The sequence below is a fragment of the Sturnira hondurensis genome, unplaced genomic scaffold (assembly GCF_014824575.4).
Source record: "Sturnira hondurensis isolate 20B ecotype Veracruz unplaced genomic scaffold, ASM1482457v3 Scaffold0005329, whole genome shotgun sequence".
Classification (NCBI taxonomy): domain Eukaryota; kingdom Metazoa; phylum Chordata; class Mammalia; order Chiroptera; family Phyllostomidae; genus Sturnira; species Sturnira hondurensis.
Genome location: NW_028077960.1, coordinates 3,505,570 through 3,576,384, shown reverse-complemented (window position 1 = coordinate 3,576,384; position 70,815 = coordinate 3,505,570). Strand labels below are relative to the sequence as shown.

At 53.2% G+C, this 70,815-nt stretch overlaps 1 protein-coding gene across 1 annotated transcript; it reads right to left on the bottom strand.

Annotated features, from left to right (window-relative positions):
- Positions 1–14,343: 14,343 nt before the first annotated feature.
- On the bottom strand, positions 14,344–55,144 carry HCN4 (hyperpolarization activated cyclic nucleotide gated potassium channel 4). Its single transcript, XM_037047082.1, has 8 exons — positions 54,219–55,144; positions 30,832–31,255; positions 21,993–22,154; positions 19,951–20,169; positions 16,841–16,987; positions 16,502–16,742; positions 16,053–16,217; positions 14,344–15,961 (listed from the first exon to the last, which is right to left on the bottom strand). The coding sequence occupies exons 1-8, from the start codon at positions 54,995–54,997 to the stop codon at positions 14,505–14,507; spliced, it is 3,594 nt and encodes a 1,197-aa protein (XP_036902977.1). The 5' UTR covers positions 54,998–55,144; the 3' UTR covers positions 14,344–14,504.
- Between the last annotated feature and the right edge of the window lie 15,671 nt (positions 55,145–70,815).

Below are 70,815 nucleotides of genomic sequence, written 5' to 3'. Positions count from 1 at the left end.
GCAGTTTCCCTTCAAGTTAAATATAGGTCACTACTTGCCAGATGGCTCAACAGGCTACTCCCGGATTTACACTCAAGATAAATGAAAATCCATATCCAATTGAAAACTTGAATATGAACGTTCATACGAGCTTTATTTCTAAAGCCAAAAGCTGGACACAGCCCAGCTGTTCTTCAGTGAGCAAACGCACTATGGCACACCCATGCAAGGGTGCACGAGACAACACAGACAGACCTGGGAAGCTTTAGATATGTGAAGGAAATCAGACACAAGAGATGACACTGTGTACAATTCCATTTATGCAAAATTCTGGAAAAGGCAGAAGTTCAGGGACAGAACGCGGATCGCAGGGGTGAGGAGTGGAGGAGGGGCTTGGCTGCAAAGGGACATGGGAGACGTTGGAGGAGCAACGGCGATGTTCTGTATCTTAACGGTGGAGGTGGTTACAGGACTATGTGAGTCTGTCAAAACTCATTGAACCGTACCCTGAAAGTGTGTGGGTTTTGTTACATATAAATTATACCTCGATAAAGAAAATGGATACCATTAGCAAATAATAACAAAAATACAAGATATGAAGACTTAATCTAACAACACGTACACACCTCTGTGGAAAACTATAAGACTCAAGGAAAGATTTGGCAGGAGCATTAATGCCCAGCAAACGTTCCATGAGCTCCCACACAGCTTAGCTGCCTCTGCAGTTACACTGTGGCCAGGTAACAATGGCATATGTGTCACTGCAGGAGAGAATAATCGTTCGTAATCAGTCATTTCTCCCAGGTGTCTCTTCTCCTCTCACAGTGATCTTGGAGACTGGGGTCCAAGGTGATGTCAGGGGACTTTACTTGAGCTGTAATAAACCTTCACTGCATTAAACCAATGAACTCGGGGGCTTTTTCTGCTGGACAGTGAGTGCTAACTGCCCTAACTAATACATAAGACGTTAAAGAAGATCCAGATGCAGGAAGACTTATACCCTTTCATTTGTAGGAGGATAAGTTTTAATAATAATGTTTATATCATTTCACATCAGAAAACCATCAAAGTTCCTCATGGACCTTAACCTGATTGTACAATGTGTATGGTAGCACAAACACTAGAAGAGTCAAGACATCTTAAGAAGAAGATGGTGGAGGACTTGCTCTGCTAGATAGCAGCATACTTCGAAAACCTACAGTGATGAAGTCGGTGTGCTATTTGAACAAGGGTAGACAAGCCAAGGGTACTGAGCAGAGAGCCTCACACAGACCTAGATCTGTAAATGACATTGTAAATTGGTAGGAACAACTGATTGTCCATACGGAATTGAAATGTGCCCTGACACCACACCCAAAGTCAAGGTCAGGTTAAGGACTTAAATATGAAAGACAATGCTTCCCATTTTTAGACCTTAATATAGATTATCTTCATAACATCAGAGTAAGACAGGTTTCTTAAACCAGCAAAAAAAAGGCACTAAAAAGTACTAGATATTTTTTACAATATTGCTATTCTTGACCTCATTAAAATGCAAAAATTCTGTTCATCAAAGAACACTAAAATAAAAGTGAAAATTAAAGCCATAAGTGGGGGAAAGATATTTTGATTGTGAGCATTTAAAGCTCCCATGAATCAATAAAAAGAGAGCAAAAAGAAACTGGGCAAAATGCATAGACAATATTGCTCAAAAGAGGAAACACAAGAGGCAAATGAACATACCAAAAACATCCAAACCTCCTAGTCATTAGGGATTTTCACATTAAGACACGATGAGATATTACTAGATTGGAAAAAGTAAGAAGGTCTGATGACCCCGGCAACTGGCCAGACTGTGGAGCAGGAGTGGAGTCTCGGGCACTGCACGTGGGGGTGCAGGCAGCTGGGGCCACTTACAACGGCTGGGTGTTATTTTGTAAAGTGAAGAGTAATTTACCCCGTGACTCAGTTCCTCCACTCGTATGTGTGAGTCTAGAGATCCTTTCACACATCAGGAGCCATAAACAAGGACATTTGTAGTAATAGCGTTTATAACACTGAAAACTGTAACTGATCAAACTATCTCCAGAAAAATGCACATGTAAATGGTGGCATATTCATATATGAAAATGTGATAACAGTGAAAACCAGCTAACTACAACCCATGCATCAACAAGGTCTCAAAATTACAATATTGAATGGAAAAGCTAAATTGCTAATAATACATACAGCATGATACCACTTACCAGCACGTAAAATCTAAAATTTTACAAATATATTCTGTGGTTTATGAAAGTGGATGGGGTATGGCCATTTCTGGTGCAGGTGATGAAAAGTGCATAATTTGTAAGTCAAGTTAAACAATAATAAAATGGACTAAAACTAGTCTGCTTTATATTATCACAATGCATCAGCAATTCTGAACAATATTATTGATAAAATTCTCCTTTTCACAAAGGCAACTATTCCAACCCCCACCGGGGTATGCAACTAAACATTGTTGAGAGGCATTTCCTTTCAGTAGAAATGTATCAGGAGAAGCAAGGGAACAGCAGAACGAAAGCTCAACTGAGAGGAGGACTAGTCAAGAGGCGGGGTAGTTGGACACTGTGACCCCTCCTCCAAGGATCACACCAAGATGACAACTGAATAATAGGCAATCAACCTGTAGAGCCACCTGGAATCTAGCCGAACAGAAGCCCTATAACCAATAATATAAAAGAGCCACATCAGAACTGGTAGGAGGGACAGAGATGTGAAACAGGCTGGCCCAACACCCACATGTGGCAGTTGAGAATTGGAAGGAATATCTAGCCTGCAGAGGTCCCACCCGGAGAAGCAAGGGGTCCTAGCCCCACACCAGCCTCCCCAGCCCAGAGCACAAGTGATGACAAGGGGAGCCCACAAAACATCTGGCTGTGAAAATCGGCGGGAATTCCATTCATCCCAGTAAGACAGAGGCTGCTGGAAGTCCAGGCATCCTTTTAAAGGACTGAAGACAGCCTTGCTCACAGGCACTCACCCTGGGCCCCAGCAAAGGCATAGTGGCTCACTGAGGTACAGGAGACATATAGGGAGAAACTGAGTTTTGTGGCTTCAGGGTACAGCTGGAAGAACATCCACCCTCGTTCCTCGGTCAAGCCCTCCTGCACAGAGTCAAATTTGAATCTGCAGTAGTCTGGTGAACTCCACCCATGCCACCCTGACAACTCCCTGAGACCCTTCCCCACCCAACTCATGTGCCACCTGAGGCTTTTTCAGCAGCAGGCAGCCAACCTTGGCCCATGCTGAAGTCTTTCTTAAAAAACACTCAAAGGCCCTGGTTGGTGTGGCTCAGTGGATTGAGTGCTGGCCTATGAACTGAAAGGTCACTGGTTCGATTCCCAGTCAGAGCACATGCCTGGGTTTCCGGGCCAGGTCCCCAGTTGGGGGCACATGAGAGGCAACTGATCGATATATCTCTCACACATCAATGTTTCCCTCTCTCTCTTTCTTCCCCGCTTCCCGTCTCTTTAAAAATAAATAATAAATTTAAAATCTAAAAAAAAAAAACAAAACCAACACTCAGGAGCTGAGTGTGGAACACTCAAGTTCCGCAGGGCCCAGGCAGGCAGGGGCTGACCTCTGTGTGCCCTGTAACTTTTGCTGAGTGATCTCAGGCTCAGCACTGGCACCGAGTCTGAATCTGCAATAACCTGGTGAACATCACGTGCACCGTCCTGGCAACTCCCTGAGACCCTGCCTCACCCACTCTCTTCTACTGCCCAAGGCCCTTTCAGTGGCTGAGTCTTACAGGCAGCTGGCAGGCAGGTCTCAAGGTGCCTTGGGCATTTTGCTAACCTGGCCCAGGCCTGGTACTGGTGGCAGTTGGCCGTGGTTAGCAGCATGGCCTCTCCCACAGGCATCCAGGTCCAGTAGAGGCAGCTTCCAACTACAGATCACTTTGTAGCTCCTAAAAGATAGCCCTGGGCCAGTCACAGGCAGTGACTGATGTTGGTCTGTGCCACAGTCCCTCCCAAGAGGCCACAGAAACAACACACCCTGTGGCCAGCTTCAGAGCACCACCTTATCATATCCACAAACAGCATACCCAAATGGCGGTCTCAGCAGACACCAGGGCTCACTGGGGCAAGTCTTACTCTGTGCAGTCAGCCTACCAGATACAGAGTTAAAAATAATGGCTACGAAGATGCTCAAGCAATTTAGAACTTCAAGAAAGAGACAGTAAGCATTAAAAAAAGGACATAAAAACCAGAAAAAGAACCAGTCAGAAATGAAGAATACAATAACTGAACTGAAATGAAGAATTCACTGGAAGGAATTAGTAGCAGATTAGATAAACCAGAGAATTGAATGGTCAATTGGGAAGACAAGATAGCAGAAAACACCAACGCGGAACAGTAAAAAGAAAAAACGATTTAAAAAATGAGTATAGTTTAAGGGGCCTCTGGGACAACATCTAGTGCACCAACCTTTACATTATCAGGGCACCAGAAGAGGGAGAAAGAGAGCAAAGGGCTGAAAACTTACTTGAAGAAATAATAATAATAAACTTCCCTAATTTGGCAAAGGAAATAGACATACAAGCTCAAGAAGCACAGAGAGTCTCAAACAACAAACCCAAAGGTGACCACACCAAGACAAATCATGATTAAAATGCCAAAGGTTAAAGTCAAAGAGAGCCTATTAATTTCAGGAAGAGAAAAGCAGTTAGTTGCCAACAAGGGAGCTCCCATAAGACTGTCAGCTGATATTTCAAGAGAAACTTTGCAGGCCTGATGAGATTGGCACAAAATATTCCAAGTGATGAAAAGCAAGGGTCTACATCAAATAATACTTTATACAGCAAAGCTATCATTTAAAAATGAGGGATAGATAAGGGACTCCCAGACAAGAAAAAGCTAAAGAAGTTTATCGCCACCCAATCAATATTACCAGAAATGTTTATGGGACTTCTTCAAGAAGAAGAGGGGAAAAAGAACATAAATATTAATAATAAAACAGTAATAACTGTATACGTATTTATAATCAGGTTGAATGTAAATAGATTAAAGGCTTTAATCCAGAGATAATGTAGCTGAATGGATGAGAAAACAAGACCTATATATATGCTGCCTACAAGAGACAAAATTCAGATCAAAGATACATATAAAGTAAAGGGGTGAAAAAAAATTCGTGCAAGTGGAAATTTTAAAAAAGGTAAGGGTAGCAAACTTACACAAAATAGACTTTAAACAAAGGCTACAATAAGAGACAAATAAGGACACTACATCAGGATAAAAGAATCAATTCAACAAGAGAATATAACCCTTGTAAATATTTATGCACCCAACAAAGAAGCAAGCACCTAAATATATAAAGTAAATATTGCCCTGGCTGGTGTAGTTCAGCAGGTTGAGCACGAGCCTGCGAACCAAACAGTCGCTGGTTTGATTCCCAGTCAGGACACATGCCTGTGTTGTGGGTCATGTCCCCAGTAGGGGGCGTGTCAGAGGCAACCATACATGGGTGTTTCTCTCCCTCTCTTTCTCCCTCCCTTCCCCTCTGTTTAAAAGTAAATAAATAAGATCTTTTTTTAAAAAAGCAAATATTGATGGACATAAAGGGAAATGTCAACAGTGATGCAGTCATAGTAAGACACTTTCACACTCCATTGACATTAATAGCTAGATCTCCCAGGCAGAAAATCAACCAGGAAACAGTGGCCTTAAATAACACATTAGACCAGTTGGATTTAATTAATATTTTTTAAGTATTTTTAGGCCAAAGTGGCAGAATATACATTCTTTTCAAGTGCGCATGGGACATTTTCTGGATAGATCACATGTTAAAATACAAAACAATCTCAATACATTTGAGAAGATTGAAATCATATCGAACATTTTCTCTGAAAAAAAACCTGAAAAACACACAAAGAAATGGAGGCTAAATAACATGTTACTAAGCAATGAATGGGTCAACAATGAGATCAAGGAAGAAATCAAAAGATACCTGGAAACAAATGGAAATGAGAACACAACACCCCAAAGTCTGTGGGACAGAGGAAAGCAGTCCTGAGATGAAAGTTAGGCATCACAGGCCTGCTACGAGAAACAAGAAAAATCTCAAATAAACAATCTAACTTCACACTTAAAAGAACCTGAAAAAGAACAACAAAGCCCAAAGTGAGTGAAGGAAATGAAATAATAAAGATTAGGACAGAAATAAAGGGATGGGAAAAAGATATTTCATGAAAATGAAAACAAAACAAGAAACCGGGGTAGCAATACTATACCAGACAAAATAGACTTCAAAACAAAGGCTACAATAGGAGACAAAAGGGCCCAGAAATTCCACTTCTGGGTATCCAAAGAAACCCAGAACATTCCTTTGAAAAGGTTTGTGCATCCATGTGTTCATTGTAGTGTTATTTACAATAGCCAAGATATAGACACAAACCTAATTAAATGATGAATGGCCAACGAAGAGGTGGTACATAGTGTACACAATGGACTATGACTCGGCCATTGAAAAGAATGAAATCTCACCCTGGCCATATGGTTGGAGCATTGTCCCATAAACCGAAAGTTCCCGAGTTTGACTCCCAGTCAGGGCACATATCTAGGGTGCAGGTTCAGTCCCTTGTCAGAGTGTGTATAAGAGGCAACTGATCAACATTTCTCTCTCACATTGATGTTTTCTTCTCTCGCTCTCCCTCCTTTTCCCTCCCTCTAGAATCAATGAGCTTGTCCTCAGGTGAGGGTAAAAAAACGAAAGGACGAATGAAATCTCACCATTTGCAACAACACATATGGATCTAGAGGGTACTGGGCTGAGTGAAATAAGTCAGACAGAGAAACACAAATGCCATATGATTTTACTTACATGTGGAATCTAAAGAACAAAACAAACGAACAACAATAACAACCAGAAACAGACTCAGCTACATTAAACATTTTGACAGTTGTCAGAGGGAGGGGAATTTGGTGGCTGAATAAAAAGGTGACGGGAGTAATAAGTACAAACTGGTAGTTAAAAATAGTCATGGGGATAAATATAGTATAGGGAATATAGTTAATAACATGTAATAACTACGTACGATGCCAGATGGGTACTAGATTTATTGGGATAATCACTTTGTATGTTATAGAAATGTCCTATCTGTGGGTTGTACACCTGGAACTGACGTATTATAAGTCAACTATAATTGCAAAATAAAAAATTAAGCAATAAAAATGACCTGTACATGAAAAACTACACAACATTGGAGAAAGAAATGGAAGAAAATATGAACAAATGGAAGCATATACCCTGCTCATGGACAGGAAAAAATAACAATATTAAAATGTCCATACACCCAAACGATCTATAGATTCAATTCAATCCCTATCAAAACACCAAAGGTGCCCTGGCTGGTATAGCTCAGTGGATTGAGCGCAGGCCTGCGATCCACACCATTGTGGTTTGATTCCCAGTCAGGGCACATGCCTGGGTTGCAGGCCAGTTCCCAGCAGGGAACTCACGAGACACAACCATACATTGATATTTCTCTCTTTCTCTCCTTCTTTCCTTCCCTTCCCCTCTAAGGATAAATAAATAAAATCTTTAAAAAAAATACCAAAGGGTTCTCCACAGAACTAAAACAAATAATCCTAAAATGCACATGGAATCACAGAAGGCCCTGAATAGCCACAGCAGTCTGGAGAAAGAGGAACAAAGTTGGGGTCATCACACTACCTAATAGCAAGTTATACTACAAGACTATAATAATCAAAGCAGCATGGTACCGGCCTAAAAACAGACATGTAGATCAATGGGCCAGAATAGAGAAACCAGAAATAAGTCCCCACCTATATGGTCAATTAATATATGACAGAGGAGGTAAGAACATACAACTCATTGTAAAGACAGTCTATTCAATAAATATTGTTGGGAAAATTGGACAGATATGCGCAAAAATGAAAATAGATCACATTCTTATACCACACACAAGAATAAACACTAAATGTATTAAAGATTTAAATGTAAGATCTGAAACCACAAAACCAGAAGAAAACATAGGCAGTAATCTCTTTGACATTGCTCTTATATTTTTTTCTGATATATCTCCTTAGGCGAGGGAAATAAAAAAATAAACAAAAGAAAGTATATCAATCTAAAAAGTTTTGCATAACAAAGGAAACCATCAACAAACAACAGGACAACCTACTAAATGGGAGAAGATATTCACCAATGATGCATCTAATAAAGGGTTAATATACAAAATGTATAGAGAGTTCATACAACTTAGCAAATTAGAATTAGCAACTTAGAATTCATACAACCAAAGCAAAACAAATAATCCAATTAAAAATAGGCGGGGTACTTGAATAGACATTTCTCCAAAGAGGACATACAGATGGCCAACAGACATATGAAAAGACTCTCAATGTCACTAACTTCACACCCGTCAGAATGGCTATCATCAACCAATCAACAAACAACAGGTGTTGGTGAGCACACGTAGAAAGCGAACCACCATGCACTATGGGTACTCCTCACATTGGTGCAGCCACTGTGGAAAACGGTGTGGGGGGGTCCTCAAAAAATTGTTAATGAAACTTTTATGTTGCATCAATTCCTTTTCTGGATATTTATCAAAAGAAATCCAAAACACTAATTTGAAAAGATATATGCTTCTGTATGTTCACTGCACTGTTATTTACAGTAGCCAAGATTTGAAAGCAACCCAAGTGCCCATCAATAGGCTATGGGATAAAGTTGTGGTACAGACCTAAAGCAGACTATTACTCAGCCATAAAAAGAATAATATTTACCATTCGTGACAAGATGGGTGGACCTAGAGGGCGTTATGCTCGGCGAAACAAGTCAGAGAAAGACAGATACCATATGATTTCCCTTATGTGTGGGACCCAAAGAACAAAATAAACTAACAAACAAAGCAAATAGACTTATAGATACAGAGAACATCTTGATGGTTACCAAATGGAAGGGGGTTGGGGGGATGGGCGGAAAAGGTGAAGGGATGTAGAAGCACAAAACGGGCAGTTACAGAACAGCCACAGGGATGTCAGCACAGCACAGGGAACATGGTCAGTAACACTGTAATAACTACGTATGATGCCAGGGGAGTGTTAGAATTGTTGGGGGAATCACTTCTTAAATTATATAAATGTCTACGCACTATGCTGTACACCTCAAACTAATATAAAGTAATATTGAATGTCAACTTTAATTTTTAAATGAAGTCCAGATGATTGGTTTCCTTGGAGAGAAGGAAAGTGATAAATTTGAGGACTGGCATGAATGTTTAAAGATATTTCTTATGTCCTGTTTTTTTAAACTGAAGGACTGGTACATGACTGCTTACCAAATTTTATTATCTTAATTATGTACAAGATGGTTTGCTACTTACAATGGTTTGACTTCCAATTTTTCAATGGTGCAAAAGTGATATATATTCAGTAGAAACTATGCTTCAGATTTTGAATTTCAATCTTTCCTCAGCTAGTGAGTGCAGCACAATGTTGACCTTGATGCTGGGCCCCAAGGTCAGCTAATGAAAGTGTCCTGAGCCATTTAAGGTAGGCTAAACTAAGAAACGACAATGTTTGGTAGGTTAGGTGGATTAAATACATTTTCCACTGACAATATTTTCGATTTAAAGTGGGTGTATCAGAATGTGTCCCCATCATTAAGAAGCACTACGTATTTTTATGTTTACTTATATTTCCCCCTGCATGTATGAAATATTCCACCCTCAAAAGAAAGAAAATTGTAGAAGCAAAATCAGCAAGGGGTTGACTGGCGTTGTTGAGCCCTGGGTGAAGGAGACGGGGAAGGCGTGGGGGGCATGCACGTGCCTGGGCAGGAGCCAGCGTAGGGCGGGGCTGCGGAGGCCATGCTCTGCAGTACATTGGAAGCTGCCAACTCAATAAAAAATAAAAGGGCGATGGTGGATCAGAAAAGGGCAAGGAGCCACGAAGTGGCAGCAGCGGGCACCCAGGCTGCAGCTCAGAGGATGTGGGGCCAGAATTAAAGGGGAAGCTGAGAGGCTTTCTCCAGGCCAGGGAAGCCAGGGGCGTGGGTGCAGTTTCCAGAAAGCGCGTGCGCAGTGCGAAGATGGGACCAAGGCCGGAGGCCCAGGAGCACTGACCTTCGGGAGAAAGAAGAGCCCTTCAAGCTGCAGCTGAACAGAATGGTGGCAGCAAGGAACAAGGGTGTCCTGAGAGCTGGGGAGGGCCTGGTCAGCAGGGTCACACACTGCTGGGAGGGCCCGGGACAAGGAGGCCATGGAGGACCTGCCCAGAGCCCTTTCACAGAGAGGAGGCAGGAACCCGACTGAGGGGAGGGGCAGTGACTCGGAAGGGGAGATAAGTTTCTGGGAAGAGACACAAAGTCAAGAGGGTGTTTTATTAAACTTTTAAAATCTTCATTTAAAATTCCTAGTCTGCTTTAGCCCCATTATGCCAGAGAGAAGGGTTCCGCAGGATGCTGGCCGCTGGGCTCAGCGGGTGTCCCTGGGCTGAAACACAGGAGAGGAGGCATTGAGGGGCTGGGATGCCGTCTGCTGGGCGGAGTGTTTTACAAAGCAAACTGACATTCAGTCATTTTAATTCTAGTTTTTAAATTCTCTACAGACGACATACCCTTTCTTGCCTGCACGAGACAGACTGCTCCTGCCGCCCAGCCCCTGGGGCCACCAGCGCGAGGGGCCAGGGTTGGCTCCGGGACGTGGGCGTGCAGAAGCTGGGGCATCGCAGCTCTTTCCCATTCTAGCTGACTGGTCTGGGGCCGGGTCCTCACCCTCTTTGAGCTTCAGTGCCCTTCGGCTCACTGGATTTGAGGCTAATTCTCACCTCATCCGGATTATTGTGAGGATGGAGGGAGATAACAGGAGAGCACAAGGAGCAGAGCACACAGCAGGTACTGGTGTCCTCCCGCCCCACCTCCCAGCCGCAGAAGCTTGGCCCTGTGAAGGCACCTGGGGTGGATCCAGCGGTGGGTGGGGAGGTGCACACAGTAGTGGATGAGGGTAAGTGTTTTGGGCACCAGTCCAGATCCACCCCTCAGAAATTCCTCCCAGCCTGTGCTCAGCATGGTCGCTGTCTGCTTGCAAGGTTCTCTTCCCAGATCCCCAAATGCCAGGCCTGTGCCCAGCCCTTGCCTTCCCTGTGGTGCTCAGGAAGCACCACCGCCTGGGCCACAGGGGGCAGTTGTCATGGGGATGCTGGGCCTGTGGAACTGCCTCCTTGGCAACAGGACTCCCAGGTCAGTTACCATGGAAACAGCATCCACTTAGTAATCACTGATGGGGACGGGGTTCCCTTCCCTCTCTGAGGACTTTCCCCTCTGGCACACGGGGCAGGTGGTCAGCATGGCCCTCCCTGTGCTGCCAGGAGCCCCAGAGAATGGGCTTTTCCAGCCACAGATCATTGCCTCTCCTCTACTTGGCAAGGTCCCAGGGCCTGCAGGAATCTCCTGCAGCCAGAGGTGGCAGAGGTTGCCGACTGAGGGCATTGCAAGGGGTCTGAGGGCCAGGTCTGACATCCCCTAACCTTGGTGGGCAGTGGGCGCCAGACCTCCTAAGGACAAGGCCCTGGATCCCAAGTGTGCCCTCAGGCTCCCCAACCCACACAGAAGCTCAAAGGCTGGGGCTCACCCTTAGCCACTCTGAAAGGCAACCCACTGTCCTGGTCCTGAAACCCCCCAACTTGGCCACATTTGCCCCCAGTCACCCTCCAGCGTCTGATCAGACTAAGACAGCATCTTCCTGTCCATTATCCAGCTGGAGTCCACGTGCGCACCCCTACCCTCCTCCCCCATCAGGGAGCATCAAGGAGGCCCAGGGCCTCTGGAGGGAGCCCTGGCAGCCGGCAGGTGCGGCAGGAGCCAAGTCAGGGGCTCCCACCTCCACTGATAAAGGACACACCCACTTGCCCTCCTCCTCACTGTCAGCCGCCCAGAAACAGTGTGCTGCCCTCCACGGCCTTGCTCTGGACCCACCAGTGCTCCCCATTAACTTCACTCCCCTCAGTCCCTGGCCCCTAAAAGAAGGCAGCATCCGCTGGAATTTTTTTATTTAAAGAAAATATACAATACGGCGTGTTTACCGCTTTCTGTTTTAAAAGTGGAAGATTTGAAAATTGCTTGTGAGGGACCGAGGACAGGACGGCCCCATCTCCAGTGGCTGGGCCGGGCCTGAGTTTGTATAAAATGTGTGTGCAGGTGACGAGACTGGGCCCTGACAGCAGGGGGCGTGCTCGCTGTTCATGCCCCTGAACCCTCTGCCCTGCTCCCTGCTGCCTACCACGCACCCTGCTGCCTCCAGGACTAGACTGTGGGTTTACACTAAGTAAGCCTTCCTCCAGGGGCAAGGGTGTGTGCAGAACTCAGAGTAAGGCTTCTGTTTAAATTCTTCCAGCTCTGAGAACGCCTTGGGCCTGAAGGGGCTTCTCCTGCCCAGTAACAACCACAGCCAGGCAGCTCCTTGTCTCTCCCTATGGCCCATCACAGGAGAAAACAGCCTGTCCCACATCCCAGGACAAAGCCTGATCTCACCAACATCCTGGCTGGGAGCCTGGAGAACTCTGGATGGACGTTGTGAGGTGGGGGGGTCAGCCCTCCTCGTTACTCGGGTCTTGGCAGCCAGTCCTGCTCCCACCCTACAGGAAGGGGAAAACCACTGACCTGGGCTCTGACCACATCCTGTTGGGGAAGGGGATCATGCTTAAGGAACTGCTGTCATACTGACCCCCCCTCGGGACTGCTTCTGGCTCCTAGGTGCCTGGAGAATAGGGCCATCCCCTTAGCCTGTCACCCAAGGCCTTCCCTCTGACCACATGACTTCAAGATCTCTCCCCAAAGCCCCCAGACTCCACACCTACCCTTCCCATGCCTCACTGCGCACCCCACCCCACCCCTTCCTACGTCTCCCTTCCCCTTTCCTTCCTTCCCTGCCTCTCTCTCCTCCCAGATCTCCAGTCCTGGCTCAAGCCCACCAGTGGCCACACACCTCCCTTAGGCCCCTTGGGAAGCCAAGCCACCTCCTGTGTCCTGAGACCATGAGTCCTGGAACCCTCAGCCAAAGCTCCCTGGGCTCTCCCCATAGGCTGCTGGAGCAATAGGATGGGAATATGAGGAAGGAGCAGAAGAAACATGACTGGTTGAGCACCTACTGTGATATGTGCCAGTTTCTGGGCTGGGCGTTTCACATACACTTTTCTCATCTGGTCCTCATACATCCTTGTGAAGTGTCCCCATATGAGGTAACAGACTCAGAAAGGTGATATAACTTGCTCAAGATCACACAGCTAAAGCAGGGCAGGGATTCGAACCAAGTCTGGTTGCCTCCAAAATCTGGTCTCTACCCTCTGCACCATGCTTGAAGACTGCCTACCAGCCCCTCTCAAAAGTTCCTAATGGCCAGAATCTCAGCTTTGGCCTTAGGCATGAATTTGAATCTCAGGTCGGTCCCAGCTCTGCCACTGCCAGTTACGTGATTCTGGAAAAAGTACCCCAAACTCAAATTTCCTCATCTGTGAACTGGGGAGAATCAAAGTGCCTACCTCATGGGCTTTGTGAGACGGAAGTGGTTCATGTGTGGAGAGTGCTGAGCCGGCACTTGGCACAGAGCAGACTCGAAGGGAAGTCCCCTTGCCTCCCACCACACAGATGGAAGAAGGGAGGGACAGAGGTGACAGGCTGTACTTGAGGCCCTGCAGGAGAGGCACAGCCGAGTCCTCCACCTCCATGGGGGTGAGGTCAGGCTAGGACTGGATGTGAGACGAGAGATGGGGAGACAGGGGCCTGCTGAGAGGTCTTGGGGTCATCTTCCCTGAGGACTGGAAAGTGCCTCCCTCAGACCCTGCAGTGCTCAGCCTGCAGGCCACAGCAGGCGGTGGGCTGCGGATGTAAGGTGACCTGGGTGTCCTGGCAACATGGGATTAAACTAGACTGCACACACATGTGTGTGACTATCTACATGGCTCTACAGAGCGCTACATAGCTTATACATATACACATATTACATACATATACATATCTTACTAAGTTTGCAGTAAAAAAAATGCAAGATTCTCAGGACCCTGGCCCCATTGTGTTCCAAAGACTCAGGTGACTGAGGCTCCCTAGGAATACAGCCCAGGAGAGCCCCTTTTCCAGGGAACAAGACAACCCCAAGCAGAGAGAGGCACCAAGTTCACAGCTAAGGGGCTGGTGGTGGCTGGTGCCTTAAAACAAATACAATGACAGGTCTGCTCTAGGAACCCCAAACAGGGTCGCCCCCACCTCTGCCAAGCTCCAGCCACTCCCCCAGCCTTCCTCTGGCTTTTGCATTTGGGCCTTACCTGCTCCACCCCCTCCCTCTAGTGCTAAGTATTAAAATAGTCTATAAAAGCAAGTGACCAAAAATCTATAGCTCTAAGAATACCTGGTTAGTTTCTGCTGTCTTTTGTTTTTCTGGTGTGAGTTTTTTTAAATGATTATTATTGTTATTGGTATATCTCCTAAATCACAGTTAAACCTGAAGGAAAGAAGAAGAGAGAAAAGAGAGGGAAGGGCCCAGGCTATAGATTGGATGGCAGTTTGGATCGCACTGGCTCAGACCTGGCCCCGGGTTCCCTCTGGGCAGCAGCAGTCGGAGGGGGCCCCCCAGAAGAGGCGGCTCTTGCCCCAAACAAAGAAAGAGGGGGTGGCAAAGAACCTGAGGATGTCTTCCGAGGCAGAGTGACATGCTGGCCAGGGGTGGCACCAAAAGGCCTCCCGGGGAAGCCGAGGCCACTGCTGCTCCCACTGCAAACCCCAGCTCTGGGGAAGAGTGGGAAGGCGGCCACAGACTCCCCTGAGGAGTGCGGGGAGGCTCTGCGGAGAGTCTGCGCCCCGTCCTGGGGCAGGGCCGGCTGGGAGGCTGAGATGAGCTTGAGGTCCTGGGTGAGGCGGCCTGGGGTGAGGGGTGGCGTGCCCCGGCGCTGGGGAACCTGGGGTGGTGGAGGGCTGGATACAGGTGGCAAGAGCAAGGAACCATGGGAGCCAGAGGCCCGGGGTGGGGCACTTGGGAAAGTTCTCGGGGGGCCTGGGCTGTGGCCGGGGGGGCTGAGACCTCCTCGGGGGGTAAAGGCTATAGGAGAAGCCCCCCCAGAGGCCCCGGCCACTGACGGCAGCTCAGGCTGCCGTGGAGGTGTCTCTGGTGTACTCGCTGGGCCAGCAGCCAGACCTGGGGACAACTCCCCAGGAGGCTGGCCGAGCTGCCCTGGGCTAGATGATGGGGACCTGGATGAGGGTGGGGGTGGCAGGAAGTGCTCCAGGAGTCCCAGACCTCCCCGTGCCCCTGGCAGCGGGGGCAGCGGCTGGTTAGCCTGTGGGGAGTGGGCGCCCTGCTGCAGTGGGGTGAGCAGGGGTGAGTCCGATGAGGACAGGGAACCACCCAGCGCTTTGTGGAAGTGGCCAAATCCGGCTGTGGTGGTGGCAGCTGTGTTGGCAGAGGGTGTGGGAGCGGGAGAGGAGCCACCGCCCCCTGCCGGTGGGGAAGAGCTGGAGGAAGGCAGGAGAGGGCTCAGTCCAGCAGGGGCGGAGAATCCAGCCAGCTGTTGGATGTGGAAGGAAGAGGAAGACGGCGTGCCCACCTGGGACGGGCTGCTGGTGGGTGAGGCGGAGCCCAGTGCAGAAGGGATCAAAGACTGCAGCCGCTTCAGATGCCTAGGTGTCTGCCCCGCCCCGAGGCCGCCGAGGCCGGGCCCCGGGGGCGGGCGGAAGATGGCAGCGGGCAGGCGTGGGTGGTGGGTGAGGGCTATGGCCACGGAAGTGGTGGCAGCGGCAGCCTGCAGAGGCGCCTGGATCAGCGGGGTCCAGATGACGGGCGTGGGGGTGGGCGTGGCAGAGGCAGCGGCCTGCACGCGGTGTGCACAGTGAGCCATCTCTCGGTCGTGCTGCACGATCTGCTGGATGATCTCATTCTCCTGGTAGTTGAAGACACCTGAGTTGAGGTCATGCTGGACTTTGTGGAGGAGGATGGAGTTCTTCTTGCCTAGGCCATAGAAGGGGGCCAGGGGCTCAGGCCAGAGCAGGAGGCCAGGAGCCCACTGCCTCCCTCCCGCCCTCTCGCCCTGCCACCTCACCAATGCGGTCCAGGCGGTCCAGCGCCACGGTCTCAAAGGCCCGCCGCATCATGGGGTACTCCTCCAGCACCTCGTTGAAGTGGTCCACGCTCAGCGAGTACAGGCGGCAGTAGGTGTCAGCCCGCACACTGGCTGTGCGCCGGCCCCGAGTTAGCAGGCAGATCTCTGCTGGGACAGCAGGAATCAGGGGGGCCTCCAAAGGGCCTGCACCACACCCTGACCTGGGTCCCCCTGCCTGGTGCAGATGCTTGGCAGATACAGTCACAAGCCCTCCACCCCAGGCCACCTCACCCACCACCCAATATGTGGCAGCTTGTCTTTCCCATCTCTGGGACCGCAGCCGGCTGCTGGGCTCAGAGACACCCACCTCCAGGCAGTGGCCTGAAATATCAACCCAGGGGTCTCTCCAGCCCACTCCCCTGGGCTCCCAGGAACCCTGGCCGCCTCACCTCCAAAGTAGGAGCCATCTGCCAACTTGGTCTCCTTGTTGCCCTTGGTGAGCACGCTGACCACGCCATGCTGGATGAAGTACATCTTCTTGCCGATGGTGCCTTCGCGGATGATGTAGTCGCCTGGCTGGAAGACCTCGAAGCGCAGCTTGGTCAGCATGGACGTCACGAAGTTGGGGTCTGCATTGGCGAACAGCGGCATAGAGGCCACCAGTTTCCGGCAGTTGAAGTTGATGATCTCCTGCTCCCCCGGCAGAGGGGATCGGGAAAGAGGGAGAAGATCAGGGGAGCTCCCAGGCGGAACGGCCCGGCCCCCTCCCTGCCGGCGGCCCGGCTCACCTCCCGCAGCGGCTCGCTGAGCTCGCCCAGGATGCTGTCCTCGTCGAACATCTTGCCCTGGTAGCGGTGCTCGTAGTAGTCGTGGATGCGCTGCCGCGTGTCGGGCGGGAGCTTGTGGAAGGACATGTACTGCTCCACCTGCTTGTACTGAGTCCGGGACAGAGGACAGGCCGTCACTCCTTGGCTGGCCAGCCCCACTGCCTTGGCTGGCACCACCCGGCCTCCCCCCTTCTGGTGACCAAAGCTGGCACTGACCCCATGGGCCCACCTGGACCAATTTGGCTCCTGGAGCTCGGGGTCACACTGTGCCCCAAACAATGGCCTGCCTGCCCGCAGCCAGGGCGGAGGAGAAGCTCCGTCACAGTGACTAGTCTTTGCTGTGTTCAATGCTATGGAGATGGCAGGGGACAAAGGGACTGTCCAAAGCCCGGCTGCAAGAGCTGACCAGGCAGTCACTGGAGTTTCCTCATCAGCCCTGTCTGTGACGCACCGCAGACCAGAGAGGCCTCGCTGACTTGGGAAGGAGCTCTCTCCCACCAGGGGTAACAACCCAGCAGCGGCGGCAGGACTGGGCCACAGTGGGTTAGAAGGACTGCAGGCTGAAGCCAGGATGACCCAGCCGTTACATGGCAGGCACCCAAAGGTGGCCTGGCTGACCCTGTGTCACTCTGTCAAAGAGCAGCTCCAGCCCAGCGGGGCGGTGGAGGGGGGGGGCGGGGCAGGGACCTTCAACGAGTTTGGAAAAGAGATCGTTTAACCTAGGCAGGCTCCACCAAACAAGAAACGTTCCTGCCCCCCCACCTCGGGGTGCTGCTCCGGCCAGTCCTGGGCTGTGGGTGGAGAGTGGGACTCCTCAGGAGCATGGTAGGGGCTGGAGGTGCTGACTGGGCGAGAACGGATTCTCCCCACCCTGGGATGCGAGGGAAGTCTCTGTGCCCCAGGAGCAATCGGCACGGGCAGCCTGTTCTCACGTGTCAGTGCTCCAAAGAGGTGGGGACAGAGTGCTGCTGCAGAGATACCAGGGGGCAACGGGGGGCTGGCAGATGAGGCTTCCTACGTTCTTTCAGCCAACCTGCCCTCTGCCTGCTCTGAGTTGTACCCAGCCACAAGAGGACAGTGACCTTCTGCCTGGCTATGGGGACGGGGCAACCAGAGCTGGACTTTAGAGAACCATGGGGTGGGAGGCAGGGGCTGGATGGGGCCAGGAGTCAGGAGTTTGTTAAAGTGGTTCCAGTAAGAGACAGCAGTGGGGACGAAGGGGAGGTGATATGTCTTAGAGAGATGTATGGGTAAATTGTACACTGAAGAGCTGTTAGCTAAAGGGTAAAACAAAGACACCTCTGAGCGAGAAGCCACAAGCGGCTTGACTCTGCTGGATGGTAGATCCTGGTGCTTCTTCTAAACTGTCCCTAATCATGGTCTTAGACTGAGCCTCCATCCAGGTCACACACTGAGCCCTGACCTGGTCCCTGGCCGGGCCTCAACGCCCGTCTACACTGATCCCTCACCCAGCCTTTGAAGCCCTGGCCTTTATCACCTGGTTCCTCTCTCCTTCCCCTCCCTTGCCCCTCACTCCTAACCCACTGTTCTAACCAGGCTGATTTCTCTACGGCCCACCACACACCTTTGCTCACGCTCATGCTCATCATGACGGCCGGCCTAAAATTCTCTTCTATGGTCTTCCTCTGCCTGCCTTCCCAAAATGCCCTTCCCACCCTGCCCTGGCCCTTTAGGGCCCCGAGCTCCCTACTTGGTGTCATGGGACCTGCACTGCCATCTCTGCCCACTCAGGGGACAGCACCTGAGGCAGGCAGGCAGTTAATAAATGCATACTGAGAGCCCTCCTATGTGCCAGACACTGGGAATACAATGGGGAAGGCCAGACCTGGCTAAAATAGAGGGCATGTTCTGAGCATGAGAAGAAAAGTGTTCTCACATGCCAGGCTGAGAAAACACATTTTGGAGTTAAGCTGCATCAAGAGTAACATAAAGGCTCTAAGCAGTGCTATGATCGAATATATTTTTTTAATACCAATGCCATCTGCTGTCTGGAGAATGGAGTGGAGGGGGCAGAAAGGATCCCACTTAGCGAATAAATATCGAGTGGCTTACTCTGTAGGCTCACTCCTCACAAACACCATGACATAACCCCTGGTGCTGCCCCCACTTCACAGACAAGCTAACAGGACACACAGCTGTGAGGTTATAAGCCCAAACTCAACGGAGAGCTTGTCAGTGGGAAGCTGGGCTTGGAGCCCGGCAACCTTGCTCCGGTGCAGCCATCGGTTCAGGAGGCGGCTGCAGTGACCCAGGCGGAGGCCAGCTGGGATGACAGGAAGGGAGGGAGGCATTACTGACTGCTGGACACCAAGGAAGGCTGCTGCTTTCTGGCCTGGGCCTCTGTGCTCCTGTGTCCACTAACGGGACGGCAAGCGTGGAGGTTTGGAGTCGAGGGGGCAGGGAGATGGTTCTCATTTGGACGGGGTAAGGCCGAGGTGTCCAGGGAGGCATCGAACAGACAGTCTGGGGCTGAGGAAAAAGGTGGCATTTGGACACCCCTGCACAGAGAAGGACACAGAGCATGGGGCTGGGATGGTGAACCTAGGAAGACCGAGAGACAGAGAAGCACAGAGCTAAGCCCAAAGCACCAGGGTCCCCGTGTGTGACGACTAAAGAGCCAAGTGGCGAGGGGGGCCCAGGAGAGCTGGCCCTGAGGAGGCGGAAAGCGAGAGCGTGCAGTCACGGAAATGCAGTGTAAAGCCAGAGAGGTAACTGAAGCGAGACACCCCCTGACTCTGAGGAAGATGTGGACCCAAAAGGCCCCACTGGCTCTAGTCAGTCACACAGGTGAACTGAGATTTACTGGGTTGAGATACGGATTCAGCACTCATAAACAATGTGGGATTCGTGTTTTTTCGTTTTAGAAGAATTTTACAAAGAAAGAAAAAGAGGCCTCAACAAAAAAGACAGCAGCTGAAGCCAGGTGGTGGTGGTGGCCTGGGCACATGGGAGCCTCATGGGGACCCACTGGCTGCAGCCTGTACTCCCTAGGGGCCCAATGGCAGGGCCCCCCGAGGTAGCCCAGGGTGGACCACAGCCTTCTACCCTACCTTCTCCTGGTACTGGCGTCGGGAGGAGTCCAGGGACTGGATGAGGGCGGTGGCGTGGCCGATGAACATGGCGTAGCAGGTGGCGCCCACGATCATGCTAAGCATGGTAAGCCAGACGTCGGACATGCCCACGGGCGCCTGCCGTCCATACCCAATACACAGCATGTGGCTCATAGCCTTGAACAGGGCGTAGGAATACTGCTTTCCCCAGGAGTTGTTCTGCAGGTGGGAGCACGGGCAGACAGACATTCGGTGGGTGGTCCTGAAGGCCCACGCTAGTGAGAATGCAGGCCTTTTTACCGGCACCTAGAAAAGTCCCCACCCCCTCTCACCCCTCAACCTCTTTCCCAGCTGTTGAGCTCAGGGCCCCCACCTCACTGGTGGCTGAAGGCCCTGGAGAGGGGTGGGGAGGCCAACACTGGCCACCTGTGGTGACTGAGTGGATCCCCCACTTCCATCACAGTGGGTGGGGACAGGTATCAGATGGGAAGCCCTGGCAAACAGCATGCCCCCCACAGCCCCCACCTCTCAGCCCCCACAGGGCAGTCTGGCCCTCCTGAGCAGCTAAACGCTCCAGGCTGAGCCACCCCGCTGTCCTCTGGTGGCTAAAATAGCTCCACCCCCCACCCCAAACTACTGCCAAGTGAAGCCCATTTCCCCACTGACCTCAATTACAAAAGCAGATATGCTTCCCCTGGGGGGACAAGCTCTTCGACTGAGCCAAAAACGCTGTCCTCCTTTCCGTGAGCTGAAGTGCCGCGGAGCTGACTCGCGGTTCGGGCTCCCTACGTGAGCCCCGCCTGCATCGGTCCTGGGCTGCGGGGCGCCCCGCCCCCGCCTCCCCCCCTCCCTCCACAAAAAGGGGACTGTCTGGAGCACACAATGCATGGGGGTGGGAGGAGGGGAACATGGAGGGAGGCAACTGGCTATTTTTGTCCCCTAAGCTAGTCTGTATCTCAAGGAAGCCTCCCTGTGGGAACACTAAGCTCCTAAGGGCCATCTCCTGAATTTAGTGCATGTGTGGGCCTGTCACTCTCACGTTGAGGAAACTGTCCCAGATGAGGGGGCCACCAGATGAACCCCAGGGCTGGCACTTTCCCAGTGCCTCTCTGCTGACACCATGAACCCACCCTACCACATGACCCACAGAACCCCTGCCCAGAGCCTCAAGCATTCCAGGGTCACCAGGCTGTTCCCAGCACCTGAAGAATGGCACAGGAGCTTCACGCCAAGTTCAAGGTCACCAAGACCAAACTGGACAGAGCTGAGCTAGCATGGTGCTCAGTCCAAACCAGGGTGGGAGGTCTGGCGGGTGCTGATCTCCAGGAGTGGAGGGGGCCCCCCAGCTGCCTCCAATCAGGGCTTCCAGCCTCACTGCTCAGCCCCTGGAGACCAGTGAAATTCAATCCATATGGCCAATTCGTTTACACTTAGCTCATCAAAAGGTGTTTTGTCAAGGCCTATCTGATGCTGAATGATGCCTCAGGGTCTTTCCCCTTTTCCAAAGCCAGCTTCTCCTACCCTGGGGCCGTTGGGATTTGCCTACAGACCAACGGAAACTGACTGGGAGAAGGAAGGAGCCGGGGTTTCCAGACCCAGAGAGAGGCTCACAGGTCCAGGGGTCCCTCCACCCTCCTGGAGCCCACCCTGTCTATGGGGAGCCGGGGACTCTGCACCATGGCTTCTCCGGCCCCAGTTCCAGCTTTTCTCACCCACCCACAGGTCTGGAAGGGATTCCATCTGGTCTTCGCCCTGACTCAGGACCCCACCCATGGGGTATTAGTCTCCCTGGGTGAAACCAGGTCCAAAGGTTCAGGCTCCCAACTGCACGAGGCTAGAAGAAGGCAGTGGCAGGTAGCAGCATGTGGCCACAAGCACTGTGACAAACCTGCGCTGGGTAAAGCTCTGTGCCCTTGGGCACCGGGCTGGCACCTCAGGGTCTGACATGTTGGAACTTGGGAATTCCAAGTTATGGACCTGCTCCGCTCGTCTGTGCTTCATCGGCGCCCTCTGCCCGCACCCATGGCCCACTGGACACTCACCACCATGTTGTTGATGGACACCCAGCAGTCGCTGGGGAAGTCTTGCAGCATGGGGACCAGGAACTGCAGGCAGCCATCCCAGTGGCAGAGCAGGAGCATCATGCCAATGAGGTTCACGATGCGCACCACAGCGCTGGCCAGGTCATAGGTCATGTGGAAGATCTGTTGGCAGAGGTGAAGACATTGGCCCAGATAGGTGAGTGACTGGAGGAGGTACCGCCCCTCCCAGCCAGGCCCTGCAGCTACTTGGGGCACTGCTCTGCTTGCACAGGGCAGGGCGCCCCACTCGGGACAGGTCCAAGCTACAGCTGGGGTGGTAAGACATCAGGCCAGGCGCTGGAAGAAGCAGAATGCAGACTGCAGGGAGGGCCCCAGCGGGATGCCCCTGGGGTCTGTGCAGATGTGGGGGACCTCCCATGGGAAGTCCAAACATCCAGGGTCTCTCCCCTCTTTCAAAGCCAGCTTTGCCTACCCTGGGACCCGGAGGATTTGCCTATGGACCAAACCAAACCAACTGGGGAGACAAGGAAGGAGTCTGGGGTTCAAAGACCCAGATGTGGGGAAGGAAGGCACCTGGAGCCCCATGAGCCCTGAAATGGGCAGAGAAATCACTCTGTTAGCCTGCCCCAGGCTGTGAAGACCACAGGGAGGAGAGCCCACCTGCCTAAGGCTCCTCAGGGACACGGTCTGCAGTCGTGCCAGGGGCATGGCATTTCCTGAAGTCAGTCCCCAGACTCGGGATGCCCTGCCCCAGGGCAGCGGGCTCTGCCGAAGCAGTAGTGGGACTGTAGCGGGAGGACACACAGGCTCCAAGTTCACACAGACCTCTGTCCCAGGCCCACCTCCTAGCCAGTTCCCAGCTGTGTGACCTTGAGAAAGTCCCTGAACCTTTCTGGCCATGTTTCCTCATCTGGAAAATGATAAAAATTCTTACCTGAGTGGGTTGTCAAAAGAACTAAATTATACACATAAAGTGTTTACTACTGCGTATAGAAGTGTTCAATACATTGCAAACCATTGTATAGAAGTGTTCAATACCTGAGTGGGTTGTCAAAAGAACTAAGTTATACACACAAAGTGTTTACTACTGCATATAGAAGTGTTCAATACATTGCAAACCATGATTAATTGGTATGTTGTTATTAACCATCTTTCTGAGTATTAATAGGCATTAGTAGTAATGCTCTCCTACGCAGGTCGACAAAGTACAGCATTCTCACACCAGCCCACTGACACACGTCCATCCCTACTGCGTGGCTCCCAATGAGGGTGAAGTATGGCTGGGCAGGGCCCGGGGGGCACACCCCAGCCCCCAGCCCCCACCCCTCCTCCTGGTGCTGTCTCTCGGCCCCATTTCAGCGGTGACCTGGCAGACAGACAGGGGATGCAGAGGGAGGTTTCTGGAAGTTCTGGCCTTGCCTCCAGCCTGAGAGACTTTTGGAGGGTGCCCTCGCCCCTACTTCTGGTCCCTCCATAGTATTTACAGGCAGAGAAATCTTCCTAGGAAAGGATTTTGGGCCAGAATTAGACTTGTCAAGTGCCTGTACATTTAAGAGCTAGTTCTCTACCATTTCAGGTAGAGAAACGGAGGCCCAAAGAAACAGACTCTAGATTTTTCAGTCCCTGTCTAGTGGGCTTTTAATTGCAGGCCCGTAGCTGGTGGCAGGATATTCTGATACTAGTGACCTCAGTTTCCCCTTCTGAAATGTGCGCTTAGCCTGGGTCTAGGTTTTGAACAACCAAAACAGATACTACTTGTCCATCACCCACAGGGTCACACCCTCCCGTGGCCCCCACAGTAGCAGGACTCTGATGTTCCAGCAGAAACTATGAAATGGACCTTCATGGGTGCTGGCAGCTCCAACCTGTCCCATCACCCTGTGTGGCTCGGTGACAAAGGGACAGTAATGTCACACCCGGCAGTGAACATGATGTCCCACAGTCATCATCTCACTCAGAACAAACATTGCCGAGTATATTGTTAACTCATTTTACACCAAGGCTCAGAGAAGCAAAGGACTTGCCCACGGTCCTAGTGGCAGTGGAGGCAGATCTGAGCCAGGGCCCTGAACCAGGGCCACCTGCCAATGATCAGATCAGAGAGAAGGGTGGTTTTCGGTAGTTCCATTTTGCAGCTAAAACAACTGAAACCCCACGTGGCTGGGTGATGCAGCCAGATTCACATGGCAAGCTGGACCGGGGCCAGGTGGGAGTCCTCGGCATCTGGCCTCCGTCAGCTTGGTGCACAGTGAGATGCCACAGACAAAGCTCTGTGCCCTGCAGCTTAGCCCAGCCAGGGCACAGGAAGGGGCTGTCAGTGGGCCAGTGCCCGGTGAATCTCAGTGTAAAGAGTGGTGAACACCAGAGGCCAGGCAGGGCCTTTTGGGACTGCAGCCAGGGCCCAGTAGGGACTGGGGCCTGTGCCTGGGATGCAGAGTACACCTGAGCACGATGCTAATGTCTCCGGCCACCCCTCCACTGCTGGCCCTGCCCAGGGCTTGGACCCTGAACTTGAGTCTTCCTCAGCCTCTGCCCTGGATCCCACAGCAGCTCCTGAGCACTAGCACCAGGCTCTGGCTCTGAGGGAAGACCCACTTCGGCTCCTTTAGTGCCTGAGTAAACACAATAGCTCCGTGACATTGGGCAGGTCAAAGTTTTGGTTGACCAGAATGCCATCCGATCCTCCCAGCGACATGGGACCACCTAGTCTCATAGACGGCCAGTACTGGCCCTCACTTCCCAGCACACCGTAGCCTCCCCTCAACGTAGAGAAGCTAGATATCTACCAGCCACGTCTCAGGGTCGCTGGAGAAATCAATGTGGCTAAGAAAGTGCTCTGTGCCCTGGACACACGCACGGGTAGGAACATTACTATTCATTTCTCCCATTTTTATTAATTTCCTTCCCTTCCCAGCTGCTATGGACTGAATATTTATGTCTCCCCAAAATTCATTTGATGAAGCCTTAATCCCCAATATCATAGTATTAGGAGGTGGGGCCTTTGAGAGGTGATTAGGTCATGAGGGTGCAGCCCCCATGAATGGGGTTAGCGCCCTTATGGAGGAGACATGACAGAGATGATCTACAAACCAGGAAGCAGGCTTTTTTACTGAAACCCAACCACGCTGGCACCCTGATCTTGTCCCTCCAGCTTCCAGAACTGTGAGAAGTAAATGTTTGTTTTCTAAGAGCCCCCAGTCTGTGGTGCTTTGACATAACAGCCTGGACACCATACAGGAGCTAAAGGAAGCCTCAGACCACCCTTAGGCAACAGCTCAGACGGCCACCGTCCATAGGTCAGTCTTTGACTGACTCTGTGCCTTAAAGACAGAGTATCAAGGTCGGCGCATTTTTATGCCAGGTCTTTTCTTTTTGCATTACCCATGTTTTCTTTGTAACTAATTTCCTTCCAAGAGCAAGTCCTTGTCTAAGTTTGCCTTTATTGTGAATCTCAGCGATTAGTGTGGCCGAGCACATGGTAGGGTCTCTGGAACGGAGAAGCACTTAGCGACAGAGGCGATGATGTGGATCATGGTGATCGGGGACGCCACCAAGTGTAGACAGTGAGATCTGAAAAGGCCTCGATCTGGGCAGTTGCAGCCCACAGGGGACCTGCCTTTGCCTTTGCTGAAAGGTGACTTTTTCTGCAGACAGGCACCAACTGGTGTGCCCTACGGAGAGCATCTTGGGGTAGTGCCTGGTATTGGGCTGAAGAAGGACGCAGGTGCCAGGAGTGCCCCCCTGGAGCTGGAAGGCTGGTGGGGGGCAGGGAATGATGGGTGTTCGGGTGGTGGGAAGGGGTACTGTGTATAGCTCTGAGACACTACAAAGCCAAAGACAGCAACACGGCCAAGTCTGAGCTTCCTGCAAAGAGTTAATGGGGGCCGTCCATTCAGGCTAGGAGGTTACCACAGGCGGCAAGGACCCAGGTGTGGTTGCTGAGAGCAAGCCTGGTTGTTGCTGGGAGAGACTGCTAGACACTTGTGTTCCACTGTGGGCTGGGCCACAGGCCGCCTGCAAAGCTGATGCACTGTGCAAATATTTGTCTTGTTCTTTATACCTTATTACAACCCCCTTCTATGATACTGGTTCTGACCATGAGCGTTGAGTACCTTTATTTCCAGGCTCCCACAAAGCTTCCTGGGTGAGCAGCCTGGGAAGCCCATTGTCTGTTCCCCAAATGTCACGCAGGAGAAGCTCCACTCCCACTCCCTTCCAGTGTCTCCGCCACAGTGCCAAGCAGAGTGACCTTTCCACTTTGGGCAAGTGCCTTCCTTCTCTTCTCTGAGCCTCAATTTCCTAATCTGTGTAATGGGTCAGTGATGGCCAGGTCCCGGGGGTCACCTTGGGGATCAGGAGTGATGATGTCATGTCTACAGCTGGCACACAGTCAATACTCAGCACTTGTTGCTTCCTTTCCTTCTCTCTCTCTTTTCCAGGCGTCAAAACAAAGAGCTGATTTCTCAGTCCTGGGGAGAACTGGAAACTGCAGTTGCTGACATGCCTCCTCTGGGGGGCTGGGGGCGTTCTCAGGAACAAGCAGACACGTGGAGGGCAGCGATCCCAGGCCTGAGGGAGTGGATGCTGAGTGTGCATCCCAGGCACAGCCTGCAGATAACTGAATCGTCATGCTGGAACCCCTCCTGGGGCCCACAGAGAGGGCCAGCCCTCACCCGCCAGGCCCACCCATCTGTGTCATCCCAAACCCCCAATTCTGAGAGAGGTGGAAACATCCAGGCCCACACGGGGAGGAGGCTCATTAGGGATCACACAGCCACCTGGGCCTGGCCTCCTGCCTCCAGCCCTCCTCTCCCCACTACAGTCAAAGGAAGGAAGAGGCTCCTGGGATGGGTCACTGGGGTTCTGGGCCCTTCAAACCCAGGTGAACATACAAAGGGGGGGCGACTGGGGTTTCTAACAATAGCCTAGGTGCCTGTAACAAGCTCGCACCTCAGAGGGAGGGAAGAGGCTTGGCTGGGAGGGAGGATGCTGACCTAAATCGCCCAGGACGGAAGCAGACGCTGGCACTTTTAAGATGGCAGCCTACACCTGCCGAGACCTTCCACCTGCCCCTGACTCCCAACACCTACCGCTGAGGCTTGGGAACCCTCTAACCAGGGGGCTGGGCTGGGTGAGGGCGGGCAGCTAAAGCCTGGGGTCAGCAGTCTATCATCTGCTGAGCAAGCTTCACCAGCAGGCTTCAGGCAAGGTTTTCCCTCTCCACAGAGGGCTGGCTCCCCAGCCCCAGCCCCAGCCCAGGACGTCCTCAGGCTCAGCTAAGGTGATCCTCCCCAAGGGAGGCTGGAGTAGGGACTAAGCCTCAGCCTCTGAAAGCATGCCGGATAGTTGGGGAAGCTGAGGCCCAAAGAAGGAAAGAGATTTATACAGGGAGGTAAGGGAAAGCTAGGGCAAGGTTTTCTCTACTAAATACCTCCCTCCCCAGGTCTCATGCAGAGGGTCTCCCTACTGCTGCCTCCAGCCAAGCTGAGACTAACAGAATCACCAGGGCTAGAGCAGGCCATTAAAATTGGAAAGAGGGTTCCTGGGGCCAGCGGGGAAGCCCCAAACCAATCCCAGGGGTCTAGTGAGAGCCCTTGGCTGGGCAGTGTGCCCGGTAGAAACCACGCAAAGCAATTTCCTCCCCAGCTGGTAGGCAAGATAAGGGTGTATGTAGAGGGGCGGGGAGTCATCCATCTGGCTCTTGGGATCTCCCTTCCTGCCCAAAGAGACTGGGTAGTGATGACCAGTTTAGAGCCCTACTCTGAGGCCTTCTGGGGCCTCTGACTACCCTAGGGCAAGTCCAGGGGCAGAGCCTGCCTGACTAGTTCTGAATCACCCAGAGGGCAGCCAGGCCCGAGGAGCAGTAGGGACAGGAGCCCTGGGCTGGGCTACCCTGTGGGAACAGTGAAAGAAGCCTTTAAGTTCCTGTCCTGGGGCCCACCCTGCCTGATCAGTAGGGGCTGGGGCCTGAAGACACGAACTGATGCTAGAGAAGGAAAGAGCCGCCACTTGGTCTAGCAGTGGGTCCAGGACCAAGAGAAGGTTGCGGTTTCTCTGGGACCGAGTGAGCCTACATGGCCCTGCACTTCCTTGGGACAGAAACTGAGAGACAAGCCTGTCAGGTCATCCAGGAAATCCCCCTCTGTCCTTCCTCGAAGCCATTCAGAGTGGCCCCTGCCACCCACCACCATAGCCACAAGCCCTGCTCAGCCCTGAGCTCAGACCCACACGCCAAGCTCGCTCTGTACCTAGATGTCCTCCAGGGACCGCGTACACAGCTGTCACACAGAATCTCTCACCCCACACCCTTCAGTGTGCTCCACTGCCTACGCTCTAGTCCCCATGGAGAGCTGTCCCGAAACAAGGGGACAGGAACCGAATCAAAGTCATCTCCCTTCAAGCCGCCTGACACAGCAGGGGGCACCCGGAACCTGGGTCAGAAGGCCTGATCACCAACCCTGCCAGGGGGGCAGCTGGCCCTCTGGTCCTCAGCTCCTTACCCAACAAACAGGGTAATGCCGACAAGCGGGGTAATGAATACTGCCCTGTTCGCCTTGCCAGCTAGGAGTGAGGAACCAGTGAAATCATGGGTAAAAAGGCTTTGAAAAAAGGAAATGCCCTGTAGAATAGAAGTATAGGGGTTACTAAGACAAGTGGGAGGGGGCGGCCTTTATTAAATGGTTCTTTGCACCAGGCTTCACACAGAGGGTTTTACAGACATCTTATTTAATCCTTGCAACAATCCAGTGTGGAAAATACTACTCACACCCACTTTGCAGATAAGAGACTGAGGCTCGGGGAGGCAGGACGGCACCAAGGTCACACAGCTAGGCAGCGCGGAGCCAGCATTTCAGGTTGAGTCTCCACTGTGTCGTTCTAGCTCCCAAGCTCCCAAGCATTGCACTGCGCCGGGCAGACTCTGCCACGCGCTGAGGACCGAGAGCGCTAAGCGGGTTTGGCTCTGCCGGGTACCTACTGATGGATGACCTTGGGTAAATCGTTGCCCATCCTCCGTCAGCAGAAGGAAGGCAAATTTTTGAAGCAAAAGAGAATTTCTGCCAGGGAGCAATTCTGCCGGGCTAACGCAGGCACTTCCGCGGCACACGTGCTCACGACGCCTCTGACCTGGATCTGCCAGGCGCCCCAACTACCAGCACTGGTGCTGCCGCACGACTGCTGCCGGCTGGGGCAGTGGCTTTGCATCCCGAGCCTGGGAACTTCCGCCCAGCCCAGCGGAGACCCTAGAGACGAGGAGAGCAGCACTGCAGCAGCGAGCTGCGGCGGAGGGGCAGGGCCGCGGGAGCTTCCGGCCTCAGGTGGCCTGTCTCTCAGAGCACCTTGCCTCCTCCCACACCCCCATGCCTCCTGGCTGGCTCGCCTGCACTCCTGCAGAGATGTAACTTGGGTGGTGGCAGACACAGACGGAAGTGCGTGGCAAGGTCACCCACTATCTTCTTTCTTTTTTAAAAAATTTAGTCTTTATTGTATTTTTTTCCACTACCACTTAGTCCCCTTATACCCCTCCCCACCCCCCAGCAATCACCACCCTGCTGTCCAGGTCCGAGAGTCCTTTTATCTTTTTACTTAATCCCTCCACCCCCTAACCCTCCCCACCCCACCCCACCCCCCCACCCCCCCACCCCCCCCCACTAGCTGTCAACAGCTCTCCACACACCTGCTGTTTTCAAACCCCAGCTGGTAGTCTTCCCTTCTCTTCCCCTCAGTCCCCCAGACTACTGCATTCAGCTCATGGATGAGTTAAGTTTTGTTCAGAATGGTGTTGGCTTACTCTTTTTTTAAAAAAATGATTGTTTACTTTCTGTAGCCCCTGAACCCCTTTACAGTTTGTGCACACAGTCAGGCTCCCAGTGCTTTCACTCCCGCAACCACACTACTGGTAACCACTGAGCCGGTCAGCCCCAAAGGTGGGAGGCCCCCAAACCAATGGCTGGCAGGTAAAGCTTATAACATTTCTAACGCCTTTGCCCCGCCTGGGGCAGGCAGTCTGTACGCCATCCCCAGAGCTCCTCCTGGCACGGGGCTGAGTCCTTCTTCACGGGACTGGTTGGTGCCCACCCTGGCTCAGCTTCCTTCCTTTCCCCGTGTCTCTTCCCCAATCCCTCACAGATGTTCCTGGAAACACCTGCCCCTAAAAAAAATCACTTCCATGCAAATCCTCACCTCAGGGTGTGCTCCAGAAGAATCCAACCTAAGATAGCTGCCAACAAAATCGGCACAAAAATCCACATTTCTGCTTCTCGCAATAAATCTGTAGATGGAGCAACCCTGGGCGCATTCTCACTTGGCAACGAGTGGCTAGAGCTGAGCAGAGACGGCCCGACGCGGACGGAAGATGTGTCCTCTGGTTCTCCCCAGCCCACCACATCCTCCACTGCCTTCCAACTGGCCCCTTCCATCATTCACACTCCCTGCCTGGACCCTATAGGATTTTGAGTTTGCAACCTCTACAATATAGGACAGTGGTTACTGGTGCAGGCTCTGGAATCTAGGTTCACCAATCACTGATTCTGTGACCTTAATAAATCCCTTAATCTTTCCATCTCAGTCTCCTCACGTACAAAAAAAAAAAGGTACCTGCATGCACCTACACAGTATCCTCTAAGAATACCAGAGACTTAAATGGGATACTGCCTACAACGTAATTTGCCCTCTTTCTAGCACATGTTATTCAAGAAATTACTAATCTTTGTCTTCTTGGCGCAGGTGTGCCTGCTATAATCTGACAGCCTAGACCCAGCTATCTGAGATTACCTGCTGACCCTTCACTTTCCCTGGGGGAAGACCCCCTTCCCCCGCAGATTGGGCTCTGAGCACTCACTTCCTCCCACTGGTGAATGTATCGAATGAGGCGGGAGAGACGCAGGAGGCGCAAGAGGCTGAGGATCTTGGTGAAGCGGACGATGCGCAGGGCCCGAGCCGTCTTGTAGACCTCCGAGTCAATGCGGGTCTCCACGATGAGGAAGATGTAGTCCACGGGGATGGAGGAGATGAAGTCCACCACAAACCAACTTTTGAGGTACTTCATCTTAATCCGCTGCGGGTCCAGGATGATCTCTGTGTTGTCTTCCACCACGATCCCTGTGCGGAAGTTGAGGACCAAGTCGATGAGGAAGAACGTGTCTGACACCACATTGAAGACAATCCAGGGTGTGGTGTTCTCATCCTTGAAGAAGGTGATGCCCACAGGGATGATGATCAGGTTCCCCACCATCAGCAGCAGCATGGTCAGGTCCCAGTAGAATCTGGCCAGAGACAAAGGAGTCAGTTTCCAGGAGGACAGAGAGAGAGAGAGAGGGTAAGTCACAGACTGAGAGAGATGCTCTGAGGGACAGCCAGCGTGGGAAAGAGGGGCCCTGGAAGGCTCTGCGACACTGTGGGAGGTGGGTCCATGGGAACCAGGGCAAGATGTGGACAATGGCAGGGGAAGGGGCTCTTCCTTCACTAAGGGGCCCTCTGCCTGCCCCTCCATGAACTCCTTAACAACAGACCTCCCATCCTCATGCCCATACACCAGTGAGAGTCAGGCTAAAAAGCAAAGCAAACAACCGTATCCAGAGAGAAGTGCAGGGCTGTTTGAGTTCACCCAGAACCAACCCAGGCTCAGGCCAGGCTACTGCATCCTCCCTGAGGGCCAGCTGTGGCCTGAGACAGGCTGACAGGCAGACATGCTACACACTGTGACCAGAAAGCAGGGAAGGTCCAGACACACAGCAGAGTGCTAGGCTTCAGACCCAGCTGTCGCTGACACTATGTGTTACAGGCAGGTGCCCTACCTGCTCTGGGCCTCGGTTTCCCCACTATGCAATGAGGGGGTGAAGCTTCAACGCCGAGTCCTAGAATCACGATCTGGCACCCTTTAGCCTATTCCCGACTGTGCAAATGCCTGGCCATCAGAGGTTTTCATTCGAACAAGGTGTTGGGGTGGCAGAGTGATGCCTTCAAAAGCAAGAAGTGTTAATGGGGAGATTTCAAGTACCAGTGAGGTACCACTCAATGCAATGGATGAGACCAGATGGAGCTTCCAGCATCGTTTCTCCTAAGCCCTCAAAGCAACACTAAGTGCTTTCTGAGGGAGGGAGGTGAAGCTTCAGAAAGGTTAAGCAATGAGAACAGGTAAGAGCCAATCCTCAGGGCTCCCCCTGGGCTTGGCAGGGGCCCCTCTGGAGTGTGCAGACAGGCACAGACCCGTCTAGAAGGTGTGACCAGCCATTCCCGGGACCCAGCACAAGTACCAGCCACCCCAGGACTGGCCTTGAGACCGAACTGCAGAGCTGTTTTCCTCTGCTATTAATTTAGACAGTTACACAGGGACAGATAAAGATATTAATCTCTATTAATTAATAAAGAAATAAGGGCAGAAATAAGCATGTCTTCTTCCGAGAGAAATCACCTTGCAGCCACCTCTAATTCTCTATTGCGAGGAAGCCAGGAGGAAGGGAGAGACAAGAAGACCATCTTCCCCGGAGTCGTCAGAGGATCCCACCACCACCTCCAGTTGGAAAAATAACTACTTCACAGCAAACCGCTTCCTTTGCCAGACTCGAAATGGTGCTATGAGTCAAGGAGAGGGCAGGGCCTGCCCCACTGATGGTGGGCGAGACGGCTCCCTTCATCACAGAGCTCAGGGAAGGCCGTCTCCCAGGAAGGCCGTGCGCCCTTCAGGGTCTCAAGGGAGGAGCTCAAATCAGAGACTCACTGGGCTAATGCTTCTCATTCTAAGGCTGGCGCCAAGAGGTCGAATTCAGCTCCTTTCCTGCCCCACAATCCGCCAGCCCGTGTCCAGCCACAACCCGCTCGTGCCGTCCGAGGGGACCAAACCTAAGGCCTGAGAACCTACCCCAATCTCAGTACACAGAACGCAGCATGTCCTGCTCAGGACTCGGGGCCCCAGGGAAATGGCTTCAGCACCTAAGAGGTGTTCTTAAGCTACGCACACTCTCTCCCCAGCCTCAGGCACATCATTCAAAGACAGCTGCAGACAGGTATTAAAAGCCACTCACAGGAGTGAAAAAAAAAAGCCACTCACAGGTACCCCCATTCACACACAGTGTGCAAACACCCCTATATACACATGGCCACCGCTTCTTTTCATTTAATCTCTCGGGAAAAATAAAGCTAAACAAAAAATACTGTGGCACAGAGAGGCCACTGAGGATCCTGTGGTCCTCTGTACATAAAGCTAATAATACCCCCAGGCTGGAGGAGTTTCTAAAATTAACAGAGCGGACACAGCAGCTGCGGATGCTGACTTGAGCAGGCCTGCCAGCCACTCCAGCGAGTGTCTACACTCTCCCAGCTCTAGTTCTCTCAATTACAGACCAACTCTGAGACAGTAATTAACACAAAAATGTTTGCATTTAGTGGTCTTCATAAAACCAAATTACATGAAGCAAAAACACCCATTTCCTTGCATTCTGACTAATTGTTTCAATCATTGAGTTCCCAGATGCTAAGGAATATTTCTGGTGCCTGGTCTGGGCCGGGGTCAGAATACTGAAGTACTCCTCCCCACAAACCACTGTCTGGGGCCCCTCAGAGGTACTCAAAAGGCAGCCTAACAACGGTGGGAAAGAAGAAGTGCAGGCTCTCAGAGACAGCCACCTTGGGTCTGATTTCTGGTTCCACCACTTACTCCATCTCTCGATGCGTCAGTTTCTTCATCTGCTGAATGAGAATAATAGCCATACCTTACTAGCAGAATCATTATAAGCAGTAATATTTGTAAAATACTCAGGCCTATACCTAGCTATATCATTAAATGACTAAATAATTAATTCGAAAGCCAACACATTCTCAGAAAAGAGATGAGGGAGGTGGAAGATTGAATTGCCCAGGTAAAAGCCAAAGCTTTTGTACCCATCTACTGGAGCTGAGGGTACAAGAGAACTCCTGATGGTCCTGCAAGAGTCAGCAGTGAAGTCAGTCATTACAACATTCCCTAAGCAATCAGACGACAGAGCCTATGCACCTCCGCAGCAGATGCCCTGATCTGCGGGAGCTCATGATCCAGTCAGAGGACAAGGCAAGCTGGGCAACGATGTAAGGAAGCATCTCAGGGAGCAGCCCAGGCATCTGAAAAGGTGAGCTCCTGGTGGCTCTGAGGGTGAGGCCAGAAAGTGCTTCTGCAAGGAGGTGAGAAGTCGGGCTTTGGGAGCTGCCCTTGGCCTCAAAGACTACCCTTCCCTACGCTTTGCCAGAAGGTTGCACAGATCTCTGAAAGCAGAACCTAGGCAGAGCAAATGGCATTCAGCACCACGGACAGCTCTACGCACCTGCGAGCCCCTCTGTGCCAGGGGAAGTTGCCAATGACTTCGTTAGTTCCCTGGTCCTCTTTTTCCCAAAACCTAGGACCAGAAGCATCTCAAGTGATGCATTAATGTCTCTGGGGATTTTCAGTGGGGACTCCTTGGTGACAGGAAAGCCTTTACCCCAACCTTGTGCTTTTCCATGCGTTACTTCATTGAACCCTCGGACCAGCACTATGGTGGCTGCTATCATCTGTATTTTACAGATGATGACATTGAGGTTCAGGCGTCTCCCAAGACAACACGGCTAGTGAGGGGCAGACCCAAGATTCAGAGAAGTCTGTGGGACTTCAGAGTCTCATCTCTTGGGGTTCCAGGCACCTCGGTGGGATTCAGGAATGCGGACGAGCCTTTCTCACATCCTCACATTCTACTGGGGAGGCGGCCTCCCAAGCAGATGCAGCCCCTGCCCTACAGCCAAAAGAGAGGCTTGCAAGGAAGTGTCAAGAAGATACATTCTCTTGAACGACAATTAAAATAAATAAATTGAAAAAAGTTTTAAAAAGGAGATACATCCTCCTGATGCCAGAGCTTTATGAGGTGCTTCCCACAGTGGGGAAACAGCAGAGCTCTTAAGTGTTCACAGAACCCATCACCAGCAATCAGTGGGCACAGCTGTACCCACCCCACAGAAGGGAAAATAATGTCCACAAAGAGGGAACAGTAATATTTTCAAAGCCTCACGCTGAATGCCCACGCTCCCCTAACACCACACTGCCCCTAAAACCATTATGGATAAATCCCACAGTCCTGGGTACGTATCCATGCTGGTGGGTGTCAGGCTCCGGCAGGGAAGCAATGGACAGACACACTCAGATGTGCTGGGGTGGGCACATGTCTGAATTAAAGCCCGTGGTCTCTCCAAAGCCAGATGACCCTCTCCCAGAGCAGTGTTCGCTAAGATGACAGGAAGTCCTGGCCAGTAAGACACCAACTGGACCCTGGAGGCTCTGCCCCAGGTTCAGTCCCAGAGCCCCAGGCCCGCTCTTTCTCAGTCTGGATCTTCCTTTCTACTTGGACCAACAGGTCCATCCAGGCAGCAGGATGCAGCCCACAGGCCGGCTTTGGGGAAGCAGGCCCCATGTGCAGAAGGAACGTGGGCAGCAAAACCCCCTCCAGCCCTTTTACACTGACACCTGGAACACTTCATGGTGTAATCTCGGAGGGAGGGCATGGCCTCTGCACAGCGGAGGGAACAGAAGAGGCTCCCGACTGAATTCAGAGACTCGAGGACCAGAACATAGCCTCTCTTTCCCCAGAGGCTGCCCTGGGTGGGGGCAGAAGTGGAGGTCCTGGAACAACAGGGACGGCCTCCTTCAGCCTCTTTTCGTCCACACACGCCCATGCTCGCCTTCAAGCGCATACGCTGACACACACATGCATGCACATACACACACACCCAAGTCCACACAACTGCGCACACACACACATATGGGGGGGTGCAAAAATAGGTTTACTGTAGTGAGGCTGCAAAATACAAAGTTTATTCTTGTATCATTATTTATTAATTGTTGTATTACTTTCCACGCAAACAGTTGAAAGCATATGAACAAACCCACCCAGGAATACATTTTTGTTTTTGCTCTCACATACATGTGAGAGCATATTTTTCTGGCATACCCACTTGCACACATTTTAACACAAATGATATCCACTGGGAATTCTGTCGGCTGAAAGAAAGAGAATGTCTTTTTTTGTCCATTAAAGACTCGTCTGAAGTGCTACCCCTTCTGGACCACTCCAAGCTCTCACCAATCAGGCCTCTTCCCAGCCTGGGCTCTGGCTTCGGATCTGCTGGATTCCTGCAGGCTCTGGGGCCTCGTCCCAGACACACCTGTGTCCCTGCAGTGCTGACTGCAGGTCAGGGTTCCCTGCTTCCTCCCAGGTGAGTGGGACACCCAAGGTCCTATCTTTTACCCGCTTCCTCTATGCAGATGGTTCCTACGTACACATCGCTCCTTGCACCAAAATGCCATTCCCACCTGGCACCTGGGAGACCCAAGTCTGAAGCTGAACTCTGCCTCTTCCTCCCCAAAGCTGAACGACAGAACATTTTAATCACCTGGGCTCCAACTCTCAAATCCACCCTCAGCTGCTTTCTCTTTCCACCCAGCCACTGCCGAAGGCCCCGACCCCACCCCTGAGCTGTGACCTGGCCTTGTCTGGTGTCTTCTGTGATGGCTCCTGGCCCTGCCTGGGGCTGCTCTGCCCTGAATGGGTTCCTCGCTGCTCCTCACCCACGCCTTGCCCCCTGCTGCCTCCCTGGCTCCAGCCTCCACTCTCCTCCAAGTTACCACCCCTCTGGGTTAGCTTTCCAAACAACGGCATGATCACGTCACCCCTGCTTGAACCCTTTTGGTGGACCCCCAACAACTACGAGGAAAGTTCGAGCTCCTTGGCCTGGCATCCGCCGATCCCCTTCCCTCTTCTCCCCGTGCTTCCCTCACAGTAGCCAACTAGACACTGGCCCCACCTCCATCCCAGTTCCTCCTGAGAACCATTCCAGCCCCGAGTTCTCATCTTTCGAGATCACTTCCCTCACCGAGGTCCCTGATCAGCTTCCTCCTCCTCCTCCACTAAGTCCCCCTGACCGCGCTGTGTGTCACCACATCCTGCCCCTTTTCTCAGGCACCACCTAACTCTCCTTCCAGCGCCCTTCCTCCACCCTGCAAAACTATAGAACCTGAGGCCCCAGGAGTCCCCATGCCGGACAAAAATAGGGGAGCTGGAAGATCTTTCCTCCACTTCAGATCTATGCCTTGATGTTCCAGCACCCCGCCCCCCACCCCCCACCCTTGCACACAGGGAACCGCCTAAGGCCATCACGGAGACAATGAGAACGAAGGAGAGTGTCAACCTGCCTCTCCCCAACCCCACCAGACAAAATGGACCACCTCATCTACCTCTCTTACCCAACCTTCTAGCACCCACTTCACGAGATCGCAATGCCGGACCATCAGTCCTTCTCATGTTCACATGGGTGCCGTGCAGGAAACCCCACAACTTCAGACCAGTCCTACTAGATATTCCAGTGTCTTAGCTCCCGTGCCTCCGTCTCCTCACCAAGGTTTCCATACTGAGCTGGGCCTCCACCTCTGCCAACTCATTCTTCCAGGAAAACCTAGTAAGCTTTCCTTCCTATTCTCCTATGGCAATTATTCTGAATTACATCCTCTCTCCTCAAAGCCTGGGGACCACTCGCCCCCCTCACTCTCACCACCTTCTACTTCACAGAGAAAAGAGAAGCCACAGGGTGTCTTTTTCCTTCTCTTGCCACCAGATGCCTACCTGGCTCACCTCTCCCCCTTCCCCTCCTCCAGTCAAGGGAATCAGTGACGTATCCACCTGCCACCCTGACACCACTTTCTCCCCAGGGACCTTAACCTATAGGTTACCCGCTCTTTCATCTATACCTTCAATCTCCCTCTCTACTGATCCTTGCCCCTCAGCTTTTTCTTTTAGCTCTGTACACTTGAAATAATATCGCTCCCTGATCCCTACGGTCATATCTCTTCTCCCCTCAGAACCAAGCTCCCTAAGAGAAGTGTCACTGTCCCCCCTGTGTCCCTCCCTTTCCATCCCAATGCTCCTCTCAGCAGCATCTCAGTGCATTTCCGGCTGCAAAATCCAGTGGGCACTTCCTCTGTCTCGCACTGGGTGCCATTCTGCCAAGATGCCTCATCCTACTGGCTTTTCTCTGTTCTCTGTCTCTCCGTCCCCCTCCCTTGGATGGCCTCCCCTTCCCCTATGTGACCTTTAGATGTTTTTGCTCCTTTGGGCCCTCACCTCTTCTCCCTCTTACACCCTCCCTGGGTGACCTCACCAACTCCCACAGCTTCATTATTCTGCTGGCTTTCAAACCAGACCTGTCTCTCTCAAGCTCCAGCCGACGTGTCCACTTGCTGACTACCCATTTCCACCATGGAGCCTTACTCTCAATACCTCCATATAGAACTGAACAGCTTCCCCCACAAACTCTTCTGTTCCCAGTATGTGGTACCACCAGCCGTCCAAACTGACAGTTATTCTCAACCCAGCATCTCCCTCACCTACCAGCACTCAGTCACGTGGGATCCAGTGAGTCTCCTCAGCCGGCCACCTGCAGCTTCCTACCTGGGCTCCTGAACCTCCCAGGACCCCACGTATCTTAGGGTCTGGGGTGGGGTTCACAGCTCCTCTCCAATCCACTCTGCACGCTTGCCAAGCCCCAAGTCCTTCCGCACTAAAATCCAGGTTCCTCACTGTCACCCCCAAGGCCCCTCCTGATTTGGACACAGCCTCCTTCTCTTGCCTGAGTCTCAGCATCCCTCCCCTGGAATGCTCTGCTGCACACATGCTCAGCAACTTTTGGTGCTCCAAACATACCATGCTCTTTGGCCTCTGGGCTTTCCTACACACTGTCAGCCACCTGAACTCTCCTTCCTCTCCGCCCCCGACCCCCCTGGTTCAGCGGAGGCATCACTTCTCCTGGGAAGCCACCTTTGTACCCCAGGAGACCTGGTTAGGTGTCCCTGGTGTGTGCCGCCCTAGCCCAGTATTTATGACCCTGTGATAAACCTGTGTTTCATGGTCTGTCTTGTGGTCACTTGGCTTCCTGAAGTTGGCACAGTGACTTTTACATGGCCAGTCCTAATAAATATGTTAATGGGTAGAAATACAAGTACGCGCAAATGAATGATGAATGTCTCGCAGGGGCAGGTTGAGTGGCAGGGGCCCTAGCAGTAGCTACAAGAAATGGGCAGCCCTTTGAGACCCTGACTCCTTCCCACAAGGTTTTTACGGGCTTCCAGTGGTCTGGGGGAACTTATCCTGTCCACACTCCCAAGATCAGAGGTTCCCAGGAAGATCTATCAGCAAATGGCCCCCGCCTGGTGCTGGAGATGACGGTGGAGAAGTTCCCGAGTGGGAGGAAAGGCGCTGGAAGGGGGAGGAAGCAGATGAACAGGAGCAGGGCCAGGAGAAGCACAGGACGTAGGGGTCTGACAGAGTGGGATGAGGGGCTGGTGAGGCAGGACTGCAGCCAGAGATTCCAGCCAAGGCCACGACCGACCGTGTCTCCAACTCGGGCACCACAGTCCGGCCTGGGCAGCAGAACACAGCATGCCCCTCATTACAGGGATGCCCCTTGGTAGGGGTCCTAAGGGTTCTACCTTCTCCCAAATAGGCCTACCACAGAGATTGGGGGGGGGGAGAGCTGAAGGGCAAGGAAGGAGGCAGTCTGGCCTTTCTCCCGGAATCTCCCCCGTTGTTCCCACCTTGCAGACCTAGCATGCGCCTCCCTTCCCCAGCCCTTGCTGTGTGTGCTCCCCAAAAGCAAAAGTAATTTCCCTTCCTTGTCTGAGGTGCGAACACACTGCTGGGCTCAGGGGTGGGGCCCAGTAAAATTGTTCAATGGATGGGTGCATTGAAGACTGTGCAAGGGGGCGGAAAAAGGGACTCCCAAAATTAAAAATAAAGAATACACTAACCTGTTAACACTGATTATTGCTAAGTGGCGGGATGGTGGGTAATTTGTGTTTTCTCCATCATACCTTTCTGTAATCTCTACATGCTGTATTTCCTTAAAAATGGAAAAATATTACTTTTATAATTAGAAAAATAAATCTGCCTTAAACTGATGACCAGGGTCCCACACTGTGAAGAGCCCCTGGCGTGTGTCGGGGAGAACACCGAGTCCTGGGGAAAGCCCCGAGTGGCCGTGCAGACACAAGGAAGGTTGGGTCAGGACGGGAAGGTCAGGAGCAGCATGACTTTGGGAGATCAGTGATGGAGAAGAGAGGGAAGCCACTTGAAGGGCAGGTGTGACAGGCAAAGGAGACCACATGACTGCCCACAACACATGTGAAGACCCACACATGGGGCACTTTCCTCACCTTCCCTCCCCCAAAAACATAAAAATTGTTTAAAAGGCCCTGGCTGGTATGGCTTGGTGGACTGTGCACCAGCCTGAGAACCAAAGTGTCTGGGGTTCGATTCTCAGTCAGGGCACATGCTTGGGTTGCAGGACAGGTTCCCAGTAGGGGGCGCACAAGACACAACCACACACTGATGTTTCTCTCCCTCTCTTTCTCCCTCCCTTCCCCTCGCTCTAAAAATCAATAAATAAAATCTTTTAAAAATTTGTTTAAAAGCATGGACCACCCCCCCACCCCCTACCTGTCCAGCCTCCTGTTTCTCATCCTCTGAGACACAGCTGCTGCCCACCTCCCTCCCTCCCCTACACCCACCGGAAGGAGCTGCTGACCATCTGGGGCTGAAGGGGTGGCTACTCAGGAGTCTTCCCTGCCTGGTCCCTAGGGGCTGGCACTTGAGCCTCCCCCCACCCTGACTAGAAATCTGCCTCCCACAACTTTTGGGGGCCAGACTGGGCCCTCAGCTCTGGTCCCTGAGAGGAATACACCCCCACCCCCACCCCGCCGTCTAGCTCTCGTCCCACTTCTCCCACTGCTTCTCCCTGACCCCAGGGTCTCCCCCTACAATCCACGCATTACTCTCTTTCTCCCACCCCCGCCTGGGCACTAGGGCTCTATTTTTAACCCACCTCAAAATCTCTGACTCAGAGTCACAGGGTTCCCAGAGCTGCCGCCGCGGCCCGGGCCGCCTCCGGAGCAGGTGCCGGGCCAAGGCTGTCTAGTGCCTGGTTTGCGGGTGGCTGTTTGATTTTTTATGTACCTTTATTTTCTAAATTTTTTTTTTACGATGATCAATTACTAAAGGGACAAAATGTGTTTCTGGAGACCCAAACAAAAATGCCCCTTTACACCTGCCTGCCTCTTTCACTCCCCTCTTCCTCCCGGGCTGAGGCTGCAGCCCCGTATCCTTCGGTGAGGGCTAGTCTCAGCCACTCCCCAAGGACAAGGTGAGCTGTCCGAGGGCTGCAGGGGCAACCCCTTTCCTTCCCCTTTTGGGAGCCGTCAGCCACACAGCACACTAGCCACCGGCCCTGACCGAGCTGCAGACGCACGGGCACCAGGTGCGAGGTGGTCGGTAACAGGCTCCCAGGCGGTGCTGAGGCGGCGGGTCCCACCGGGGCCACACAGAGCAGCCAGGCTAAGGCAGACGGTGCTGTGGTGAAGTGTCCCAGTGTTTGCATACCCGGCCGTGCAGCCTTGGAAAAAATCACTTCACCTCTCTAAGCCTGTTTTCTCATACAAAATAAGCACATTAATCCCACCCCGTGGGATTCTGGGAGAATTCAATGAGATAATACTTAAAATATGCTACACAGTGTAAATACTTCGCGCATGCTGGCCGTTATCGTTACTGTTCTTGTGACCTGGCCTGTGTGCGGGCTGGTTTCACCTCAAGGAGTCCTCAGTCTGGAGGATGGACTGACCCACTCCACAGTGGGGCTGAAGACCTAGGCCAGAGGGGGCCATATGCCAGAGGGCAGGGGAGTGAGGCATTGCCTGGTGCTGGGGCTCCGGAGGCTGGGGACAGCCTGAGGAGAAATCAGCCGGGCGTGACAATGTGGACAGAGAGGAGCAGAGGGGAAGCATGCCTGCTGGCGGTACCCAGAGAGGAGGGGCCTGAGTGCGCTCACTGGTCAGGAAGGTCAGCGTGCGGTTACAGGAAGAAGTCCATGCTACAAAGCAGAGGAGGGGCCCAAGAGACTCGGGTTCTCGTCCCGACCCCGTCTCTAATTTGCTGTGTGCTCTTGAACAAGGCCCTGGCTCCCACAACCCCTTCCTCCGTTTCTCCACTGGTACCATGAGAGGTTGAAGCGGGATGACCTCTAAGGACACACCAACTCCATGCACATCTGCAGTGCAGAGACTGAAGAGCCCAGCCAAGGGCAGCCGGCCACAGGAAAGCTCGCTGAGAGAGGGCATTCTGACAGCCCAGCCCCAACCTAACTCTGGCCTGAAGGGGAGACGGGGGCATCCTGAATGCCAGACTGAGCAGTCAGGACTCTTCCGAGGACGTGAGGAGCCAAGGAGGTTACAGAGGGAGAGTCCCTTGGGAAACAGACTACTGTGGCAGCACCTTCTCATCGGCACAGCTGAATGCAGGCCTGGGCACAGGGACACCAAGAGAGCAGCTCATCGCTTCTCTGACGAGCTGAGACCTCCTCCGAGACCCCGAGTCTGTGCACGACGGACATACCAATCCGTAGAGCAGGGGTCAGCCCTCTACAGATCGGTAGGCCTGCTCTACAGGACGCTGAGCTGCCAAGACGCTGTGCTCCCTCAGGCTAGCAGCCTCACCTCGCTGAGCTTCACCCAACTGACAAGACCATCTGGGGGACATGAGGGAGGGGGCTGGCAGCTGGAGAACTTTCCTGCCCAGCTTATAGGAAACAAGGAAGGCTCAAACATGGTTTCTCCACTCAGGAGAATAGAACAAAAATAGAATAGTGCTGTGGAGGAGCACGTGAGAGCGACCTCAGGGAGACCAGGTAGGAGAACTCACCTGCTCCTGTAGGCAGCAGCGCCCATGTGAAGGAGAAGACAAGATGGATTCGGGGCAGAACTTCTGAGGCCAAGCAGCACTGGTGGGGGTAGGGTAATGGTGACATTGTTGGGGGGGGCGCTGCCCCATCGAAGGCAGCTAAATATTGACTCTGGGAGCACGTACACGGTCTCCTGGGGGTGCCTGGGCTCTGAGAACTGGAGCCCCCAGGACTCTGCTGCTTCCCCTCCAGTTAACGGTCTGACAAGGACGCTGAGTAAGGGCCATGTTTTCTGGGGCCCTGCCAATCCCAGAGTTTCAAGATGTTGACACTAACAACCTGCAAGGAAGCAAAGGGGACTGCCTGCCTGGAGATGGGCCCATTGTGAATGGGTTTGGGTGCCAGAATCGCCCCAGACTCTGGGGCACACTGCAGAGCTACAGCAAACACGGTGCCATCAGGGAGTTGCCAACTGTTCACAATGAGGGGGATTCGTAGGTGATGGAGGCAGAATCACCTGGGTGCTCCCCAAAATTGCCCTCCCTGGGCCTCACCAAGGGAGGCCCTGGCACCTGTGACTGCATAAAGCTCCCTGGTGACTTTGTGGCTGCCCATCTCAGCTCTGGGTCTTGCTAAAACTAAAACCCAACCCCCTCTCCAGTCCCATTTTCAGATGAGAAAATCAAAGCCCTGGGAGGTGAGGTGTCAGCTCAGTCGCAGAGCCGGACAGGCCGAATCTTCTCACCTGGCCTCTCATTCGCACCGGCCCCCTCGCATCCGGCCCCAGACGCTTCGTAGCCACACAGCGAGGTAATGGCTTCCCAGAGCCGGCGGGACAGGGTGAATAGCTGCCAAGTTCCTACCCCTACCAATTCCAAAGTTGGTGGCTCTGCTGGCTTGCCCCTCAGGACTTCTCAACCATAGTCTGTCCAGTGTGACCTGAACTCTTCAAGGCCAGGTCTGCATTTCCAGAAGGAGACACTGCCTGCCCTGAGGAGATGTGGCTAGAAGGGGGTCAGGGCCCTTTGCCCAGGGAACAGAGAAAACAAAGCCTGACCTCCACTCCCACAGGGGCCATGATCTCATGGGGGAGTGAGGGGTCCTCAACAGAGCACACCAATACCACATAACATGCCAGGGAGGCCCCACCCCATTCCCCAGGATGAGGGCTGGCAGAGCCTCAGCAGGAAGAGGCCCCATGGTAAGGAATCCCTACCTCCTCCAGGAGCAGGTCTAGCTGGGCCCAGCTGAGTCTCTGGAAAAGAGTGAGACTCTCCTCAGCTCGGCTTGTGGGCAGCTGTCCCTCCCCCGCTGGCTCAATTTGTACTAATGGGGTCAAGATTAGGGGTTCAATACCTATTTGGCCAATTAGCTTTGCTCTCTTCTCAGCCACAGACTGAGCCCCGATCCTGAACACAGAGAGCAAAGGGCTTTGCCGAGGTCACACAGCAGAACAGGACAAGTGCTTGAGTGCAAACTTGGCGTGGGAGGGCTGGGCAGTCACAGCTGGAAAAGCTCATAATGAGAGGACCCAGGGCTCCAGAGTGGCAAGACCAGCCCCAGCAGCACAGTCCTTCCTGCTGGACTAAGTTTCTTCTAAAAGATGCCAATGGCTTTGACAAATCCTGTGGGTCTGAGAGTCTTTGCTGTCCCTGGGGAAGGGCACAGTACCCATATTCTCTGACAAACTGTAGGTGGGAGAAGCTGGTGGATAGCTTTGGTGCTGAGTGGTTGGGGACTCGCGTTAATTATTGACAGGGGCTGTTCCAGCCTGCAACAAGAACCACAGGGTAATTACTTCTGGGCTCCAGGCCACATGCTCAGTGATATTATTGCAGCAGCAACACCTGCCTTCTGGGCACCAGTTCAGCAGAAGGAGGGGGTCTTGAGGTTGTGCAGCCAGGGCCGGGGCCCAAGGAGGGCCCCATGTGAGCACTCACACTCAGCATCAGAGCACTGCCTGTGGTAGTGGGGTCAGGTCCTCACAGGTGAAGAGCAGCGGTTAAGGAATACAGGTCCAAAGAGGCAGATTCTCAGTAGCCTGCCCTCAGTGTCTGCCAAGACCCACCCCAGCCAGGCAGTCCCTAGCTCAAGCTTCCCAACACCTGCTGCCTGGCAATTGTGTAGAATGGTTCTCTCTCCCCTTCAGATCCAGCTATGATTTGCCTCCTCCAGGAAGTCTTCCCTGACCATCAACCCATACTAATCTATGGTTTCTCTGCCCTCCTCTAAATCAGACCTGGAGACTCTAAGAGGATCTCAATCCTATCTCCTCTTAGCCAGGTGGATAGTGACACCCATCCTATGTAATGGGTGAAGACAGGCTTGAAATGAAACATCTAGTCTCTGAGGGTGCACCCCTCCTTGGCTTGCTGCTCCCCAAGTCCAGAAGACATGTATTACCAGCCCTGTGTTATGTATTTATTTCTAAAAGCCTCATTCACATAGACATAACACATCCACCCACATGGGTAAATGCTAAGACAGACACAAAATCAGCAGTAGCCAATTATCAGGCCCCCACAGCTGCTGTGAGCAGACATGGAGGTCCTACTGCTTGCTCTGCAATTTGTGGGAGCCCAGACGGGGGGTGTGGTGGGGTGCAAGGTGTCCCTGTACCAAGCCAGCACACCTCTCTGCTCAGCCCCGAGCACTGCTCTGCGGTCGCCACGAGCTGGCTACCACACCAACAATGAGAGAGCAGAGAGGGGTGAGGTGGTCACAGGTGAGCTTCAGTGGCTCTGGTGTCCGGCAGTGGTGGCAGTGACCTTTATTCACAACTGCTACTTTACCTCACAGAGGCAGCTGGCTCAGGTGCTAAGAGGTGTAGGACAGGGGTGTCAAACTCCTTCTCACCGGGGGCCACACCAGCCTCGTGGTTGCCTTCCAAGGGACCAGTGTAGTTTCCACTCCTTAACCGTTATGGAGTAGTTAGTTACATTTATAGAGCCCTAAAATTACATTCAGCCCTTGGAAGGCAACCACAAGGCTGATATGCCCGCCTCCCAGCACCCTGACAATGAGTTTGACACCCCTCCCCTGGCGTAGGAGCTCAGGGAGCTTAAAGGAAGGGGGAGCTTCCTAAGGGTGAGAGCACGGGGCGGGGAGGGCGCCGTGCCCGCACTGCCTCAAGCCCTGGTGCCTCAGGGGGCACTGCTTTGGGGCAGAGGCTGGGATCCAGGATTCCAGTTCCAGACCCCAGACCAAGGCCTTANGGGGTGTGGTGGGGTGCAAGGTGTCCCTGTACCGAGCCAGCACACCTCTCTGCTCAGCCCCGAGCACTGCTCTGCGGTCGCCACGAGCTGGCTGCCGCCCCAACAATGACAGAGCAGAGAGGGGTGGGGTGGTCACAGGTGAGCTTCAGTGGCTCTGGTGTCCGACAGTGGTGGCAGTGACCTTTATTCACAACTGATACTTTACCTCTCAGAGGCAGCTGGCTCAGGTGCTAAGAGGTGTAGGACAGGGGTGTCAAACTCCTTCTCTCCGGGGGCCACACCAGCCTCGTGGTTGCCTTCCAAGGGCCCAGTGTAGTTTCCACTCCTTAACCGTTATGGAGTAGTTAGTTACATTTATAGAGCCCTAAAATTACATTCAGCCCTTGGAAGGCAACCACAAGGCTGATGTGCCCGCCTCCCAGCACCCTGACAATGAGTTTGACACCCCTCCCCTGGCGTAGGAGCTCAGGGAGCTTAAAGGAAGGGGGAGCTTCCTAAGGGTGAGAGCATGGGGCGGGGAGGGCGACGTGCCCGCACTGCCTCAAGCCCTGGTGCCTCAGGGGGCACTGCTTTGGGGCAGAGGCTGGGATCCAGGATTCCAGTTCCAGACCCCAGACCAAGGCCTTATCTTGGTCCCAGGCTGAACCTTGATTCTGAACATAGACAGAGCCCTCATCCTGGCCACCACTGGGGCCCAGACAGTGACCTCACATTGAGCCCCAACCCTGGAGAGAAACTGAGCCCAGACCCTGCTCACATGCTCCACCCGAAACCACAGACTGACTCCACTTACTCACTTTTCTGAAGGATGGAATAAATAGACCATGTGACCACCCATTTCTCTGCTGGAGAGAACACAGATACCACTGTCTACCTGACCCCTTCCCCTTTGAACCCCAATCACTCCTATCATGCAACAAGTGCACCAATGGCATCGGATGTGGTTCCAAAATCCCAAAGGTCTCCAGTCAGAACCTTCCAGGGGAGGAGCAGGTGGGCAGCATCCTAAGCCAGCACCCCTGGGAACTACGGCCCCAGAGTGGAGGCTTCGGACAGGCATGTCTCAGCCTCTAGACGCTGCACCTTCGGATAAGGAAAGACTCTCTTCTCACTGGACAAGCTTAAATTAAGAAGGGGCCCTGAAAATACCTATCACACCAAACTTCAGGCAAAGGGGCTGGGGAGACAAGAAAAAAGCTCCAGCGACAAGAGCATCAAGTAAAAGCCTTCCCTGGCTGGGGGCACCCTGTGCCTGGGGTCCCAGGAGAGACCGCGGGGCTTTCCGGCCTTGGCAGCCAGATGTTACACAACCCACTTGGGTTCCTCTGCCACAGCCTAATTGGTGACCTTGGGCCAGTCCCCTGGCCTCTCTAGTTCCTGGCTCTCCATTCATAAAATGAAGGCTTTAGGTCAGGAGCTTGGTAAGATCTGTCCAGAACTGGTATTCTGAGTCCTGTTACATTTTCTTCCGCACAGACAACGTGTGGTCAAACATTACCTGTCATGTTTTTATTCTTGGGAGAAGGTTTTCTTGATCTACTTTAGTCATTTAACTTTTTAAAACTTACAAATTAAAAAACAAAGGAAGGAAGAGTAAAGAAGCATAAATACGAGTTTAGAGTTCTAGAGGCCAGGTTCAAATTCCAGTTCTGGTATTTCACAGCTACATGATTTGGGGCAGTTTTTTTCTTTTTTTCCAATCAAAGCCTAAGTTCCCTTATCTGTAAACTGGGGACAGTAGCACCTATTTTCCTGGGTGCGATGAAGAGTATATGAAATATGAGATACAAAACTATTAGCACGGTCTGGCACGAGGTAGACAGTTCCTAAGTTGCTGATCTGTGAACCCACCTGGCTTCAGTCGCCACTGGTTTGAGCCTAGGGTTGGAAACTCAGAAGCCTGCAGGGGCCAGGCAGCCAAAAGTACGTGAGTGACATTGCTGGGTGTGGGACAGGGAGGGACTGTGGGCAACTGGACAGCAGAAGCCAATTTAAAGAGGGCAGCCTCTTGTCTACTCTGGCTCCCAACTGCGGGGCAGGAAGGTGGGGCTAGAGCTGCCAGAGTTTCTAATGTTCCAAGAGAAACCTGAAAACTGAATGTTTATACTACATCTTTCCACTTTGAAACATTTGTCTCAGATTTGTTATGGCACACTACGCTGGCAAAACAAAACACATCTGGGCACTGTAGTTGGTGCATGGGATGGTCGCTGCTTAGCAACCTCCGGTCTCATCTTGAGTGCCCGCAGTGATGGGGAGCTCACCACCTCTCTGTGCTGTCTCCCTCCCCCATTCAGGACAGGCGCTGATGATAGACAGTGTCTCGAAGTAGCCGCCCGGGCTTTGGGATCACGGATTTCCAAGGCCCTGCCAACGCTCTCTCGGTAAAGCCTGGCTGGCAGAGAACATCCTCTCCGAAGCCAAGGCAATGCCCTGGCCTGCTCTGGCTGGGGATTGTGGATTCTCCAACATCCCCTGGGCCCAAGCAAGACAGCCTGGCCAGCCTCAGTGGCCCTTCTATTAATTAGCAACTGGCAGTAGCGGTTTTGTGAGAGCCCTTGAGCCAAGTGGTGTGTGTGCTGGAGCTGGCTGCCTCCTCAGGTCTGTGATAAACCCCCAGGAACTGGGGCTGGACCTTTTGCTCTGGGCCAATTCCCCTCATGGTGGCCAGTGTGTGGCAAGCACAAGGGCCATTCAGGCTGTTAAGACATGTGTCAGCCTGATAATCTGTATGTAGTTGGAGAGACCTCATTCCAGGGTAGAAGAGGGCAGAGAGATGTAAGAGGTGAGCCCAGCCCACAGGGAAGGCTGCTAGGCATGGTCTGGGCAGAGGAGAGTGGCATTAAGATTCAGACAATCTATGCAAACCAGACCTTAAGGTAAGAAGACAGCTGCTTCTAGAGGATGCCTCTGTCCTCCCAGCCAGCCAGCCAGCCAGCCGAGCCACCCCACACTGGCTCTCCTCCCTCGGCACCTCTGGACTCCCACTGACAACATCTGTTCCGGGAAATCTCACTGCAGCTCAGCAGTGACCGTACCCGCTGCCCCTCTCCTCCAGCCAGGCCACCCTCTGGCCCTTGGGATAGGGAAGAGGCTGCCAAGGCAACAGGACTGAATGGGTTGATGAGGGCCCTCTGACCACCTGGCCTCCCCTTGCACACTCCGCTCCAACAGCCAGCCCAGGGCCAACAGGGCCCTCACAGGCATGCAGGAAGGGAAGAGGCTGTCGATCTGACACCACAAGTTTGTAGCCTACCTCTGCAGCTGAGGGCTGCTCAGCTCAGCTCACGGGATTCACCCTGCTGGTCTGTCTGGGCACTAGAGGCCAAGGGGAGAAGATGGCGTCCTTGGGGAACTCGGTCAGGAAGCCCAGGCTAAGCACAGTACTGATGCAGGGTCTGAACCTCAGTACTCCAAGCAGGTTCTGGGCTGGGCGCCAGCAGCAGCGAATCACCTAGGCGCGTATCAGAAATGCAGAATCTCGGATCCCGCCCCAGACCTAATGAGTCAGAACCTGTATTTTAACCAGATCCCCAGGTGAGTTGGCTGACATGACAGTGTGAGAAGCACTGAATTAGAACAAACACAGAGCGCCATCCAATGCCATGGGGATGCTCAGGGAGGGAGAGAGGGATGATGGTGGATGCAGGGACCTGGGAGGGCATCCCGGAAGACCTGGGGTCCCTACAGCATGGGAGGGGAGGGCAGATGGACAGGTAAACGGCCCAACACGGTGGGAAGCAGGCCACCTGCAGTGGCTCATAGCAGCTAAGGGAGCAAATGGGGCAGGGACGGACAAGGGAGAGGTCCCAGCCTAATCATGGAGAAACCAGACCAGGACCTGAAGCTTTGCAACAAGGGGAACCCAGAGTCCAGGCCTCCTACCTGGCAACACAAGGGTCCTGGCCCCACGGGGTTTCTGTGCATTATCAGTACCCTAAGAGACCTCGGCCTGAGCACACCCTCCACCAGCTCCAGTCTTATCAGGTTGAGCATGTCCTTGTCACTGGAGAATCCTCCTGCTCACTGTGCCAGCTGACAGCACCGCCCAGGGCAGCTCACCTTGGAATTCCACTGTGTACCAAGGCGCCCTTCCCCCTCCACCAGCACCACCGCCTGCAGCCCATTTCAGCTTGGCTCTCCACAAGGACAGCAGAAGACGCATTTCTGGGCCAAGGTCCCCAGGCCGACCCACCCCAGGAGGCGCCTCAGAACCCCCCAGCCCCACAGCCAAAGCTGCCACCTTCCCCACTCCCCACCACCTGCCTGAACAGTCCTTCCCATGGCCGAAAGGGAGAGAGATGGATGTGGGACTGGGGAAACAGAACAGAAATGCGTCCCCAAGCAGAGCACCTTTCCTTCTCCAGGCATCTAACTCTGCTCCTGTTTTCATTTCCATCCTGCTGGCAATGGGAGGCCCAAGCCTCAGGTCACAGAATGCCCCAGGACAGCCAGTTGGAGGGGGCTAGCACCTGCCCTACCAGACCAGGACTCTCTTCTGGGATGGCCTAGTTGGGGGTTCACAACCTAGATGGTCTTCCCCTTAGGGGATCTACAGATCCCAGAAACTGAGTGTCATACTGTGGGTCTGGAAGTACATGTATCTTTCTGGATAGAGACTATGGTTTCCAGCAGGTTCTCAGTTAGGTTTCCACTACAGCTTCAGAACCAGTGGTTTAAGCCGAGGACAGGGACCGTGTGGTCTGCCCAGGACTAGGGAAAGGAAGCAGTGTGGGCAGGGGCGGGGTGGTTCAGCAAAGCCTCACTGGTCTGACAGCGCACTGGAGTTTCTCGCTTCCGCAGGTGGCCAGTTGTATAATTCGTGTCTGACATGGCGACAGGCGACAGGATTGCCATTTTCCTAGGTATGAAAACTGAGGCTCAGAGAAGGCTCATCACCCAAGCAGGGCCCCACAGTAGCTGAGGAGCTGACGTGAGGTGGCCAATGGCAGTGCCGGGAGCCCAGGAAGTCAGTTTCAGACCACCCCTGGGACCTACCAGGCTATTGGTCCAGTTTCCATGATTCTGGAGCCCAGCTATCTCTCTGCCTCAAGGAGAGGACCCTTCCTGAAGCTCCCTTCCCTTCCCTCCCTCACACCTTCAGGAGGCTCAGGCTAGGAGAGGGCATGGGCAGAGAGATGAGGAGAGCCAGGCCTGCCTGTCTCCATTCTCAAGGCCAAGCTAGAGTCTGGAGTAGCACAGGAGTAGCCCCAGAACGGACACCCCACATAGGGACCTTCCTACCAGCCCCATGTCCAGCACACATTCCCCAGACACCTGCTCAGACACCTAGATATACACACACCCAGGCTGATACGCCCCCCATTCTATTGCTGGCCCCCTACCAAAGCCTGACATTTGAAAGCCTGACTAGCTTTTGGGAATAAAACCAGATACATCTTCATGTGGGGTCCCCTGTCCTTTACTCTTGAAAAAACAAGATCACGCAGACACTATGTTTTATTTGTTCTAGGTTCCCCTTGCCAAACCCAGCTTCTGGGACATGGCTCATGTGAAAGAAAGGACCCACCCAGAACCCCAGAACCCAACCAACCTGGGGTGGGAGCCTGGGGACAATGCCCCTGAGGGGCTGTGTGTCCTTTTCCCTTACCAAACCTTAAGTTTTAAAAGGCAGGTGGGGAGTGGATGGGGAGGGAAGAAGAAGCCAGACAAGCCAGACGAGCCTGGAGGCACCACGGGAGAAGCTGGGGCATGGTGTGTATGGGGTGGGTGGGTGAAGAGAAGCACAGGCAGCCAGGAAAAGCCTACCATTGCACATGGCCAATATGTGGGCCCCTCAGAGCATAGCCCACTGCAGCCATTAGAAAAGGCACCAACCTTCCTCCCCCAGGAGCAGAAGTCAGAAGAAGTCCATGACAGCAAGCTCTGAACTCTAAACCACAAACTCAATCTATCATGGTTTGCTAGCGATTCTTTATTAAGCCAATTCTGCTGGATCAATGCTTCCTGCCCATCAAAATGATGAATACATCCTCAACTGGCTCAAGTAGTGCTTTCAGGAGCTCTTGTGAAGCTGGGCTGGGCAGTGGGACTGGCTCCATACAGAAGCCCAAGGCCGGTGGCTAAAACTTGAGGGACTGAGGCTTGGGGTGCTGGGTCAGGGGAAGTGGGTGAGGCTGGGTTGAATGATGGGGTTTCTACACTTAAAAGACTTTGGCAGGTCTTTGCCTCTGGGACCTTCTGAAAATAAGTCTAGCTGTTCTGGATGAGAGACAGGAGAAGAATGACTACTGCCCATCCACAAGCTCACACAGATGGCCTATCTTGGATTTCTCTCCTCGCACCAGACCCAGCACCAGAGGGCTACTGGGCTGTGCAGAGGATGTGTGCTTCCAGCTACTGTCCCTGTTGCTTGTTGCACAAACCCAAATTCCAAGTCCGCTCTCACCTTTTTCCCGTTGCCCATCTAGCAATCCTGCTGCATCCACCACTCCCTATCCCCATCAACCCCCACCCTCTGCCATGTCCCAGGCGGTCTAGAGTTAGTGGAAGATTCTGCAGCAGGGGGTACTGCAGACAGACATGCCAAGATGGCAGAGGAAGACCAGAAGGCGGGGAGGTTCCCATTGGTGCAATCTACCCAGTTCTGGTTCTTCACGACCCAAGGTAAGGGGAGACTAGGAAGGCACAGTCCAGTGCCCATAAGGCGCTCAATCAATGCCTACTGTCGATGGAGGCCAGGTGTGCCCAGGGTTGGTCCCTTACAGTCTCCTGACCCAGGTTGGTGATGGAAAACCTGGCAACGAAGGCTTCCAGGCAACGAAGATGGTGGGAAGCTGAGCAAGGGAAGGGAGGGCCCCTCAACAATCTCAGATGGTTGATGCTGGTACAGCCTATCTGCGACGACCACCAGGGAGTTTGGAGGGAAGAGGAGAAACTCAGGACACCCAGTCCTCCCTAGCTCAGGCTGGGATCCTCAGGTCCCAACAGTGACCATAGGGGAGGCCAAACTTTCGTAGCCTGGCACTGCAAACCAACCACACTTTCTGATGGAAGGTCCCACATTTGCTCACACAATGTGAAGACCATGGCTGTGTGCAGGAGGAAGGGATGGAAGGAAGGAAGGAAGTAAAAGGGAGGGCCCTTGGGTCACCATCTATTTTAAGGCATCAAGTGTTGCCTGACTGGTCATTCCCAGCATGAGAAATCTCTCTCATTGGATGGGAATGGCTTTGCTCTCATTACAAACCCAGCTTCCCTGGAGTTTGCAAAGAGGGCTGTGGGATGACAAAATGCTCATTTATACTGGCAGACATGCAATATAGGCAAGTAAGAGAGCTCAGCAGGGGCAGGGCCCAGAGACAAAGAGTGAATTAAACCCAACTCTAAAGAGTGACCATTTCTTTCCAGACCCCAGGAGAGCACTGGGGGACCCAAGACCTTGACTAGAGTAGGGGCATCCCTGATCCCAACTTCGGGGGCAACCACCAATCTCTCTTTTTGTGCAGATACTCCCACAGACCTGGAGTGGTTCTCTGCTGTGCAGTAGCATCTGACTCAGGTGATGGGGAAGGGCGGGTCCCTCTCCTTGACTGGCAGTCACACGTTTTGTTTGGGGACCCATGGCTGACCCATGAGAGACCTGGCAGCTGCTGAGGAAGGTACACTGGATGAACTTGGGGTCACAGGGCAGGTGATCATCAGTCACTGTGAGCAAGGTCATCCTGTCCGGCCAGTCTGGAGACCAGCTACCCAGGGTATCTACTCCTGGCCTGCCATTTGGCATGAGGGGCTGGGCCCAGAAGGTGGGTGCAGATGGCTTTCATCCTGGGCATGAGGCCCCAGTGACCTCAGTCCTCCAGGGGCCCAGCTCTCTCTCTCCAGAGCTGCAGCTTCCCAGGGCACCAGAAGGCAGATAAACAGCTGGGGTCAGCACCCAAGGAGCTGGCCCAGCTGCCAAGAGGTCTGTCTCCTTCATGGCCCTGCTCTACAGGCCAAATGGCTTGGATAGCCACTAGGATAGCCACTAGGATAGCCACTCTGACTCTGTAGCCCAGAAGAAGGAGGTGGGGCGTGCGACTGAAGGTGGCATGGCTCGGAAAGGCTCAGAATACCTTTTCAGCCTGCCCCTAAAGCCGCCAGATTTCAAGAGGCCGAGGTCTGCAGCCGGAAGCACGGGAGAAAGTTCTCTGCATGGGGTAGAAGGAGGTCTGGGGACGTCTCAGAGCCGAAAAAGCCCCACTTCTCTTGGAGCTCTCAACGCTAGGAAAGAAGGAAGTTAACTCCCGCTGCCACCGCTAAGGCACCCACAGATCCCCACCGGTCCCCTTACCTGAAGTCGCTGTAGGGGTGGATAATCCAAAACCCGGCCGACTTAACCCTCTCCTGCTCCCGCTCCACGGCTTTCTGGCTGCCAAACATCCGCAGGGAGAATTTGTTGACCCCCGGCTGGAGCATGGCCCCGAACTGGCGCTGCATGAAACCGGTCTGGCCCAGGCGCACCTCGGCCTCGGGGAGGATCTGGTCGCCCGCGGCCGCGCCTCCCTCCACTTTGATAGCGGTTTCCACCGAGGGCTGCTCGCAGGAGGCAGAGGCCGACTGCGGCGACTGCTGGAGCAGCGGCGGAGAAGCTGCAGGCTGCGCCGAGGGGCAGGGGCGCTCGGGCTGGCCGGCCAGGCCTGGGGGCGTCCTGTCCTCGCCCGGGGACGCGTCGCCCTCAGCAATAAGCCGCCGCTCCTCCGCGGAGTCATGCAGGTGCCCGTGACTGCTGCCACCACCCGCTCCGGGGCCGCCCCGGCTGCCCAGCGAGGCCAGACTCCCGCGGAAGCGCCTGCAGTCGCCGTTCGTGCTGGACTTGCCCGCTCCACGGGCTGGCCCTTCGCCGTCCGCCGCTCCGAGGGCCGCACCCCTGGACTCCGTGCTGCCCGCGGCCGCGGAGGGCGAGGGCGATGGCAGCGGCCGCAGCCGGATGCTCCTGCGGCTGGGGTCCTGGCGGCCCCCAGCCCCCTCTTCCTCGGCATCCTCTTCCTCGTCCATGATCCACGCCTTGGCCCCCACCTGCTGCGGCAGGCTGTAGAGCCGCTTGCGCATGGACGGCGGCAGCTTGTCCATGGCGCCAGGAGCGGGCGCCGGGCTGGAGGCACCAGCGCGGGTGCGGCGCCGCGGATCGGCTCCAGGTCCGCCCGCCGGTCAGTCCGCCCGCGGGACGCGTCCTTCGCCGCCGGCGCCGCGCTGCCTCAGGCGCCCATGCCAGGGCAGGCTGCGTGCGGTGGGGAGGCTCCCAGTCCGGCTCTGGGTCCCTGGGCTCGCCGAGCCGCGCTTCCTCCCAGGCCGGGCCCGGCGCGGGGACCCCGCACTCCCTCCCCTCCTTCCTCCTGTGTTCGGGGGCGCGGCGCGCGGCCGGGCTCCAGGCGCCCCGCCCCCGCAGGAAACAATGGGCGCGGGGAGAAGCGGTGCTTTCGCCCCGGCGTCTGGAAAACCGCACGGGAGCGCACAGCACACGGACCGCGCGCCTCCCCGGCGTGCGTCCCGCGGGCAGGCGGGCTCTCCGTCCGTCCCGGCGCCCAGGCTTTTCGGCCAGCCGCTCGCAAGCTCGCCTCGCCTCCTTCGGCGGAGCCCTGCCTGCTGGTCCGAGGGTTCCCGCCGCAATCGAGCGGAGCCCAGCAGTCCGCCGGGCTTACATCAGCGGCCGCCTCCCCCAGAGCGCCCTCCGTCAACGCCGGGCTCCCGCGTCCCGGAATATTCATGAAGCCACCGCAGCTCGCGGGTTGCCATAGGAGCGGCTCCCGCAGCCGGTCCTGCCTACCTGGGCTTCTTAAAGGGGCAGCGGCGCAGGTCGGGGCCTGGGGAGGTGGGCGGGGGGCGGGCCCGGCGTGGGGCGCGAGGTGCACCCTCACCCTACCTTAGGGGCTGAGGTGAGAGGTGTCCTTCATCCTAAAACTTCAAACATCTTCCCTCAGCCAAGGGCTGGGAGCGCACCCCAAGTCGAGGGTTCCGGTTGGACTGCCCATTACCCCCGCCCCAGGATTGGGGGGCGGGGTTTCCCGGTCTCTCCTCCGAGCCCGGGGTTCGCCTTTCCCCGGCAGCGTTGCTTCTCCGCTGGATCTCAGACCCTCCTGGGGGAGGCGGGCAGGGCCTTCCCGCAACGCGCCTGGAGATGGGGTTTCCAGGAAGTGCGCTACGCGGGGCCTGCTCCTGGGCTTTTCCCGTGAGAGGCGGGGTGAGATCCCCCCCACGCCGGTCTTTCCCCTGCAGAGCCTCGAATCTGCCGGGCAAGGAGGGCGTGGGGGGAACTCCGGGACCCACGCACAGGCAGCGCGGGTGAGACCCAGCCCTTCGAGGTAAGATTTCGAGGAAATGTGCACTGCCACGTCCGCGGAGTCAGATACCCGCCCGCACCTCTCCCGGATAATTCTGCGGGGGGGGGCGGGGGGGCGGTCTGAGATCAGCGGCTTGTGAGCCCTGGAGCTAGCCCTGGACCTCCTTCTCCCAGGGCGCTCTTCCAGATTGTGACTTCGTACGTGGACCAAGGCAAGGGGTGTTCCTGCTCCTCTCAGGCCCCTACCCACAAGCAGCAGCACACAGTGCCCAGTCCCCTTGAGTCTGCTCTCCATCCCAAAATCCATGCCAGCTGGCGGTCCTTTCTATGTCCGTGTACAGTCTCGGGGGCTTATGGACAATCCCACCAGCTCAGCCAGAGATACAATACAGCTGTCCTCTCCAGCACCCTAACAGCCTGGCACCTCCCATCCACACAGGCCAGGCTGCCAGACCCCCTTTCCCTGGACTGGGGGCCACTACCATGACCCAGCGGTTACTGAGATGTCTCAGGGCAACAAACACACCAGATTAGTTCAGAAGTGGAGATGGAGCAGTTAGGAAAGGGGTTGGCCAGGGGAGGTTGGAGTTTGGGTTAAATGGAGTTTGAGTGGATTCTCAGCGAAGTCTGACGGGAGTAGACACCGAGGCTCCTAGCTCCTCCATCTCTGTGAGCAATGACATGAAGTTTTTCTTCAAAGGGCTTTTCATTCTCATTCTTAGCCCACTTGTGAACACCTCCCCTGCCCAAGATGGGGGGGGGGCGCGGTTTGCCTGGCAGGGGCTTTTCTGCTCTACCCACTTGACCACAGGAGCTCCTGCAGAGAGAGGGAATGACTGAGATAAGGATTTCACCGCAAACTGGCATTTCTACTTTTGAACAGCTCTGAGCTGACAGTTCTCTGCACAGATGCTGGGAGACCTAATCCCTGTATGTCCTTGGGTCTCCTTGAGAACGGCTGTGAGCCCTGCCTGCCCTGTGGTGCCAGCCGCAGGGAGAAGACTTCCATGTAACTCACTTCTGTGGGCTTATGTCCAGCGGGGAGCCAGGTGGCCCTACCCCAGCCACAGGAAGCCAGCCCAAGCAGGCTTCCCAGTGACCCACGGGAGAGGCATCCCCTTCTTGAGGAAGCCTTTCCTGGCCACCCAACTCTTGATCATGTCTTCACTTTTGGCTCCCATGTCCCACGAGTGCCCAGCAGCCTGAGCACTTATCACACAGTGCATTCTGTGTCCCTTCTTGACAGCTCCCTGAGTATAGGACAGTTCCCACTCATCTCAGCGACCTTAGCACTAACACAAGGGTGGGCAGAGAACAGGTTAATACATGTCAACTCCACGCATGAGGAAGGGCCCTGGAAGTTAGCTAGTGCCATCAGAGGGATCCTTGAAGGAAGTGGAGGATGTGACCAGGGTTCTGCTTCCTGGGATTCTGTTGCTACAGGCTGACCAGGGGTGATGGTTCCTTGACTCCTCCCCCTCTAGCACCTCACCTGCCCTCAGTTTGGTCAGCACCACCTGTTCAGGACCATGTAAGACCACACATGGGAGTAGAAATGACATGCCAGCAGCTGGGGAAACAGAGAAGGAGAAGACCTAGGTCTTGCCCTATGAGCTTCGAGTTTAGGGCGATCTAGACTTGCCTAGACTCGGGAAAGAGGAGAAAACTCAGGACAGGAAAGAAGTGTGTGCATTAGTAATCATGCCTCAGCCTGTGAGAGATTTGAAAGGGGGGACTTGCTGAGCTTGGGATAGCTAAGGAGGACTTTCTAGAAGAGGTTATATTTGGCAAGAGACGTTTGTTAACCTACATTTTTACAGTTTCTCGTGGCTCAACCTAACATTCTCGCTCCCATTTGCAAGCAAGAGAACCAAAGCACAGAGAGTTTAAGTGACTTGCCGTGTCCCACAGTAAGGAGGTGATGGAGTTGGAGCTTCAACCCAGGGCTCCCCAGGCCAGGTTCTCCTCTGCTGCTCAGCTGACTCACCAGGTGGGTCGGGGTGGGCACGGGTGAGGGAAGGGGAGGTAGTTCAGAGCCCAGCATGGCTAAAGCAGAACAAGCGTAGAGAGCGGAGCCTCCCTATCCTGTGTTCTCCCCATTGTCCCACCAAGGTCTCCTGTCCTCTCCTTGCTGGCTGATGCAAAAGGTCTATTTTGGTTCATCTAGTAACACAATTGAGAGGACCTGGGGACCCCAGCAAGGAGAAGGCCCTGCTTCTGGACTGCAATAGGGAGAAAGAAGACCTGCAGCTCTCAGCTTTGGTGGGGAACTGGAGACAGTTCTCCAGGTGTCTCCAGGAGACAGATGTACTTCCCGCAGGGCTACATAGGGCCTGCGTGTTCCCGGAATGCAAACCCAGAAAAGAGCTGGGTCTAAGAGGGAAGGGCTGGGGCGGGTGAGCTTTCTTCTCTGGAAATGAGGTTCAGAAAACCTGCTGGAAGTGGAGTGGGGATGTGGCTGATTATTACATATCAATCTCAGACCTTTTGCGGTGGGGACCTGGATGGGTAGAGGGGAGAGGGTGGGAAATTCTGGAAGTATTTTTGCTTGTGGGCCAAGGGCATTGTTTTTGCTTAAAGGGGCAGCTCTGGGGTAGGACAGTGGCTTCCACACCATGTAATGCCAGTCCCGCTTGAAATTTAACCAGAGGAGAAGAAGAAGAAGAGAGAGAAAGAGAGAAATGCAGGGTATTTTAGGTAAGGTTGTCGACTGACCTTTCTTAGAAGGCTGTCTTTATTCTAATGTTAAATCCTTGCTGCATTTTCTGTGTTAAAATGCCATTTGATGAAATCATAGTGCTAAGAGATGGCATTTTTTAGGTGCTTGGCTAAGTAAAACGTTGGCATAGGGTTCTATGTTTGTTCCCAAAAGTCAGATGTAAAATGTCATTGGTCTGTGAATGCCAAAGGTCCGGGAGTCCCTGCTGCAAACAATAGAGCGTGAGACCGGTAAACAAAAGCTCTAGAATTAAATATTTCTCTGACACTCGCTCCCTGTGTGTGCCTCAGTCTTCCCCGGTGTAGACTGGCTTCGATGACGTGTACCCCATGAGTTATGGTGAAAACCAGGTGAGAATATGAGTGCATCAGCCGGGCATCTCATTTGTACTAAGTTCTCAGCAAACACTGGGTGATGGAAGACTGGATGAGACCTGCATTGGCCAGTGGAGGGGGAGACATGTCAAATCTGTCTTGGGTCATATATTTTGTGTTAAAAATTGCTGTTGGGACGACAGGGGTCTTGCTATACAGGATTGCTTTCTGTGAATTCTCCGTCCCTGCTAAATCCTGGCCAGGTCTCCAGAAGGCAAACTTTCTTCTTGCTGGGAAAGGCACTTGCTGGGTGGGATCAGAGGGAACTGACTCCGAGGTCACACCGTTTGCTCTGTGTTTAGACGCCCACCGCACACACGTGCAACCTTGCCTTTCTCTTTGGTGTAGGTGTGGGCCTCCCAGGGCACCTTCTGCTCAGCTCAGAGGCAGGTTTGCTCTGTGGAGTGGTGACCTGGAGACTAGACCCCGAGAAGGAACACTGGAAGCTGCTACAGAATCTCAGGTTTTTCGCCCCAAGGCTTCCTGGTGGAGAAACTGGAGGAGGAAGGAAGAGGACCACGGGGAATGGGCCTAATGGGGATGGATGTATGGAGAGGACAAATCACGACTCAGGCTTGACCAAACCCTTGGTTGCCCTTCTCTGAGCACAGCCACGCATGAACAGAGGCTGGGAAGGCAGAGAGATGCCCTCATTTGGGCATTTCCCAGTCTGACTGAAACAGCAAAGGACCATCCCAGACATTTGTAACCAAGGGTCAGAGTAAGCGGTTCAGAAGCTCAGAGTGGTGGTCCTGAATATGATGGAGGTGTGCTTCCTGGAGAAAGTGGAAGTGAAGTGGGCTTTCCAGGCAGTAGTGCTTGTGTCTGAGTGTGTGTGTGTGTTTCTTACGGGGGGAAACACTGAGTGGAGCAGCCTGGCAGGAGTGAGGCCTGCTGCATTCTGTCAGTGGAGCAAACAAAGCATTGTCAGAGGATAGGGGCAGGGGCCCTCTTTAGGGGCCCACTGAGCTCTTGCCCTAAGCTGGCCCTAGGAAAAAACACCCTACACCCTAACACCCCCAACACCCTCACCCTCAGACTCTGGCTGCGGAAACTACTGGGGGCCCACAGGCCCACCTTCCCCCAGTGACATTAGGGCAACAGTGAAAGGAAGCCCCCACAGGCTCAGTTTCCAGTTGGGCTTGCCGCCTGCTGTTTTCTCAGTTCTGCTTGGTTTCTTTAGGATCCGGGAATGGGAACTGTTGTATTGTCTTTTTGCCACCTCCTGCCTCTGTGCAGGACCCCGCCTGTGAGTGGTCGGAGCCCAGCAGAGCCCGGAGCCCTTTCATCCCAGGCCAGCCCTGGCTCCGTTGCCCTTGATCTCTCCACGCTCCCCATCCTGCACTCCTGGCTGTTCCCTCGGGACTCTGCCAGGGCAATGACTGGGACATCGTGCCCCTCTCCTCCCAGGGAGGCAGCAGGAAGAGGTGCTGACAGCTGAGCCAGGCCTGGACTATGTCTCTGTGTCCGGCTGGGGCTCCAGGAGGTCTGGCCACCTGGACTCGGAGTCAGGCTAGAGAGTGGGGCACTTGGGGTGGGAGGGAGGCCCCGAGGTGCTGGCTGAGCAAAGCTGCCAAGAAGTAAGTACCAGAGACTCCTCTGTTCCAAGTCTGGAGTATATACCGTATATCAGGGCTGAAGTGAGTCAGACAAGGGCCCCAGGGGTGGCTTCTACAGCCTGGGCTGGAGGCATTGCTGAGGGAAGGGAGAGACAGGATGGCCAGGGAGAGGGGGAGGAGGCCTGGCAAATGGGGCAGGCTAGAGGGGAAGGGTGGGAGCAGGGCTAGTGAGATGCAGCTTTCCTGGGAAGCCCTGAGATGGCCCGGAGGCCTGGCCCATGCTGTCCTCCTTGCTGGGCGCTTATGCTCTTCCCCCTTCTCCACATTATCTTCTTCCCTCAATTTCACATCATGCCTTTCATTTGTTTAGTCATTCACCCTTTTCTTTGGTCAGCCAACTTGTGTAGTATCTGGTAAATGACGGTATAAGATCCAGCCCCTGGCCCTGACTGGTGTGGCTCAGCGGGTTGAGCATCATCCTGCCAATGGAAAGGTCGCCTGTTTGATTCAGGGCACCCGCCTGGGTTGGGAGTCTGGGAGAGGCAACTGATCTGTTTCTCTCCGTCTCTTTCTCCCTCCTTTCCCCCTCTCTAAAAACAAATAAATAAAATCTTTAAAAAAAAAAAGGATTCAGCCCCTAATCTCCAGGCACCTCAGACTGCAGCAAGAGTAAGATAGATACAAAACCTCACTTAAGGAAGCAGGGACAAGTGTCATGTGATGTACACAAGTGGCCGGAGAGCAAAGGAGGGAGGAGGGAGTGTGTGGAAGAGGGAAGCAGGGGAGATGGTCCTGTTTGGAGTGGCCTTCAAAGAAGGCGTGTGCAGTTTGGGGAAGGGGGGGGGCAAAGAAGTGCTGCAGGCGGGGCAAAGGGCACAGTGTGAGGGCAAATCTGAAGGGAGCCCCACTGGGGGATTAGGGAGCAGGCTAGGAGACTGCGCTCCTGGTGGGTTTGTTCGGGACTCAATGGGGAGTTGACTGGAACTGATTTAAGACGAGCCAGGACTTTGGAGACAACCACCAGGTTGTGCCCTTGGGACCCCAGCCCTGTGCTCAGCAGTGCATTGAGTAAGCAAGAAAGTAAGACACAGCCCCTGCTCCTAGGAGCTCGCAGCCGGGTCAAGGAGATTAAGGTAATGGCATGAAACCATTCAGTCACCCAACCAGAAGCAGGGGTGGACTGGACCCTGGGAGCGCACCCAGCGAGCCACAGCCACGCCCCACTGGTTGGCTTCTCCTGTAAAGCCCCATGACCCAGCCTCCTTCCCACAAACCCTGAACATCAGGATAAGCTGCTGTGATATGAGCCTTCCATTTGCTGCCTTCCAGAGAGACAGCTCCCTGGGTAATGAGAGCTGTGCCCCACAGGCCACCCTGCAGAGTGTAAAGCACAGGCAGAGTCAGGGACAGGCTGTAACAGGGACTGTGTCTGGGGCTGTGAAAAAGGTTGTCTCGGGGGAGATGCTGGAGGCTGTGATAGAGACTAATGGAACTGAGACATATGTGGTGATAGGGGCTGCAACAGGGCTATGAAGGGCCTGTGCAGGAGTTGTCACAGAGACTGTGACAGGGACTTGGGCAGAAATGTGACTAAGTCTGGAAGCACAGCTCCTGAGCCCAGGCCTGCACTCCCACAGCGCACCAAGCAGTTGGCGGTGACAGCAGCAACACGCAAACACAGGGGGCCCAGCCAGGCGCAGGCATCTGCACTGCCAGCAGGCCGACGCTGCCACACAGAGTGTGAGCGTGGCCAGAGAGGCTGTTGCGCCTCCCCCTCCCCCTCCCGGCTCTGGCCTGCACTCCTGACTGTCCATGGGCATGTTCCTGGGAGAGCGCAGATGGCAGAGTGAGGCAAGTGGACTGGCTGAGGGTCCCTGTGAGACTCCGAGGCATTGCAAAGGGCCCCTGACTCTGCACAGGCTCCCCAAGCACAGCCAGCTGACTGAATAAGCAATGGGCCTTCCATATGTACAAACCACCATTTTTTCTCGCGTGAGGTGCCAGTGTGATGGATAAAACACCAATTTGTTTCAAAGTATAACTGAACTTATAGTCACAAGAAGTAACGTTCTTGTGACTAGCTCTGCATTGGCACCATGCCAAGTGCTTAGCATGGATTAGCTCATGTAATCCTTGCTGAACTCTGTCAGGCTATTGGTGTGGTATTGTCCCCATTTTACAGATGATTAAATTGAGGCTGAAGAGGTTGACTGACTCGCCTGAGCTCCCACAGGGTGCAAGCAGCACGTCTAACGCAGTCTCTGATATTAACCCACCGTTGGCAACTTGCTCAATCACAGCTGCTATCGTGACAGCTATATTTTGAAGTCTCAAAGTCAGAAATTTTTTTTAGTAAAAAAAAGTCCTTATACTGGAATGGCTGAGACCTACTGGGAAGCATTGCTTCAGTCCATGGGAATGTCTGGGACACATGTGCTCTCTGTCCCTATCCCAGGCACCGGGCTGGGCATTGGGAACTGGGGTAAGTGGGACATGAGTTTCTGCCCTCGGAGAGCACAGAATAGCTGTAATGATTGCGAGGGTCGTGCTTGTCATTGTACCTTTGGTCTGGCTCTCACTGGCCAACATGGGCTACAAACAGTTCTAGCCAAGCAGACCTTGTTCTCCTCTCTAGCTGTGCTGACTCTCTGAGCCTATTCTGATGGTCTCATCTCCTTACCTTACCACATTTCTTGGGTAATAGTCAGACCCCAGGCTCCTGGGGGAGACAGGGCCACTCAGCCTCTGCATAGAAGCCCCTCTCTGCTGTTCTTGAGGGATGGATCCTCATTCTCCCAGACGCCCCCATGGTTAGGAAGTGAATTGGCTACTCCCTGTGGCTTCTCTCAGACCATTGCTCCTCTTCCACCCATAAAACTGCCCCCCCATGCCCCTCTGAGGCTCCCAAGGTGTCACCTCATGGCTGTCACCCAGAGATTGTTCCTGCCTGGCTTCCTCTCCATCTAAGTCCTAGAAAGGTCTCCAAATGAACCTTGGCCCTCACTGGTTTCCAGAGAGACCTTCTTCTCAACTTCAGCTACCCACTACCATGGCCACCACCCAGAACTGCTCCGTCTGCACAAGCTGATATTCCGGCTCAGTCTGAACCCTGCTGCCACCCCGCGCCCCACCCTGCACACACCCCTTCCCTTTACGCCTGCTCTTCCAGGGGAGAGCAAGCTCTGTCCACCTGCACCCTGCCATAATCCCTTCCTTCCCTGCCTTAGACTCCCAAATCTGCCACCTCAACCTCCATCTCCAGTATCCTTTACTCCTTCGTCTCAGACTCATGGTCCTTTTGTTTGTCAACCTGGAAATGCCGGCCCTCGATCAACCCAACCACCATCCACCTCGGAGGTTCACCGGCTGCAGCCGCCCTGCCAAGGTCGTGGGAGAAAATCACACTCACACAGCTGCGCAGACTGGTGCTTCCTCCAGTTCATCACCTCTAATGTGCCAAGGTGCTGCCTGGCAATCCCACTGTGCTTTGCCACTTGCTCCACCTTCATGCCTTCCATCAGTTACCACTTCTCCGATATTTTCATACTCTTTCTACAGTATCTTTCCCGTGAGCATGTAGACCTGATTAAATCTCTTCTATCCCCAAAAGTTCCTCCCTGAACCCACTGTCCCATTCTCTCCTTCCCATTACATCTCATCTTCTTGAAAAGGTGGCCTTCACTTGCCTTCCACTCTCCACCCCCACTCATTCCTTAGCCCGCAGCCATCAGGCCTCACCACCCATCGCGTCTTCGGCCAAATTCACCTTTCACCCCTTGTTTGGCCTCTGCTGACTGCCCTCTTCCCTCTTCAAGACATCCTCTTCTCTTTACTTCAGGGACACACACTTTTCTGGTTTTTTTCCTACAACTCTGGCCAGTCCCCAATTTCCTCTGTGTGAGGGAGAGGGCCTCCTCGCCTGCTGGCATTATCCCTGATTCCGTGCATGCCTTTTTTCTCTTGTGTGAGCTTTCCCCTGGCCACTCTCACCCAGGCCCTTGGTTTCGGTTCCCATTCATTTCTCTGCCCAGACCTCTCCCCTGGGCTCCAGACCTGTTTATTCAGTGGCCTCTTACAAAAAGCTCACACTCCACACGCTCTTCTCCCAAACCCGCGAGTGTTCCCACTCAGGGAATGAGACTGCCAGCCTCCCAGCAGCTGAAACAGAAATACGGACACCACTCTTGACTTTTTCCTCCACCCACTGCCCACACACAACCAATCATTTCAGAAGTCTTGCCGTTTCTCCTTCAAAAATCTCTCTCAAGGACACATGGACAACAACTAAGGGGGCTGAAAATGGGAGGGAGGTGGAGAGCACTGGGGGGGTGGGCTGGGTTGGGAGTAAAAGACAGAGAACTGTACTTGAACAACAATTAAATAAATTTTTAAAAATCCCTCTCACACATGTCCACTCCAGACCATGTCCACCAACACAACTCCAGGTTACACGTATTTCTTGCCTAGGCTGTGGCAACAGCCTCCTAACTGGCTAGAATCCATTACTGGTGGTGCCGCCAGAGTGGTTTTCCAAAATGTAAATCTGGCCGTAGCTGCTTAAGACTTTTTAATGACTTCCAACGGCCTTAGGATAATGCCCAAACTCCCTACCTTGGCAAACAAGCTGTTTTTATGGGCTGGCCACCACTACTTCCTCAGTCTTCCCTCTCACCAGTGACCCTCTTGCCCTGGCACTCGATGCTCATGCACTTTGATAGGCTTTCTATTTGTGGCTCCCTCCCCATGTGGACTCCAGGATATGAGCCTGAACCTATGTCCACTGTTCACCTCTTTCCAGCCTTGACGGAGCCCAGCATCCTGGGAAAGGACAGCAGTTGTAATGAATGGAAGAGGGACAAGGTGATGAATGTGAAGATACTGCGGCTGTCAGCACTTGGGAGGGAGACAGACAAGGTTAGCTCTGTGGGACCAGAGTAGAGGAGCGCCAGCCAGTTGGTGGCCCAAGCCCTGCCTTTGCTGGTGACTGTCTCAGTGATCAACTGCGGGGCTGCTTGGTTGCTCTGAGGCTTAGCTAGGTGGCACCAACCTGCCACCCACTCTTCTTCGTGTGTGTCCTGGACTGGCAGCCTGACCCCCATTATGCAACACTTCGTTTGTCAGGCTGAGGGTCTGAGACTCCTGATGTGGATACTATCCCTCCCCAATATCAGCATTTATTTGCATTCATAAATATGCATGGCGGCCATTTGCCTAAACTGGGAAGGTGATTGGAGGCCAGGAAGAAAGAAGGGAGCAGTGTGGGAGATGCTAAAAAGGCATCAGCCCCTGGGGCCAAATGAGTCATTGTCCCCCGAAAAATGAATCCTAATCCCTTTAGGGTGTTACCTCACAGGACAAAAAAGACTTTGCAGATGTGATTAAGGATCTTGAAAATGGAGAGATGATTTTGGATGATCCAGGTAGGCCCTTGTAGGAGGGATGCAGAGGGAGCTTTGACACAGGACAAGAAAGCAGACTGTGTGGACACCGAAGCATGATTCCAGCCAGCGGGCTTTGAAGAGCCGGCAGCCAAGGAACCGGAAGAATGCAGCTCTAAAGGTGCAGAGGGCAGGACACGGTTTTTCCCCTAGAGCCTCAGAAAGGATCACGGCCTGGCAACACCTTGATTTCAGCCAGTGATACTGATTTCTGACTTCTGGCCTCCAGAACTGTATGAGACTAAATATGCATTGTTTTAAGCCAACAGGCTTGTAACAACAGGTCATTTGTTACAGCAGTCATTGGAAACTAATACAGTCCCTTCGCCCTCTCTCTCTGTCCCCTCTGTCTTCCCCCCGAGTGAGTCAATCCCCGTTGGGTTAACACTGAAATCAGTCACTGGGCAGTAGAGGAGGCCCCCCTCCTCACCTCTCCTGGTTCCAGGGAGTGGTGGCTTTGGGGACATCGGAGCAGTAGTCACACGTGGGTCACTGAGCAGTGGCTCTGCTGGCAGCGGGCACTGAAGCAGGACAGGAGAGGAAGCATTCCGGGGAAGCCGTATGGGGACTGTGGCTGGTGGGGCGATGCTTCGGTGTATGTGGGGAACAGACATACACCCTTTTCCCTTTTCCCTTTTTGTGTCACAGGAGGAAAAGGGCAGAGGTCTTTGAGGTGCAAGAAGAGAAACAGCAGGATCTTTGAGTGATGCCTGTTAATGGAACTTTATTTATAGTCCCAGACTTGAAGGGTCTGATAACATTTATGGTATGTGGCTCTTCTAGCTGACTAGTCCCTCTCTGGCTTACACTAGGTGGCTGATGAAGCAAATAATGATTTCCAAGCTCTGTTCACCCCCCTCTCTAATTTCCATTCAGTTTTTATCTTCTTCTTATAGCCTTGAAGGAGCACTTTCTCTAGTGGAGAGAGTATTCCCTTTCCTGTTATTTATTGCTACAAAGACTGATTTTCCACTCTCTGTTTGTTACCGAGCTTTTGTTGTGGGGTCTTTGCCATGCAGAGATTTTCATTTTTATGCAGTGAAGCATATCAACCTTTTCTTTTATGATCCCTGCACTAGATACTATACTTTAAGACTCTTCCCTGCCTGAAGAAATATTCACTAACATTTTCATGTCTATAAATATATTTGCATATATAGCTATAGTACATCTTTCCCCTATTAATCGGCTTCTTTTCTCATGCACTACATTTATATATCTCTATATACACAGATATATCTGGATTCTATATTTGTTTCATGATTTACTTCCCCTTTCCTTTTCCTAATCTACTTCTGTCCCCCAAATTACTGCAAATATCCTATTATCTATAAAAAAAGACGAAGGAATCTCTCTCTGCTGCTCATCTCTTTCAGAATTATCCTAGTTATTTCTCCCCAGATTAACTGTAAAATTTTTTGTGTTAAAAATCATGTTGGTGATTTGATTAGGATTGTGCTGAATTTATAAATCAGTTTAGGGGAGATAGATACCTTTTTATCATGGTGTCTTCCCCTCCAAGAGGAAAGTCTATCCAAATTTAAGTCTTCTTTTGCATCTGAGGAGAATCCTGCCATAGTTTCGTCCCGGGTGCAGCCTTCTCTCTCTCTCTCTCTCTTTTCCATTTCTGTCAAGTTTGTGGAGGGTATTTTGTAAACCTGCAGTGAAGCCACCGTGATTCACAGAAGTCTTTAGATTTTCACTGAATTGAGGGCGAAGGCAGGGTGATGAGCTGAAGCTGTGGGTGTGGGTGAAATCCTGAAGGAGAGGAAAGGCTGAATGAGAGGAACAGAACCTTGCAAAGTCCAACATTTACGGGGAAAGTGGATGTGGTGGATGAGGGTGAGAGAGCACATGGAAGGGAAAGGTGAAGCCAGTAGTGACGTGTCAGGTGAGCCAGAGCAGGACGCAGGTTCAGGAAGGGCAGAGTCCGTGGAGGCCAGAGTTGCCGGGGGTTTGTGGAGGGTGACTGTGATGGAGCCACAGGCTGTGTGGGTTGTGACGGGTTAGTGGTAAGGCGACCGTACCATCTAACATTTAAACTGTGGCCTCCTCTCTGGGACAGGAGAGATAAACCATGATTATTCTTGGCAAACTGGAACCCATGGTGACCCTGATTAGTGGTGACCACTGAGAAAGTGGTTTCAGTGGATGACGGCCAAGGTGCCCATGTTGCATGGGTTGAGGAGTCGAGGCTGTGAGAACAGATTGTTCTTTTTAGAGGTTTGGCCAGAAAGTAAGAAGAGAGTCGGGTCAGAGCTGGAGGGAAATTAAGATTGGAGAAGTGTTTATCAGCTTGTTTTCTTTCTAGGCTTGAGAGATGTGTCTGTCAGGGGGGGAAAAGTACCTAAAATGGAGAGATTCAAGATGCAAGATATAGAGGAGATTATTGTTAAAGAAAGGAGATGTAAGAGGGGAAGGAAGCAATATCAACGGCTCGTGGAGAACTCAAGGGTAGCCTGTAAGAGAAGGAATGACAGTTCTTGATATGAAAGGCGAATAAAAGAACACATGGCGACTCATGGAGAGCTGAGGGAGCTCATTTAACTTCCCGGGGGTGGTTGCTGAGAAGGGGGTGGGCAAACCTGCACGGGCGGAGAGCCTCCAAAAGGAAAGCACTGGACACACTTGACCCCTCCTTTTGGATCAGCCTGGTTGTGTCCTCTCTGACGGACTGAGATAGTTCTGGATGAGGTGCGCTGGTGGTGGGCAACTAGCTAGACTGTCCAAGTTCAGTGCCAGGCCCTAAGCCGACAGGGTTTTGGCTGGTGTGCATCTGAGGCTGAAAGTCTCTCCCATCCTATGCACCTTGGCACATTAGGGTCTGCTTCCATCGGAGAACTACCTTAGAATCTGGACCAGTGAGGGTATCACCGTGTTGGTGGAAAAGATGCTAAGACCGTGCAGGACCAGGTTCTACGGGGACATACTGGGGTGGCAGCTGAAGCCACAACTAATCAGAGGCTCCGGTGCTCTTGCCACCTGGCTTTGGGTAAACTAGTCTTTTTGAGGAAGTCCTTGATGTTCTTGGACAATTCAGGGGAGAGGAAGAACCCAAAAGGTAAATGCTGTATTTGTTGTTATTTTGGATGGGCCTGAATGGTTAATATGGATATTTACCTTATTTATAACCCAACTTGATAAAGCAAGTTTATTTCATAGAATAGTACGCAGCCATTCAAAATGATATTAGAAAATAAACACATTTGATGAAATGAAAAATATCTAGGACATATTAGCTGGAAAACTAGTACAAACACAACAATCTGATTTTTAATAGAATATGTAATATATCTATATATGGCCAGATATAAGACTGTGAGAATATGTATCAGTTAGCAGTGGTTGTGTTTGGGTGGTGGAATGTGGAAATAAAGGTGATTTTCCTTTCTACTTATCTCTATTTTCTAAATTTTCTATGATGTGCTTATATTGCTTTATTTTTAGTAAGCTAACCTTTTTAAAGGCTTGCTAAGGAGCCATGGGACCCAAGCTGAGCCTGGAGGAGGAGTGTATCAAGGGACCACTGCACAGGGCTGAGGATACTCCCTCCACCTGCACTCAGCAGCTCCCCTTTCCGAAGGGAAAATCGCCTGCCTGGATTGAGCAGTGCATCTAAACCTAGTACTGCTATTAGGTCACCCATGGGACGTACCCAGGGAGAGCTGCCTTAGTCTGGGGCTCCACAAGATGGGCCACCATCCTTGAGCTGGCCCTTTCAGTCCTGGTGACATAAATGAATGTAGGAGACTGTTCTGCATGGCGTGGGCCCAGCTCCCACTGGGAGATGCACAGGACCCATGCCCACGGATAGGTTCTCCTGTGGGGGATCAGACCTGCTATGTACCTAGGCCCCTTTAAGTCTTGCTTTTTGCTAACAACTCCCTCACCCAGATTTGTGGCAAACATTTACTACAAAGTAACTTCCTAAAAACCATGCTAAACCTTCCTAGGAGGAGGGTAACCAGTTCAACCACTTTTGCCCTTTTCATTTGCAAATATCCCTCTTCTGTGCTGTGATTAGCGGCATTGACTCCTTTGTTTTCTGTAAAAGGTAACCACCTGAAGCAAACCCGTGCATAGTAAATGAGGACCATCACCTTAAGTGCTGAGAAACCCAATAATGGCCGGTGCCCGCAAGGGCCACAGCTTTTGCTCCCCTTGAGAGAAAAGCCATGCTGTCCCTTTTCCTCCACAGGACTCAGAAGTCCGTGTGAATGTCTCATTCATCCATAACAACACGGACACTGTGGGCCGGTGTCTGCATCAAATGGAAATTTACCCCTTCTCTTGACCCTGCAGAAAACAACCTGGAGCCCAGGTGGACCCAAGACCAAAGGGAGAGAAAAGGGTTTAGGAAGACTGAAAGAGCCAAGGGCTTCTTGGAAGGAACGGACTCCTGTGTGCTGGGCTGAGATTCTGGTCACACGAATACCATGCCTACCACACTGCATGGAGCTGTGGTTGGACCAACAGGCAGTGTGCAGAGGAGTGAGGACACCGCTAGCATCAGATGTTCCC

Bases quoted from the DNA above. Each gene is read 5' to 3' on its own strand.
- HCN4 (XM_037047082.1), bottom strand. From the start codon at position 54,997: ATGGACAAGCTGCCGCCGTCCATGCGCAAGCGGCTCTACAGCCTGCCG. The intron at 31,256-54,218 runs GTAAGGGGACCG...GTCTCTGGCCAG, and splicing joins CACCCCTACAGCGACTTCAG to ATTCTACTGGGACCTGACCA. The intron at 16,218-16,501 runs GTGAGGCGGCCA...CTGTCCCAGCAG, and splicing joins AGATGGCTCCTACTTTGGAG to AGATCTGCCTGCTAACTCGG.